Raw genomic sequence first — 72,089 nt, forward strand, 5'->3', positions numbered from 1 at the left:
ATCCTCTTAAGGATAATTCAAAGTCAAAACCATCGCAAGAGGAGAGCCCTTGGAAGAGCAGAAATACACTATCGGGAGGAAAAAAACACTCCAAAACCATGAAAAATCCAAAATCACAAGTTTAACAAGTTCGATCTTGCCGATCAACGGTCCAAATCGCATCGGCGGGTCGTAATCGGCACAAGCGGGCAGTGGCAGCGATGCAAGACACCGCTGATCAGCGATTTCCGATGATCGGATCGGCGGGTCGCAGAGGAGGACTTACAGATAGTGGGACACTACCGATCAGCGTATCGCAATCGGCGCTTTCAAAAGGGCAGTGGCAATGGAGATCAGCGCTTAAGCAAGGACCGTTGATCGCGTGCACAGATCAACGGCTCACGCTGCATCGGCTTTTCGCTATCGACAAAACCAAAGGGGCGGGGCTTTTATATAAGGCATGCGTGCGACCCGACGGGTAGGACCCGATGGCATTTAAAATGATTTTTATAAAATTTCAAGTCCGCGTGCAAACCTTTTTCAATGTATTTGGCGCATTTTCGTTACATAACTAAATACAAAGGAGGCCTTCAGCGAGTGCCAATAGCGATGAAGCCCAGACCCAAAAGGGTCCGGGAAATGAAATATACATATTTTCAAGTCCGCCAACAGCCATTTTCTCATGTTTTCAATGTTTTTTAAGCATAAGTCAAAATATAAAAAAGGCAAGGATCGGCCGGCTATTATATGCGATTGCGACCCGAAAGGCGACCCGATAGAGGAGTTATGCATGCATTGACTGTTGAAGTTTAAAATGTGGCAAAGTGGGCAAGATCTCTCAGTGGCACGGAATGTGCTAAAGCAGTCATGGAGCAGTACAGCGCAACAGGCGACCACAATTAACCAACAGCTTGGCCGAGAAGGAAATAGGACAGCCTCGAGCAGTTAAATACATTTATCAGTGATGGGTTTCTTTCAGTCAACATTCCACCTGTTCATGAAGGACAACAGAATATCAGAGAAGATCAATTTTGTTTACTGACACAGTCACGCTATAGCAGAGACCCATACCAAGCAGTTAGAGCGGTTGGTGATCCATTATGATCCCTCCACGCATAGGTTAGCAGAGATATTTTGTAATGAAGCACCATATATACCCAGAACAGAGATGTAATCCAGTGATGAGTGTTAGATGAAAGTTACCTTGTTGTAAGGTTCAACTTCTAGAGACTGTAACTTCTTTGTAACCTATAGCGTCTGGTCTTCATTTCCAGCTAATACAAGCTTCTTTTGCTGTTAATTGCTCACTTTCCACTTCTCTTTCTTGTTCCAGGCTGTGCCTGTTTGCATTGATTCATGTTCTGTTAATGTTTAGCATTAGAGGGGTTGTCATCCCACCTCTATGTTAGGATTTAGTTGTATCATTGAATGTGCATGCAGGTTTCTGTTGTTTAATACCAGAGAGCTGTCATCATGTCTGTGTATTAGAAACTAGATTTACAGACCTTTTAACTGGTTGCAGCCGGCCATCACAGGGTCCTGTGCATCTGCTGGTGTGGTCAGTTTTCTCCATTATCACCTTATCCTCAAACTGTGAGTAGTTGGTGGTTAAAAGCCTTGTAGTCTGGGGGTGTTCACCCATGTCTGGGGTCAATCATAGTAGAAGTGGTTATCTGGCTTGAATATGCAGCATTTGTTTCATTCATCCACCATTTATCCAACATTTTTGTTGAATTTGTAATGTTCCCGAGCATCACTGATATACAACCTAGGTGAGTTTCTTGGGGTGATAACATTAAATGGCGTCGTTGCCGGGGAGAGGAGAATCGAAGCTCAGCTTCCCTGGGAGACGACACAGCTTCAAACTTTGATGACAGACAAGGTTTGAACACATATTCTGGTTGTAATCATCTGTCTGGTGACTCCACTGGAGGAAGGCCATCCTTTGGCGACTCCACATTGAAGTTCTGGTCTAGTTCGTGAAGCATGCTCAGAGAAATCTTCAGAAATCATTAGCTGGCAAGAGCCTGATCCTGAGAAGAGCGATAAGCAGAAGAAACTTTGTGGAAGGGAGCATCAGGATTAGGTAAGCCGAAAAAGCCCCATGTATCTCTGTTAGTGAAGTATTTCCTTCAGAGATTCATCCCGCTCCCGTTCATTCATTTCCCTTTCAGATATCAGTCCATACAAAAGCGTCCCACGCTGTCCATCTTATTCCTCTGTTTCTGTCATTCTTTTCATTGATTCACTCCACTCAGTCCACCAGTATCCTTTTCGTATACCTCAATCATGGAAAGAATCATTGCCGCTAGGTATGGACCCCTGGTCTTGCCTGTCCCATTACGTGCCATGCCTGCTGGAGATTATCAAGAATTTATGCCAAAGTTTACTGGTAAAGGAGGAGTATCAGCTGAAGAGCATTTAGAGGCTTTTTATAGCTACGCTAATAACCTGGATATCAATGAAGAGGATGTCTAGATGAGGCTTTTTGTCCAAAGCCTATATGGGGAAGCTAGAACATGGTTTAGAAATTTACCCCCAAGGTCCATTGCAGACATTGATGCTTTAGATGATGTATTTTTAAAGCACTGGGGAAATAATAAAGATCTGCTCTTTTATCATGATGAATTTGGGAACTTGCAGAGGGAAGATGGTGAGCTGTTGTCTGATTTTAATATCAGATTCAATCATTTGTACAACAGAATGCCAGCAGAAATAAAACCCACCCCTACTTATGCTATGCTTACTTATGCCAATGCCTTCGATTCTCAGTTCTACCTGTTGTTAAGAGAAAGACGATGCACTTATTTGGCTGAAATGCAAGCTGCAGCATTTGAAGTAGAATCGAACATTCTAGCTGCAGAAAGACTTGAAGGTGATGCTGAAAGGAGAAGTCAAGGATGTGAATCCTCATCATCCTATGAGCCCGTGATTGATAAATTAGCTAGGATGATTGAGCTTTTGTCCTCTAAAGTTTCCAAATTAGTGGTTGAGCAGTACTCTGAGGAAGCAGATGCGCCTTTGTAGATTTTGCAAAGAAATAGAGATGCAAACGAAGATCAAAGGGTGAAGACCCTTTGTCAAAGTACAATCATGAAAGAAAAGTTGTATAAAGAGGAGGAGAAGGTCCATTTTTTGGAAGGTGCTCCTTTCCTAACAAAAGTTGCATACGAAGAAGCAGTATCCAACAGCACTGCTTATCAGTTTGTTGTAGCTGCAGAACAACAAGCTTATGAGCAGCAGCAGTCAGTAGCTGATCCTTTCTTCCTCCAAGAATTTGTGCCCGAAGGCAGCCCAGTTTCTCATGACTATGCAGATCTGCCAATTTGCCAGCCTGCTTTTGTCCTCAATCCAGTGATTGAAAAGGGAGAGGAAAGCTCTCCATCATCATCTTTTGTTTCCTTGCCTGCTCAAAAGGAAAGCCCTCATTGCTTCCCCTTGAACACTAAAGCAGAACATAATTCAATGCTCCAGGCTGAGACTGATCACCTCAGTCTTGATATTTAGAAACCTGCTCAGTTGGCCCCCACACAGCCTGAAAGGGCAGCTTACCAGATGATAGAGGGAGAGGATGTACAGTTTTGGAAATCCTCCCTGGATGAGGGCTGTTCAAACAAAGATTCAGGAGCAAATGTTATCTCTGTGTCCCCTGCACAACAAAACAATGATGTTTCTTTCATATTTATTTTGTAGGCCACAGAAGATAAAAATAAGTACACAACATTCATTGTTATTCAGCAGGTGTACAGAGGCTCCTGTCAAGAACATCCAAGGAGGAAAATACACAGAGGGGAAATGAAATTTGATCCATTTTTGCCTATGGAGCTCAAATTTCCTAAACTCTTTGAGGTGGAGGATCAAATAAATCTTGTCCTGCAGATCTATGATGAATGGGGCCGAGAGCAGGAGGAACAGTTTTGGTGGCCCAGCAAATGGGCAAATTTTGAAGTTTAAGCTTTCAGGCTTTAATATTGTAATTATGTTCTTTTACAGTTTTCTGTTGAATGCTTAGTTGACTCCATGCCCAATGGACACTAGGCAAGTGTTTTTATAGTTGTTTTTGTATAAAGGCATTGGTCTGCAGGTTCTTGAGACCTCACAGGGAGGATCTCATCCCCAGAAGGAGCCAGTGTTAGCTCTGCTACAAAACGAGGATTCCTTATGGTCAGAGACAGGCTTGGTTTGCTTGGTTGTGCTCAAAAGGGTTCAAGGCATACACAGAAAGTGTTCGAAATCCTCTTAAGGATAATTCAAAGTCAAAACCATCGCAAGAGGAGAGCCCTTGGAAGAGCAGAAATACACTATCGAGAGGCAAAAAACACTCCAAAACCATGAAAAAACCAAAATCGTAGGTTTAACAAGTTTGATCTTGCCGATCAACGGTCCAGATCGCATTGGCGGGTCACAATCGGCGCAGGCAGGCAGTGGCAGTGATGCAAGACACCGCCGATCAATGATCGCTGATGATCGGATCGGCGGGTCGCAGAGGAGGACTTACAGATAGTGGGACACTGCCGATCAGCGATCGCCGATGGTCGCATCGGCGGGTCGCATCGGCGTATCGCAATCGGCGCTTTCAAAAGGGCAGTGGCAATGGAGATCAATGCTTAAGCAAGGACCGTTGATCGCGTGCACAGATCAACGGCTCATGCTGCATCAGCTTTTCGCTATCGGCAAAACCAAAGGGGCGGGGCTTTTATATAAGGCATGCGTGCGACCCGACGGGTCGGACCCGATGGCATTTAAAATGATTTTTATAAAATTTCAAGTCCGCGTGCAAGCCTTTTTCAATGTATTTGGCGCATTTTCGTTACATAATGAAATACAAAGGAGGCCTTCAGCGAGCGCCGATAGCGATGAAGCCCGGACCCGAAAGGGTCCGGGAAGTGAAATATACATATTTTCAATTCCGCCAACAGCCATTTTCTCATGTTTTCAATGTTTTTTAAGCATAAGTCAAAATATAAAAAAGGCAAGGATCGACCGGCTATTATATGCTATTGCGACCCAAAAGGCGACCCGATAGAGGAGTTATGCATGCATTGACTGTTGAAGTTTAAAATGTGGCAAAGTGGGCAAGATCTCTCAGTGGCACGGAATGTGCTAAAGCAGTCATGGAGCAGTACAGCGCAACAGGCGACCACAATTAACCAACAGCTTGGCCGAGAAGGAAATAGGACAGCCTCGAGCAGTTAAATACATTTATCAGTGATGGGTTTCTTTCAGTCAATGTTCCACATGTTCATGAAGGACAACAGAATATCAGAGAAGATCAATTTTGTTTACTGACATAGTCACGCTATAGCAGAGACCCATACCGAGCAGTTAGAGCGGTTGGTGATCCATTATGATCCCTCCATGCATAGGTTAGTAGAGATATTTTGTAATGAAGCACAATATATACCCAGAACAGAGATGTAATCCGGTGATGAGTGTTAGATGAAAGTTACCTTGCTGTAAGGTTCAACTTCTGGAGACTGTAACCACTTTGTAACCTGCAGCGTCTGGTCTTCATTTCCAGCTAATACAAACTTCTTTTGCTGTTAATTACTCACTTTCCACTTCTCTTTCTTGTTCCAGGCTGTGCATGTTTGCATTGATTCATGTTCTGTTAATGTTTAGCATTAGAGGGGCTGTCATCCCACCTCTGTGTTAGGATTTAGCTGTATCATTGAATGTGCATGCAGGTTTCTGTTGTTTTAATACCAGAGAGCTTTCATCTTGTCTGTGTATTAGAAACTATATTTACAGACCTTTTAACTGGTTGCAGCCAGCCATCACAAGGTCCTATGCATCTGCTGGTGTGGTCAGTTTTCTCCATTATCACCTTATCCTCAAACTGTGAGTAGTTGGTGATTAAAAGCCTTGCAGTCTGGGGTGTTCACCCATGTTTGGGGTCAATCATAGTAGAAGTGGTTATCTGGCTGGAATATGTAGCATTTGTTTCATTCATCCACCATTTATCCAACATTTTTGTTGAATTTGTAATGTTCCCGAGCATCACTGATATACAACCTAGGTGAGTTTCTTGGGGTGATAACAGTACCAAGGGTAAACCCTAGAATATTCAAGGTCAATTAAGAATGATATTTGAAGCCATTATAATGGTATACTAATTTAAGAGCTCAACATGTCACTCGCGGGAATTAAGGCTAGGTGGAGAGAATAACAATCATCACATCCAACCACCCAAAATAAATCATATATATATATATATATATATATGGTGGTGACACATTTGCTGGGCTTTCGCAATAGCCATGTGAAATAAAATACAAAATCCATGAAAATGCCACTAAGCCTAAAAAACTCCATCCCATTCAGAGTGCCAAAGCAAAGAAAAGCCCCATCATAGTTTAGCAAGGCTCAATCTAAAGTAACACAGTCATACCATAGACTACATATGTAATTGAAACAAGCCACTTTCGCATCAGAAAGGGCTACAAAGATTAAAAATAAAACAACACAATTTACAACATTATTTAACTTGACAAAAGAAAGAGTTCAACCAAAACCACAAGGTTCTAGGGCAATTTAGGTATGGGTTTTATTAAATTTTAGGTTTGGGTCATTTTGTTGAGAATTTAAACACATTCTTTACCAAAACTAAAAGGTTCCAGTGCACTTTAGGTATGGATGTATTAAATGATAGGTCTGGGTAGTTGTATTGAGTATTTAAGCACTTTTTTATTCTCACTATTTCAAAACTCGCCATGAATATTTCAGATTACCGTGAAGTCCCTCGGTTGTTGTAATAACAACCTCCCAAGTACTAAAATTTTATTTGTGACTTCCCGTGACATACTTAATGTGTCTTTAACTGAAAATTATAATTACTCTAATGTGATGTTACAACTAGCTTACTATAATAAAATGTTTCTAGGTTGAGATTTCGTTCTAACATAAAGACTATCATTCCACTCCATTTAAAAGTTACAATATTTTTTTCCCATCATAAGAGGTGTTAGGGTTTTTCTTCTATGATCGACGATCTTATAGAGTTGTTAGTGAACTGAATAAACAAATGAATAAATGTTTAATTCCTTCTAAAACTTTTCGCATGTTATGGAAAAATGTAACAGATTCGATTGCTTTTTTGTTTTCTTGTATACTATGGCATTTTTGGGAAATATTACACCACATAAATCACAAGTTCAAACTCCAGAGAAACATTCCATTCACTCAGAAGTAAGAAAACGTGAACTGAAAAATACCCACCTCGGCTTCATTGGCTTGGTGTGTTAGAAAACTGATAAACTTAAACAGCGATTCTGCATGCGGAAAGAATTGAAAAGAATCGTTAAATCTTAATGCCTAGGGATACGGGTTACCTCCAGCCATTGGTGATGTTCTGATGGAGGCCACAGTCCACAAGCTTCTTCTTCAGCACTCCAGCTTCAATCCAAGCAAAAAGAAAAAGAACACAAAAATTCTGAAGGCACTTCCAAGCTCTGCTATCTCAGCTAGATGGTGTAAAACTGAAGGGGATTGAGATGCAAGCTTGGGGACCAAACAGATGAATTTATAGCTAAGCTTCCATCAAGCTTCTGATAGCTATGTGTTAGATGTCCCACAGATCAAGGCAGAGAACTCCGGATGGGAGTAATGGACCACTTCAGTAGCTCCTAACAATAAATTTATTAGCTGTAGTTGATTTCCTTAACTTAAGGAAACTACTGCAGTTGGTTTCCATAAGTTAAGGAAAGACTGCAGTTTAAATTCCATAATTTTAGGTAACAATTTTGCATAAACTAATGGAGCTTAACATTCTCCCACTTGGTCCATACTTCCAAACTTAATGTCTCAACTTAAAAACCATTGATAATCTGTATTAAGTAATAGATACATGAATCATGGTGATAAATCCTCTTATGACGAGTATTATCTTCCATGTATTACTATGTATTTATTCTTATTATAATTTATGTGGCAACAATTTCTTAATGAATAAACCCTATGTTTATTCTTGGTCCTTCTTAAATGAATTTTCTCAAATCAACTTAAGGTGCACATAAATATGAGAAAAAAAACATCACAATAATTAAGAATTTCATTAACATTGTCCATACAATGAAAAAACTGCATAATGGAATCAAGTCCCATATTCAATACATGATCCTTGAATTTAAACGGTGGCATGCCCTTAGTCAAAGGATCAACGATCATTAACTCAGTGCTGACGTGCTCAATGACCACTTTATTTTCTTTAACACGTTCCCTTATAGCTAAATACTTAATGTCGATGTGTTTATTTCGACTCCCACTTTTTTAGCCATAAAACCAGCAGCTGAATTACCACAATATATTCTCAATGGCTTAGATATAGAATCCATAATTCTAAGCCCAGAAATGAAATTCTTAAGCCATACACCATGTAAATTAGCCTCAAACAGGATATACATAAGCATGTAGTCTTTGGTCCCTTGAAGGTACCTCATTACTTTCTTCGCAGCTCTCCAGTGGTCTAAACCTGGATCACTCTGATATCGTCCCAACATTCCCAATGGGAGCTACACTTGGTGAACAATCCTTCATCCGAAATCTCTCTAAAATTTTATTAATATAGGTTTCATGTGACAGACCCAAGATGCCTCGAAATCTGTCTCTATGGATCTTAATGCCAATGACATAAGATGCCTCACCCATATCCTTCATATCAAAACTTTTAGAGAGGAATTGTCTCACCTCATGTAGCAAACCCTTATCATTGGTTGCTAGCAAAAGGTCATCCACATATAAAACAAGAAAACAAATTTTACTCCCACTAACCTTCAGGTATATACATTGATCCATAATGTTTTCTACAAAACCAAAAGAAGAAATTACATTATGGAATTTCAAATACCATTGGCGGGATGCTTGTTTTAAACCATATAATGACTTCTTGAGCTTGCAAACCAATTGCTCACCATGACTAGAGGGGAATCAATGAGGATGTGTTATTAATGAAGAAGTGTTGTCAATGACGAAGTGTTATTAATGAAGAAGTGTTAATAACCATCATTCTTTAGTGCCAGTGTGAACATTCATTGAATCATATGTGAAATTGTTTTGTAAATTAATGCAGTAAAGACCATTAGACAAAATACCATTCCCAACATAATCAGATTTATAGAATAGACTGAAAAATTCTTTTCTGAAAAGTTTAAGGAATATCCAAAAGGTAAAAGCCTTGAAACTGAGATCAAGTTTCTAGAAAAACTTGGAACATAAAAGGTCTTTTCTAGCTTCAAAACAAAACCACTACTTAAAGTTAAATAACATGTTCCTATAGCTTCCATATGCGAGCCCATCTTGTTTCCTGATAAGATGCTTTGCTCACTTCCCACTGGCTTCCTTAGGTTCTGCAAACCCTGCAAGGAATTCGAAATGTGAATTTTTGATCCAGAATCAATCCACCATGTGTTAACGTTAACCATATTAGATTCATAACAAACAAACGAGATTAAATTACCTTTGTCTGCAAGCCATTTCTGATATTTGGCGCATTCCTTCTTTATGTGTCCCTTCTTCTTACAGAAAAAACACTTGGAAACCTTCTTGATATCGGCTTGGGGAGGTGCTTTACCTTTCCCTTTCTGATTGGCTTGAGATTTGCCCTTTCCACGCGTTGCCAGCATTGCACTCTCTCCCAGTTCCATCACCAGTCTCTCTTCCTCTTGAACACACATGGTCATGAGTTCATTAATTGACCATTTATCCTTATGTGTGTTGTATGAGATTTTGAAAGGTCCATATTGGTGCGGGAGGGTGTTCAGGATGTAGTGCACTAGGAAGGACTCCGATATTTCAACCTCGAGTTTCTTCAATTGAGCCACAGTGTCCCTCATCTGCATGATGTGCTCGCGCACACCTTTCACACTGGTGAGCCTCAGGGATGAGAACGTCATGATTAGGGTGCTTGCTAGTGCCTTGTCTGAAGAGACGAATTGTTCATCAATGGCCTTCAACAAGTCTCGGACCTTGTCATGTTGATCAACGGAACCTCGAATACCAGCTGAAATTTTAGTCTTAATGAACATCATGCTTAGACGATTGGATCGCTCCCATCGTTCATAAAGCGCGATGTCCGCTGCAGTGCTGGTATTAGTGAGTGCCGATGGTTCATCTTTCCTGATAGCATAATCTATGTCCATCCACCCTAAATGAAGGAGAATCCTCTCCTTCCAAATCTTGTAGTTATCTCCCTTAAGTTCGGGAATGTCACAACGAATTTCAGAGAAATTTGCAGGTTGTACTGCTGCATCAAAATAAAGGATCACATGCTTATGTTAAAATTGAGGCTTAATAACTTTCATGTTTTACCAATGTAAATCATGCAAAAAAGAATTGAATCAAATGACATGAAAATTGCCTGTGGGCTAAATTTTCAATTCAAACAGACTCAATAAAACTTTATGAACTTTCATGTTTTACCAATGTAAATCATGCTAAAAAAGAATTGAATCAAATGACATGAAAATTGCCTGTGGGCTAAATTTTCAATTCAAACAGACTCAATAAAACTTTATGAACTTTCATGTTTTACCAATGTAAAACATGCTAAAAAGAATTGAATCAAATGACATGAAAATTGCCTGTGGGCTAAATTTTCAATTCAAACAGACTCAATAAAACTTTATGAACTTTCATGTTTTACCAATGTAAAACATGCTAAAAAGAATTGAATCAAATGACATGAAAATTGCCTGTGGGCTAAATTTTCAATTCAAACAGACTCAATAAAACTTTATGAACTTTCATGTTTTACCAATGTAAAACATGCTAAAAAAGAATTGAATCAAATGACATGAAAATTGCCTGTGGGCTAAATTTTCAATTCAAATAGATTCAATAAAACTTTATGATAAAACTTATTAATTCATAACTCCTGTGGGTAGGTTATGAAATTTTATCCTAATTAATCACATAAATATAATAAAAATTCCTGTGGGATAAAATTTATTATATTCAGTGTAATTAATTACAATTTAATGTCTAAATAATCTTTATGTGATCTTGCCAATCAATATATAATTTTATTTAATTAAAGATGCTGTGGCTATTCTCTAATTAATTAAAATCATATGGATCACTAGACATTATTTTGTTGCATAAACAAAACTTAACCAGAGAGAAAAATAATGTTTACTAAAAGGAGTAAGTCAAGATGACATTTTAATAAACTCCATATAACTGTAATATTTTTCCAGCAAAATCAAATTTACATTCCTTAGTCTAACTGTCCCATAATTTATTTAAGACTAATTCTTAAATTAATTACAAAATGGGCTCTAAATAATTTGCAAACAAAACTGCAAATTTAAAATATTCAAAACAAAAGACTAAATCATTTCAAATACCGAAATATTGAAATGTGGATCATAATAGCAAAAGATCGATGTGATGTAATGTGATCACATATATTAACTTACAAAAGAACTATGGATCACAATAGTTTTAACAAGCTACACATCAAAATTCTAGTGCAGGCTTCAAGTCTAAAACTCAAGAATCATACCCTTCTTGTAATAAACCATAAAAAGGAAACTCACAAGTTTCAATAAGAAATCAACATATGCTTTATTCCGGCACACACTAAAATAAATCGATCTCGAAATAATGTTACAAAAGCACCCTATAATAATAATAAATTTCACAAGCTACACATCATAACGTAAAGGAGCACTTCAAATCTTATACTCCAAGATCACATTCTTCTTATGGTAAATCATACACAATCGACTCATAGGAAATGAGCATTCAACAAATCATTCAAGAGATCTGTATCATTTTAGGCTTGCTACACTTCATTTGTGACATAAAAAGAGGTGACTCATTACAACTTATTCACATTTCCAAAAAAGAAAAATTATACACACAACGCAATTATCAGACGGAAATATTATACCAAGAAATAGAGTATAGCAATCAAAGGCCATCACAAGAAATGAGCCAGGTCAGTATACCACTAACTATTGTCCCATTCTCGGATATAATATAAAAATATTATGCAGCAGAAATATTCTAATAAATCTGCAAACCTTTGTCTGTTGTAATGTTAATGAATTTGATCTATATTTAAAAAAAAAAAATTATATCGGATACATATCAATAAAATGATGTAACCCTCTTATGATTATATAATTGTCATTATATATAATATTTCATTTTACGATATCTAGTGGCGAATCTGAAAAGTTTTTCAATCGAATTTTTTTCAATATTATATAGTATCCCAATACTTAAGTGTCTTGCCAAATTCGAATTGATTTGTGAAGATCTCATTAATCTTTGCAGATCTGTGAGGACTGTACATCAAAAATCACGACTAGCCAATCAATAACATGCTAGCTCATTTATAGTGACGTATTCACTAGTATATAAATAAATATATATATTTGAGGGAAGTAAAGCCAAACGTGCTAGTTAGTGATTCAGAATTTTTGCATGGTGGAAGCCGCATTGAAAAGACTGTGGCATCAGTCCATCCTAGCGTGAATACGCATATACCCTTAACTTTTCGAAGTTTAATGGCAGGCGGGTCCGCGATTCCTAGTTTTCTTGAAACTGCCTTTGAAAACGTGACAGCACTGGGTTAATTACAGACCTCGCTTTGCAAAAACCGGATACAGCCAGGGAGCCCCCGCATTCAACTTGTGGTTTAACAATGTCATTATTATAACATGAGCACAGGGTTCCTAGCGGTGCTGGTAAATAAAGAGCGAAGCATATGAACTGATGCAGCATTGAAAGAATTCAACCTACGCATTCTACGTCTTTTTCCAGGGTATTCGAAGCGGGAACCGATATAGATAACAACTGCGACGGCGCAAGTTTGGAACCCGCGACCGCTCTTCAGCAATTGCAACCCCAGAACCCGAGAAAGAAAAACAAACAAACAAAAATTGAAAGCATGAAATTCGAAACCCTATGGCGATTCCCAGCCCTCGAATCACTGTAATCACACTCGTTACAGACGAACGGAAAGAAAATCCCTAAGTGATAAAACCAGAGGCGTAGATTTAAAAAACGAAGTAGAGAACCATGGCGGGCGTTCCTCCTTCACAGCAGGTGATTGCTGTTGTACTTTTACATGATTCTAGTTTACATGATTCTATTGGTTGCGCAATCTTCAGCCTAAATAAAATTTCTAATGTTATTCGAATCGCACACCAAGGCAGAGGTAAAACTTTGCTCTGATACCAAATGTTAGAAAAATCATAAACTTAAACAGCGATTTTGCATGCGGAAAGAATTGAAAAGAATCGTTAAATCTTAATGCCCAGGGATACGGGTTACCTCCAGCCATTGGTGATGTTCTGATGGAGGCCAAGTCCACAAGCTTCTCTTCAGCACTCTAGCTTCAATCCAAGCAAAAAGAAAAAGAACACAAAAATTCTGAAGGCACTTCCAAGCTCTGCTATCTCAGCTAGATGGTGTAAAACTGAAGGGGATTGAGATGCAAGCTTGGGGACCAAACAGATGAATTTATAGCTAAGCTTCCATCAAGCTTCTGATAGCTATGTGTTAGATGTCCCACAGATCAAGGCAGAGAACTCCAGATGGGAGTAATGGACCACTTCAGTAGCTCCTAACAATAAATTTATTAGCTGTAGTTGATTTCCTTAACTTAAGGAAACTACTGCAGTTGGTTTCCATAAGTTAAGGAAAGACTGCAGTTTAAATTCCATAATTTTAGGCAGCAATTTTGCATAAACTAATGGAGCTTAACATGGTGGTGAAAAGGCCTAAGAATGGATTGAATATCTCCATCGCTAGCCATGCCCCCAAATATTTGATTCCTTGCCTCTACCCTTTACCCTGAAAATTCTTATGATTGTTCAATGTCAGAATCGGCACGTCGAAAGGGATAAAAACAAGAATTAGCATATTGAGAAGTCGACGGAAGATACAGAAGAGAAGAAAGAGCCTGTGGGATCAATCGCCCATTACATATAGGAGCCTTAAGCTAAGAGGAGACAATACTTTCCTACAACACCAATGGTGATCCCTTCGAAGACAGAATGGAAGCACAATGCGATTACGAGAAGTAAACTATCTCCAATGGAGGTCTTCTTTACCAATGAGGTTGTCGTCACCTTGTTCACTGTTGTAGTGGTCTACATAGGTGTTTGGAGATCCTGTTTATCTCAAAACCGTAGTTCACGATTTATAAAATAAAATTGTGGCCGTACGTTTATATGGTGCAACGAAGAAAACAAAAGATTATTCTACAATGATAAATAAAATTCACAATAAATCTATATATCTCGAGTTGCTGATAATGAAGAAAACAAAAGCTTATTATACAACGATAAATAAAATCTCCAATAAAGTTATATATCTCGAATTGTTGATTCCTGGAATATTTTGATGTTGGAGGGACATTGGAGGGACATGGTCAGTGAAATAATTTACATTCTCTGTCTATTTGATTCCAAAATATTTCCAAAATCCACCATCAACGTAAAATTACAAGTTATATATGACATAACATAATTAACTCACCTACAAGTTGAGTGGTGTCTGGCCCATATGTGTGCGTACTCTGCTTTCTGTAGAGCGAATATCTGGTGATTACAACATTATTTCTATCAATTAGTGAATGAACAATAGTATTATCCAAATTGAAAATATGTGATATTGAAATGGATTAATGTTTATTTGTTTTGTTTCCAGTTAATTTATTGTTTTCCAAATTGAAAATATGTGATATTGAAATGGATTAATGTTTATTTGTTTTGTTTCCAGTTAATTTATTATTTTTTATTATATTTTAGCAATATATTTTAACAATGCACTTATTTGGAATCAATTCAAAATAGTATCTACTTTTTTACTGTTATAAAGAAGGATATCAAATTTGAATTGGTTAATTTCCTGGCAAGATTCTTTAACAGTTTATCTATTCACAATAAATTCAAAACCTAATTCACAATTAATATCTACTTCCTTATAGTATCTACTGTTATAAGGAAGGGTACCAAAACAGGAGGCACTCACCGGCTTTTCTTTGAAGAGGAATTACAGTGACATTTGATCCATCTTGTTTCTGATACACCCAAGCGACGGTGAGGTCTGCGAGCATGGTAATAAGGTAGCCTGCAGTGCAGAGCATGAATGCAAAAGGATACGTCTTGTCCATCAAATTTGCAAATGTTGAAGCAGAATCGCTGAGAACATGCATCCAAGTCACCCCCAAGAAGATACCAGCCTCAGACTGACTTCCCAAAAAGGGAAAACTCTCATTCCATCTGTAAAAATAGGGGAAAATTGCCCTTGCAAATGTTCCTACAAAAAATATTATGAGGCACCATATCTTAACAATAATTAGGCCTTTTGCTATCAAATTCATTTCATCGGTAGGAATTCCACTCTGACTACATCCCTGGGCTACCAATAATGGAATTAGGACGCAAGTAGTTATGACAATAACTTCTCTTGTAATTTTTCTGGTAGCCATACCTACTATTGTGATGGATTGAGTAGTAATGGAAATTTTGGGTCAGATCTTCCAGCAATAAAATTGGGTATATATGGAATCAACACCATCTGTATCGCGTTGACCAACTATGCTTGTACTACTGTGGGGCCTGTAGTACTCCTCGCTGAAATACAGAAAATCACTAATATTGTACTACAAATTCCCTATTCCATCCTTGATGTCAATGTGATTTTTTAAATCGTTGACTGGTTCAATGAAGCCGAAGCTCCTGGTAGGGCTAAGCCACGGAAGAGATGACAAATAATAAAGAGACAGTGGGATCAGTCACCCATTACATATAGGAGCCTTAAGCTAACTGTGGGTCACCTAGTAGATTTTTTTCATGACTAAGGATGGGCAAGCAGGAGAGGAGAATTTAGTGTTTGTCTTGTTATTGATATTGAATCAATCGACCTCTGAATCAGGAGTTGGCATCAAAGAAAGAGGAATTGATGAAGCTGCAGTTAGGGAGGGCCTGACACCTGAGCTAAAAGAGTTGTGTGTTATGTGACACATCCGTTGATCTTTATGTGTGTTTCTAGAGTTAAATTTCTCCATAATAAAAGATGAAAAATGAAGATTCAGTGTGGGCATACCTTTGCATAGCTTTCTGTGATTTTGGTGAGAGGAATGAGAGCATCATGAATTTTTTCTCCAATCAGGATCAACCAAATACGCAAGAAGCAACTCAGAGTCAGTGGGAACAATGGCATTTATTCTAGAGAAATATCCAAAGCGATCCAAAAACTCTGGACCAAGACTGTAATTACTTGATTCACCAACATCCTCATCCTCTATATATGTTTTGTTTGTTGTAGTCATAGTATCCATGGACAATAATTGTGATTGACTATAAACTAGTTTATTGAAATCATGAAAAGAGAAAATAATATTTATAAACTTAGCCAAACAACCTTCATTATATCAACAATATATATATCATTCTCATGAATGTTATCACACATAACTAAATATCCTATTCCTAGTAGGTGGAGAAAATTCAATAATTAAAATGGTGAAAAGAGAAAATAATATCTATGAACTTACCCAAACACCCTTAATTATATCAATATATGTATCAGTGTCATGAGTATTATCACACATAACTAAATATCCTATTCCTAATAGGTGGAGAAAATTCAATAATTAAAAACCTATAATGCTTGTAGATAAAATGGCTATGAGACCCTCATTATATCAACAATGCATGAATCACAATCTCATGAGTGTTTTCACGCATAAATACATATCGTTTTGCTAAAAGGTGCAAAAAAAATTCAATAATTAAAGTCCCATAATCATCGTAGATAAAATGGAGTCCTATATATTTTGTCTTGGTCATCGTTGTAATATTGATGGACCTTTAGGATGTTATTTTACTAGCACGATAATTACTTGATTCACCATCATCCTTGTCCTCTCTCGAAATGAGAACGAGGTAGGCATTGATCATGATAGATCTACTTCACCAACACAGATATTTTTAGTGTTTTTAATAGACAGATTGATCTGGATCTGGGACTAGAGAAAAGACAAATCATAGACATTCGAATAGTGCATTCCAATGAGATTTCAGAGGCATTTCTATTGAGTTGCCACATCGACAGTATTCATGCAAATCTTAACCATTTTTCTACAAATTTATCTCGGTTGCAACAACGTCAAATTGATTTCTTCATGAATCTTAAACCTTTTGTACCCTAGTTGCAGCAGAGACTAGAAGATACCTCTGGTATCTAGCATCTGATATTTCCATCCCAAAATGGTTTTAGTATGAATTAACTATTTTCCCTGTTCTTCAGTTCCCATGCTTCACTGTTATGTTAACTTTGCCTCTACGTTTATTGCACCAGCAGATGACAAGGAGTTATTTGATGTATTGTTTTGATGTAGTAATTATGTTCGTTCTCCTACAGATTTTTTGATCCCACATTCACAACAATTGGAATTTCTTTGTCATTTGGTACATCCATCTCTATTAATATGGACATAACAGCTCGTATCTGCATCACTATCCCTTACAAATTATGCATAATCCCTAGATTCCCCACTGGTTTTTTCTCTATTTTGATGGCAGTCTGTGTGGGCATAGTCAATCATGCCTCCTCATGAGAATCGTAACCATAGCCTGGATTTTGACATGCACGCGCAACTATTGGACATGAACGAGCTTCAAGGCTAGAGCATCAAGTGGTTCTCCTTGCAAATGTTGAAAAACACCTCTGCCTCGTCTCTCTGCTCATTGTCTGTGCTTATGAGGTGCATTATCAGGGTTGAACATCAAAGAAGAGGGTTTTTATAAGCCGAAGAAGAGGGTTTTTATAAACACCTCCTGTAGATGCTTAAATGTTTGTTAATTTCTCGCTTAAATTTCGTTAACCGTTTAGCCCAACTACTTAAATTTTAATTTTCTTGGTTTTTTCGAGCCTGTAAGCCTAAAGGTTTCTTTTGAGTCTCATTTGTGTATATGGTATGGTTATATTTTTTTAACACCATAAACCTTATTTATTAAGGTTTATGATGCATAACCCATTGGTATTATAACCCATTCCTTATTGTAATAAGTAATTCTTTATTTACAATATAAGTTTATTTTTTTAGGGTCACATCTTTTATTTATTCTTAGAAAACCTTTTTTGGGGCCATGGGACCGGGGTTATAATGCTTTATTATTAATGGGTCAAAGTAAGTTTTTCATATTTTTATGTAATAAATATTTTTTATTATTATACTAAATACATTATTTTGTTATTTATAAAGTTTTGAATTTTATATTTATAACAGATATTTTTAGTATTTTAATTAAAATTTATAAATAATTTTTTATATGAAAATATTTAATTGTGAATATATTTATTTAGGAACCAATTATAACAATAGTTATTTAATATCTCTTAGATTGATGAATTTTAAATGATAATCTCTAGTGGATTTATGTGCATATTTTTTTGTGATATATTATTATTATTATACAATTTTTTTGTTTTTAGGAAATTCATTTGCATTTTGATAGTTGGAACTAATTCATTGCATGCAAGAATTAGCAACCTAATGGGAAGAAGTACATTCATCATTCTTGTATATTGACCCTTATCGATGAACTTCTTTGCACATTTCTTCGTGATTGTCATACTAACAATTTTTTGGCATAAAGGGTATCATAATCTTGTCTATTCAGATCATTTTATTTATGTGAGATATATGATAAACAATGTTATAGAATATGTGAAAATATATCAAATAATATGAAAACAAATCAAAAGACATTAGGCATCTTTACTCACCTCAAATGTCATGATCCTCCTATAAATTAGGAGAACACAGGTATTTACATCTACACACATACATATAACAAAAGGAAATGAGCAAAATGAGGGAAAATATAAATCTAACTAAGATATAAAAGATGCATTTGGTCTTTGGTATAAGGATATCAATCTCACAGCTCACAAACATGATTGAAGCCTTCCTTTGAGGTGATAATTTAAGGAGAGGATCAAACAAATTAGTGTGAAGAAAGTATCCTTCTTAACACTCATATAAGCATGTGAGTACAACATGTCACAATAGGCTTGAATATAATTCCTCCACTGCTTACAAGCATCGACAACAGAATGCATCTTTGTTGGCATTATGATGCATGTGTTGTACTTGATGGCAACCCACTCGTAGAAGAACAACTCACTTATATATAACTAGATGAATCTACAGAAGAGATATCAGATGTGACAGAATACATGGGATGCAGGACAGCTCAAAGGAATCAGATGACAGTTCTCAGTACGACAAGTTAGCTTTGCCATCAAGTCCAAAGGGGGAGATAGTTGGCATTATGATACAAGTGTTGTCCTTGATGGCAACTCACACAGATGATAGATCATAGTGCAGCAGGTCAGTAGCAAAGAGTTGATGATCAGACTACAAAGAATGAAGAAAGAAGAGTATATACGCAGGTTCACTATATACAAAGGCACGTATACATGCGGGATTGCTGATCAAAAGTCGCATATGCGTATGCACGCACTTTCATGCACGGAAAAGCGCGTACATGTGGGAAAGCTTATTTTTGGGTCCGTGGTATTTAGACCTATGGTTTTGGTCCTTGGTATTGCGTCTGAAGTGTTGAACCCAGGTATTGGGTCCCTAGTATTGGTTCTAAATGGTTTTGGACCATGGTATTGAGTAAGGCCTAAGACTATAAAAGGAGAAGAAGATCATTAAGCAAAGGCAATTTTTGAGAAGTGATGAATATCTGATGAAGTGTGAGATCTAGTATGCTGGTTATGGGTTTGTGATGCTGTGATGCACCCATGTGAATGATGATGAACGATGGATCAAGATCTTAAGGCTTGGAATGTTTTATCATTATATGGTTTGATTATGGATAGACTAGATCTGAATTATTGACGCATGTTTTATTGTATGAATGTTATGATCTGGGTATGACTGATGTCTAGAACAGCTGCAAAGTTATGAGTAAATATTTGCAGATCTATACGCGGGTTGGCTTTGGTGAAAGAGCGTATGTACGTTGGTTTGATTCATCATAGTAGCGTATACACTATGAGACATGATATTTGAAGTTGCAGTTGGATCTGGTTATTGTTGCAGAGTTCTGTTGTCTGTTCTGTGTTCTGGTGATTAGGTTGTTGACAGGGTTTCAGTGTTTCAGTATTGGGTGATTCAGAGATTGATGATGCAGGTGTAGTTGATGGGTGTTTTGCACTGGTGATTGATTTTGTGCTTCAATGTTGTTGATGGGTGCAGTATGAAAATTGGATGAAATGTGGCCTTCAAATTATGGTGTTGTGCTTCAAGAGTATCCAGTCTGAAAATTTATGAAATGTGGTACCTGAAGAAAGAAAGAGAAGGTTGTAGCCTTCTGTAGGTCAGCACTTACGTACTAGTACATCAGCTAGTACAAGAGCTAAGGGGGTGGTAGCTCCCTTCCAGTAGCAGCTGGAAAACGAGTAAAGGTTGGAGCATTCAGTAGGCCGGCACATACGTACTAGTAAAAGGATCGGCTAGTAAAAAAGATAAGGGGGTAGCAGCTCCCTTCCAGGAGAAGCTGGAAAATGAGAGAAGGTTGTAGCCTTTTGCAGGTAGAAGCCTGTGTACTGGTATAAGGCTGCACTAGTACAGAAATATTGTAAAAAGAAGTTTCTTATTAAAAGAAGATAGAGACGACTTGCAACAGGTGGTTTTCACCCACATTGCATTTCCACCTTATATCATGGTGTTCATGTGTGCTTCTTGTGTGTGATGATCTATTCTATTTTACTGCTCCTGTTTACTGTTCATATGGTTAATAATGTTCTGATGCACTCATTAAGGATCAACTAACTGAATCATAAGTTTACTGGATATACGCTTGTTGCATTAAACACAGTTGTGTATACACGCGGTTTGCCTTAACTGAAGTAGCGTATATGAATCTCAATATGGAAATGAAAAAGTTATATTGATTTGATAATACTGATTTGCCCCCCCCCCCCTAAGTATTATTTCCAACAACTGGTATCAGATCAGGTCCTTTGGAAGAAGCTTGATCGCTTGAAGGAGATCCGTAGATCAATGGGAAAGAAGCTTAAGAAGAAAGTGCCTAAGAAGAAGAAGACATCTCAGAAGAGCTATGACAGTGGAAGAATCGATTAGGGAATATGTGGAAGAAGCACTTCAGATTCAGAATCACTTCAGAATGAAGATTAACAAGCAAAAGAACTAGTAGGTATGAATTTGTTATACTTTGGTGATACATTTATCCATCCATTTGAAGATGATGAAAGTGATAGCGAAACAACTGAATTTTCTCTTATGGGTGAGCAAGAAAGATATCAAATAGAGGCAGAATTTAAAAGGCTTACAGACAAAATTAGAGATCAACAAGATCTATTGAACAAAAGGGAATGTGCCTTCAAAGAAGAAGCTACCAAACTAAAAGCTCAACTAGAGGAAGGAAACAAGGTAAGGAAGTTATTCAAGGACAAGGAAGATCAATGTCAAAAGTTGTAGGATGAAGTGACATCATTAAGAAATGAAGTCAATGAAAGGAGCACAACAATCAAGAAACTCAGAGATAGATCCAGTTACTATGAAAGTCTTGAAGCTACGATCCTCTCGCTAAAAGAAGATCTTGAAGAATCAAAAAGGCAGAATAAAGAACTACTCCAAGCTCTTGAAAAACAAGAAAACGAAGTTCTTGAACTAAGACATCAGTTGGAAGAAGGAAGAAAAGCTGAAGAAAACATGAAGAAGCAGTATCATGAAAAGGAGGAGCAACATCAGGTTGAGGTAAATATTCTTAAAGATAACTTAGAAGAAAAGGATAAGCTCTTACAATTTCAAGATAGTACTAAGATCTTGGATGATATTCTTAGTAGTGAAAGGTCTCCTGCTATCAAAATGGGTCTTGGCTTTCATGAATCTGTTGAAGGATAATCTAGTTCACAAAGTAAGACAAGGGACTCTAATGTAAAATCTGAAATGCTCAACAAGGAGATGAAAGGTCAATCCCATCAACAACCAAGGAAAGAAATTCTTCAAAGAAATTCTTTTATTCCTAACTATGGAAATAATAGTCGGTCAATTCCTCAAATGAATAATGTTGAATGTTATGTATGTCATAATCTTGGACATGTTGCATCCAGATGCAAAAGAAGAATGGTTCAAGACTATCACTTAGAAAGATCATTACGTTCCAGGTACTTTAAGGGATATTGCTTTGCTTGCAATATGTTTGGTCACAGAGCTGTTGATTGTTATAGAAGGAATATGAAACATGTAAGATGTTATGCATGTAATAAGCTTGGACATACAGCAAAGGAATGTAGGAACAAAGTACGGGCACCATACCAAAAGGAGAAAACATCATCACACTTGAAGATATGGAAGAAGGAAGTACAGTCAAAAAGATGTGGCACAGCACAATATACAGACATAATAGACTCAGAGGGACCTGAAAGTGCAAAACTTCAGTGTCCTAAATCTCATACGCAAGTTTCATAAAGGGAAGTCGCGTATATACGCGAGTTGGTTACTGCACAGTCACGTATATGTTAGTTTGAGGAAAAGCAGTGGGACAGGCTTAGGAAAAGGGGTCTGATATGATTCAGTCCATTATTTTCTCTGTTTCATAATGGTTACAATCTGTTGATGTTGTGTGGAAATGTCTTGATACTTGTAAGATGTTTAGGAATGATTTGATCTTAACTTGTGGATGATGATACTTCTTGCTGATATATGCATGATCAGATCTGACAGTAAGCAAGATGGCACAGGTTCAGGGGGAGCATATGCTTTTAATAATACATTGTTGGCATTATGGTTAGTAGTCCTTAGTGATGATGCTTATATGGCTAAATGATACATCTTGCTATGATATGGTTATGAGTTGTCCATGACAAAATCTCATATGATTCTTGGGTTTACATAGTTGGTGTTCTGATCAGATTTGTGGATGCATATATGGTGCTTACATGGTGATCTTCATAAGGATAAGGAGAAGTACAAAGCTTGAATACACTTGATGATGAGTCATTCATATGCTGCTCTCTTCATATGCATAAAGATCATATAATACAATTATGATGCAGGATTCCTATAGTTCTTGGTGCTCATGTGGATGAGGATTGTTGTTGTTGATGATATTAAGAAGTCTTGACAAATGATCTTGAGCTCAAGATACATAGTGTTGGATACATGAATGATTACTCAAAGTTGCATTGTTGGAGACATGATGATGATAAGTTCTTACCTATATGATGATAGGTTGATACTTACATATGTTGATTGATGCAGATGTTCCAAGTGATGATACTTGGATCATGCAGATCTTGATGTTGATGAGATGGCTATGGTGTTTTTTCACATATGATATAATGTGAATGATTTTGTATGTCATATGCAGAATTCTGTTCAAAAGGATGAGTTGATGCAGACATATCTTGTCACAGGTTGATGCTATCTACACGAATGGACATATACAGGTTGCTGGTCTAAATGTTGTTGACAGATGCTTATGGACCAGATCATACATTGTGTATGATAGTTGTTGATGACTATCATGATCTTATTTAGATGTTTGGTCTCTATTATAATTGTCATGTGAAGGTCATATCAAGACTCATGATGTAATAGTTTGTCTCTATCTATTGTAGTCATTTGATGAATCCCTTTTGGTCATATGGTGTAATTTTTACCCCCACTATGCATAGGAAGGATGATGTAATATTTTAGTCATGTATAAACATTTGGTATCTAGTGTATCCCCACTTGGTTGGCTGGATGATTCAATATTGATATATCCCCACTTGGTTGGGAGATGGATGTATGTATGAGTCTTTGGTGATAGGAAGGTCACTTGTGATGTATAGAGTCATGTTCTTTCTTGTAGAACATCTTTTTGCAGACCTTGCTTACAGTCAGGGGGAGCATGAAACCCACACTTTAGCAGAGCAGAAAATTCAGCATGTACTCAGAGGGAGCATGGACAGATTGGTACACATTGGCATATACAAAGGGTTGGCTCATTCAGAGATTTCAGGAGGTACTCAGGGGGAGTATGGAAAGCGGAATGTTTATCAAGGAAAGAGAATATCTTGGTCCGCCCTTTGCCCTTGATGTCAAAGGGGGAGATTGTTGGCATTATGATGCATGTGTTGTACTTGATGGCAACCCACTCGTAGAAGAACAACTCACTTATATATAACTAGATGAATCTACAGAAGAGATATCAGATGTGACAGAATACATGGGATGCATGACAGCTCAAAGGAATCAGATGACAGTTCTCAGTATGACAAGTTAGCTTTGCCATCAAGTCCAAAGGGGGAGATTGTTGGCATTATGATACATGTGTTGTCCTTGATGGCAACTCGCACAGATGACAGATCATAGTGCAGCAGGTCAGTAGCAAAGAGTTGATGATCAAACTACAAAGAATGAAGAAAGAAGAGTATATACGCAGGTTCACTATATACAAAGGTACGTATACACGCGGGATTGCTGATCAAAAGTCGCGTATGCGTATGCATGCACTTTGATGCATGGAAAAGCACGTACATGTGGGAAAGCTTATTTTTGGGTCCTTGGTATTTAGACCTATGGTTTTGGTCCTTGGTATTGCGTCCGAAGTGTTGAACCCAAGTATGGGGTCCCTAGGATTGGTTCTAAATGGTTTTGGACCATGGTATTGAGTAAGGCCTAAGACTATAAAAGGAGAAGAATATCATTAGGCAAAGGCAATTTTTGAGAAGTGATGAATATCTGATGAAGTGTGAGATCTAGTATGTTGGTTATGGGTTTGTGATGTTGTGATGCACCCATGTGAATGATGATGAACGATGGATGAATGATGATCTAACTTTCAGATTTCAGTTTCTATATGATTCTTGAATGGAAAATCCACACCGAATTCCAACAAAAACTTCCAATTCAAAGGAACAATTTTGGCCATCCTAGTGTATTATGGAGGCTAGATAATTCACTCCCTCGTGCCAAGACCTCTATATTGATTTAAAAATTAAATCACTCAACTCAAAACATTAGCGATCATTATAATGAAAAGATAAAATAAGAGTAGTTTTGATATGTTTTGCAGATTTACATGCAAATCACCAATAGTTTTCCTATTTACCATACATGTAATTTTTAAGATATAACACATCGATTGATCTTTCACAACAAATACTTAATTCAATACAAACAAGGATTTAACATATTACAATAATAGCACCAACATTTGATCATCAATTATTTCAAACTAGTTAGCGCAAAAACTTCAAGAAAGAGAAATAAGTAGAAGTAACAAATCCATCAATTAATAATCGATTAAAAAAGGATATTTTTTTGTTTAAGCTTGATAAATAGCTATAAATATTAACAATCCACTATAACTAGTGGTATTGTTCAAAGAGAAATACTACCTGGACAACTCATCTTCCAAATTATTTTCTCTATCCATGAAGCTTTATGATATCCTCAAAACTGAATTCACATTCAATCTTTTAGGTTTTTGAAGTTGCCCAAAGGCCCTGCCCAACGAAGTAGTGAATTTCATTGATTTTCATAAAATGCTTCTGGTATTGAAAAAATATAGTTTGACCATGTGATAGACAATTCAAGCAAGCAAGTAAAAAAATGTGTATAATATTTCTTAGAAGACTTCATGTTAAAATGAAAACTTGCATATTTCAGATAGAAAAATCAGCTTAACGGAGATGGCCGGTATTACTAAACAATGGACTAGATATAAAACTACAAGTGGAACTAACAAATCCTAATTGTAATACAGTTGATTAATTATTCTAAGTGAAACCAACTAGATACATACAAGTTTTGATTTTCATCTTTCTTTCCCATATCTTTATTGGAGGTGGAAGCTAACTTGCATGCATCTCACAAGATTATTTTAGAAAGAGTATATGTTGCATTCTTATATTCCACACTTTCTTTTCCATGAACAATCGCAACAAGTATTAGAGGAATTAGTTTCTACATCATTTGAGTTGTCAACTTTAACCTTCTCTTTACTTGAGGGACTAATCCTTCCCCTTCTTCTTTGTTATCAATATAATATTTCTCCTATTGCCAACATAGGAATAATTTGGGTTCAAGAAGAATAAAGATACTCATACGATGTCTTCAAATTTGAAGGGATGCAGTTTTATTATTTAACTACTTGTAAAAAGGTGATAGGAAGACACTAAATATAACCTGACCTTTTCTGTGAAGTGGTTTGTTTCAGATGCCCATGCTAGCACATCGTCACTGAAAATAAATGGTTAACAATAATTAAAAAAAAATATCCATAGCATAAACATTGGCTTAGTCTTCATAAATAAACATAAAACATTACAAACTACAAGGAATAAACAAAAAGAACACCATTGATATAAATTCACATAATGCTGACAACAAAAAAAGAAGAGAATTTGCTAGGCAATAGCTCAAAACCTTGTAGTGGGAAGATGCCCTCAAGTTTGAGTAATATCTACATGCCAGGAAATGAGTTGTGACACTTCTTTCTTACATTTACTAAGCAGATTCAAGGGTATAACTAGTCAATCCAAAGGTTACTAGGCATAATTTTCCACTGCCACTCCTTTGGATTTACCTTTACATTTACTAGGCATAATTTTTAGGGTCAAGGGTAGAGACAAGGCATCAGATATTTGGGGGAATGGCTAGCGATGGAGATATTCAAGCCATTCTCAGGCCCTTTCACGACCTAGCCAATGAAGTCGAGGTGAAGCCTTAATTGTAGGATTTAGGTCATTTTCAAAGTGAATTTTTGAAGACTCCTCCATCCATCAATGTCTCCATGTTGTCAAAGAACTCATCATGAAGTCGGTTTACCTCAAAGTATCATGTCATCCTAAATATAGCGATACACCTCTTCATATACTCATGTTGGGAAATCCAAAGGAGTGGCAGTTAAATGATTTCCCATATTAATGACACTATCTTGTGATGTTTTGTTATTATTATTAGTTCTTTCGATTTATCTTTTCTTATCATCAAGACTAATGTCAAGCAAAAAAAGTACACAATATGTAGGCATGCTACCAAGGAAAAACCCCACAAGAGGGGAAAACCCAGTCAAAATTCTTCCTTCAGTAGATTCAAAATGAGACAACCATGACCCTTATAGCTTAGACTCAGGACCACCTCCATGCATCAAATCAACCTCATAAATGTGCTTGCATTGAATCCTTATCACTCTATTTGCACTAAGGCTATATTACTTTGTTGGTACTAAAACTGAAATCATTCACTCATACCATGGTACTATGGTGAGACGTCATCATTGTTTTGCATCGAAATAAGATAGCACTGAAATAGTGATAATACTGAGACTGTAATATTAGTAATAGCTAGAAAACATGGTCACCATAATAGTCTGAAATTGAGATAACATTGAAAATTGTCCACTGTAAGCACTAAAACTTTGTTTCAGAGATCATCGAAAGCTTCTGTCAAGTTTGTTCTTCCATTCTATAATGGTACTGAAACTTATCTCTGAAATTATGTGAAACTCTTTGTGTTATGCAAAGTCCTCATCCTTATATATAGTTGTTTTCCATCTTGAAATGAGTCGACATGAGTATATGAAGAGGTGTATTGCTCTATTTAGGCCGACATGATACTTTGAGATAAGCTAACTTGATGATGAGTTCTTTGGCAAAAGGAGACTTCGATGGATGGAGGAGTATTCAAAAATTCACTTTGACAATGACCTAAAGCCTACAATGGAGGCTTGACCTATACAAATGACCCAAGCATGAAACCCATGCTTTAATAAATCAATTTCAATAGTAAAATTCTTTTTTATTTTCTTTTGACAAATATAATACATTTTGACTTCAAGCACATAATGAAGACCGAAATTGGATAAATTTTCCAACATGTGGTGCCTAAGTCGAAGGATGTCCTTGTTATGCAATGCAGACTCCGACTTCAGGACATGTTTCTTGAAGCAATGTCCAAGTTATGCAATGCAGACTCAACTTCAGAACATGTTTCTTGAATCAATTTTACACACCCCACGTTACATGCCCAGGGAAAACCCCCAAGTACTTCCCCTCATTTCAGGAATGGTACCAAGGGTAAACCCTAGAATATTCAAGGTCAATTAAGAATGAGATTTGAAGCCATTATAATGGTATACTAATTTAAAAGCTCAACATGTAACTCGCGGGAATTAAGGCTAGGTGGAGAGCATAACAATCATCACTTCCAACCACCCAAAATAAATCATATATATATATGGTGGTGACACATTTGCTGGGCTTTCGCAATAACCATGTGAAATAAAATACAAAATCCATGAAAATGCCACTAAGCCTAAAAAAACTCCATCCCATTCAGAGTGCCAAAGCAAAGAAAATCCCCATCATAGTTTAGTAAGGCTCAATCTAAAGTAACATACGCATACCATAGACTATAGATGTAATTGAAACAAGCCACTTTTGCATCAGAAAGGGCTACACATATTAAAAATAAAACAACACAATTTACAAAATTATGTAACTTGACAAAAGAAAGAGTTCACCCAAAACCACAAGGTTCCACGGCAATTTAGGTATGGGTTTTATTATATTTTAGGTTTGGGTCATTTTGTTGAGAATTTAAACACATTCTTTACCAAAACGAAAAGGTTCCAGGGCACTTTAGGTATGGAGTATTAAATGATAGGTCTAGGTAGTTGTATTGAGTATTTAAGCACTTTTTTATTCTCACTATTTCAAAACTCGCCATGAATATTTCAGAGTACCGTGAAGTCCCTCAATTGTTGTAATAACAACCTCCCAAGTACTAAAATTTTATATGTGACTTCCAGTGACATACTTAATGTGTCTTTAACTGAAAATTATAATTACTCTAATGTGATGTTACAACTAGCTTACTATAATAAAATGTTTCTAGGTTGAGATTTCGTTCCAACATAAAGATTATCATTCCACTCCATTTAAAAGTTACAATATTTTTTTCCCATCATAAGAGGTGTCAGGGTTTTTCTTTTGTGATCGACGATCTTACAGAGTTGTTAGCAAACTGAATAAACAAATGAATAAATGTTTAATTCCTTCTAAAACTTTTCGCATGTTATGGAAAAATGTAATAGATTTGATTGCTTTTTTGTTTTCTTGTATACTATGGCATTTTTGGGAAACATTACACCACATAAATCACAAGTTCAAACTCCAGAGAAACATTCCATTCACTCAGAAGTAAGAAAACGTGAACTGAAAAATACCTACCTTGGCTTCATTGGCTTGGTGGTGAAAAGGCCTGAGAATGGCTTGAATATCTCCATCGCTAGCCATGCCCCCAAATATTTGATTCCTTGCCTCTGCCCTTTACCCTGAAAATTCTTATGACTTGTTCAATGTCAAAATCAGCGTGTTGAAAGGGATAAAAACAAGAATTGGCATATTGAGAAGTCGACGGAAGAGACAGAAGAGAAGAAAGAGCCTGTGGGATCAATCGCCCGTTACATATAGGAGCCTTAAGCTAAGAGGAGACAATACTTTCCTGTAACACCAATGGTGATCCCTTCGAAGACGGAATGGAAGCCCAGTGCGATTACGAGAATTAAACTATCTGCAATGGAGGTCTTCTTTACCAATGAGGTTGTCGTCACCATGTTCACTGCTCTAATTGTCTATAGAGGTGTTTGGAGATCCTGTTTATCTCAAAACCGTAGTTCACGATCTATAAAATAAAATTGTGGCCGTACGTTTATATGGTGCAATGAAGAAAACAAAAGATTATTCTACATTTATAATTAAAATCCCCAATAAATATATATATCTCGAGTTGCTGATAATGAAGAAAACAAAAGCTTATTATACAATGATAAATAAAATCCCCAATAAAGTTATATATCTCGAATTGTTGATTCCTGGAATATTTTGATGTTGGAGGGACATTTTGATGTTGGAGGGACATGGTCAGTGAAATAATTTACATTCTCTGTCCATTTGATTCCAAAATATTCACAAAATCCACCATCAACGTAAAATTACAAGTTATATATGACCTAACATAATTAACTCACCTGCAAGTTGAGTGGTGTCTGGCCCATATGTGTGCGTACTCTGCTTTCTGTAGAGCGAATATCTGGTAATTACAACATTATTTCTATCAATTTAGTATTATCCAAATTGAAAATATGTGATATTGAAATGGATTAATGTTTATTTGTTTTGTTTCCAGTTAATTTATTGTTTTTTATTATATTTTAGCAAATATATTTTAACAATGCACTTATTTGGAATCAATTCAAAATAGTATCTACTTTTTTACTTTTTACTGTTATAAAGAAGGATATCAAATTTGAATTGGTTAATTTCTTGGCAAGATTCTTTAACAGTTTATCTATTCACAATAAATTCAAAACCTAATTCATAATTAATATCTACTTCCTTATAGTATCTATTGTTTGAAAAAAAAACATGATATTATATTCTGGAAAATGTTGAGAGGATACATAAGCATGTGAGGCTGGCCGGCAAGACAGGCCAAAGGAACATAGCTATACATATAACCTTAAGGATCTATTGTTATAACAAGGAAGGGTATCAAAACAGGAGGCACGAGCACTGACTTTTCTTTGAAGAGGAATTACAATGACATTTGATCCAGTCACGGTGATGTCTGCGAGCATGGTAATAAGGTAGCCTGCAGTGCAGAGCATGAATGAAAAAGGATACGTCTAGTCCATCAAATTTGCAAATGTTGAAGCGGAATCGCTGAGAACATGCATCCAAGTCACCCCCAAGAAGATACCAGCCTCAGACTGACTTCCCAAAAAAGGAAAACTTTCATTCCATCTGTAAAAATAGGGGAAAATTGCCCTTGCAAATGTTCCTACAAAAAATATTATGAGGCACCATATCTTAACAATAATTAGGCCTTTTGCTGTCAAATTCATTTCATCGGTAGGAATTCCACTCTGACTACATCCCTGGGCTACCACTAATGGAATTAGGACGCAAGTAGTTATGACAATAACTTCTCTTGTAATTTTTCTGGTAGCCATACCTACTATTGTGATGGATTGAGTAGTAATGGAAATTTTGGGTCAAATCTTCCAGCAATAACATTGGGTATATATGGAATCAACACCATCTGTATCGCGTTGACCAACTATGCTGGTACTACTGTGGGCCCTGTAGTACTCCTCGCTGAAATACAGAAAATCACTAATATTTAGGCCGATAGGCCTTCCTTTGGAACAGACTCTTTCGTCGTTCCTTTGGCTCTCGTGCTGACACGTGGCATCGGATTTTGAATGGCTCGTTTGTTCCTTATACTGACACGTGGCATCGGATTCTGGCATCGGATTCTGTCGCGGGACAGTTCTGGAGGGAGTGGTTCTGCGAGGGAATGGCGGGTCGCGGGACAGTTCTGGAGGGAGTGGTTCTGCGAGGGAATGGCGGGTCGTGTTAAGTGCAGTTATCTTCCACCTTATTCGATGCATTCGAGCAGTGAGCTAGAGTTCCCCTTGACCCGTGGGGTGTTCCATTCATTTGATAATGTTTTGGATTAGTGAAATATTTTGGTGCCCTAGGGTTTGTTGTTCCAGTTTTAGTTACTGGAATTCTCCTTGAGGTCGTAGTAACTGGTTGATTTCTTCAATTATTTTTGTGCCCTAGCGTTTGTGATCTTTATTATAACAGCTAGAGTTCCCGTGAACCCGTGGGGTGTTCCATTTATTTGATAATGTTTTGAATTAGTAAAATATTTTGGTGCCCTAGAGTTTGTTGTCGCAGTTTTAGCAACTTGAATTCTCCTTGAAATCCTGGGCCGTTCCCATTTTAGAATGTGTTCCATGTTTCCTGTACCCTGTTTATTCTCCTTTAATATCTAGGGTTTTCTGTGGATGCTTTCTGTTGTCCTTTTTGTGATTCACATATGACTTGGAATGTGAGGGTTCACGTTCTCCCTGTTTCTTAGGTTCTGTTTTTTCTCTTTTATTATTTAGGGTTTACGGATGTGAGGGTTCTGCTTTACAGTAGAATGATTGTTTGAGGAGACTCGTAATATTTCTGTATTTATAGCTGGTTTTTGGTATTTTGGGGTTTCGGCTGAAATGGCGTTTGGGGTTTCAGCTGAGACGACGTTTATGGCTTGGCTGATACCTTCGTTCTTGTTGTCACTGAAACAGATAACTCTCTACCTTGCTGGTCGTTAATTGCACCTAACAATGGCTCGTACGAAGCAGACAGCTCGTAAATCGACTGGAGGAAAGGCTCCAGGGAAGCAGCTGGCAACAAAGGTAATTTTTATTTATTTATTTCTTTTTCCTTTCTTGTCGGCTATGTGGCTTTCGATGTGTATTACCTCGTATGTATGCTGAAATACTGTTCTGGTCTAGGCCGCACGTAAATCTGCTCCTACCACAGGTGGTGTTAAGAAAGCCTCATAGATACCGCCCTGGTACAGTTGCTCTTCGGTATGTTCTCTTGATTTGAAATTGTTATGAATGCCTTATGATAATTTTTCTGGCTTTATTTCCCTATTCTGTCTACTAGATATCTAATTGCAACTTATCAAATCATACAGAGAAATTCGAAAGTATCAGAAGAGTACCGAGTTGCTTATTGTGCATTTAGCTTAATTTTCACTGAGACTAAATATAAAATCTGCAGATAACTGCGAATCCTTCTCTGGGAGACGAAAGAGCTGCCCAGATAACGAATCCTCGTTTTCACGAAAAAGCTTTACTGGTACTGAACAAAATCCTTCAACAAGATAATATGCCCAATTTTATTTTACAGGTGTTTCAGAATACTTGAAAAATGCACGAGTTTTCTCCCAGCCTTTGATTTGATTTACTAGGGATGTGTTACTTTGCTTTTGGTCTCGGTGTTTACAATCATGACAGAAATCTTGTTGAATTGAAATGCAGCTAATTCCAAGCCTGTAACAATGGAATCAGAGTTGTCCCAGATCGCAGATGCTCGTGAGTTTAGGTATGGTATTTTGGTTGAATTTAATTGAATTTAACTTTAGCTGAAATTTGATAATGGTGGAACATACGGATTGAGTTTACTATCCATTTGAAACATAATCTGTTCCCCTGCTTGTGCGAAGTTATTATGGGATAGTTTATAATGAGTTGAACATAATTTAGAACTTATTCTTCATTTGCTCCCAAACATAATACCATGAGCATGTATTCGAGTAATAAAAAAATAGACGCAGTTTTCTTCAGGGCAAAATCTTTCTCTCCCCTATCTTTCTGCTATGTGCTTTTATCAAATAACCATAATACAGATAACCAATGCTGACAGAAATAAGGTTATAAAAAATCGTGTTTTTAAATGATCTGCAATGTAACATTCTCCAATAGTAATTTGTTACCATTTGTCCAGAATTTCGACTATAAGAAAGCCCGTCTCATCTAGATATTCAAATACGAGAACCCACTTCTGCGATGGGTTGCTTCTCTTGGAATTATTGAAGACAGAATAATGTTGTTTGAAAATGTATTGGAATTTTGATTTCAACAATCGTTGTTCATATCAGTAAGCAGCTTTTTTAATGAACTAAGTAGGCAACTGAATGTTTGCGAAGCAGGGTATTTGTGGGAACATGGAATGTGGGAGGTAAAGCACCCTGCAATGGCCTGAATTTGGATGAATGGTTGCATACTTCACCTCCAGCAGACGTCTACATTTTGGGGTATTAACAAACTCCCCTCATTACATCCAATCCAGCAAGATGAACAAAGCCCTGAAAATGTTTTATACATTTGCATTTTGTGTTTCTACGAACAAGAGGATATCAGTTAAAACTCTTTTAGTTTCAGAATGAAATGGTGTGTTGATAGTTTTTATTGAGATTTCCACAGTTGTGTCAAAAGTCTAACAGTATACTGTCTCTATGTGGATTTTCCCAGGTTTCAAGAAATTGTGCCTTTAAATGCAGGAAACATTTTAGTGGCAGAGAACAATGGTCCTGCTGCCAAATGGCTGACCCTTATTCACCAAACACTGAACAATTCAGGCACAAGCAATAATAGAAATCAATGCAGGTGTTTATCACATTGCAGGGAAAAGTCTGCTAAAATTCCAGTTTTAGTTACTGGAATTCTCCTTGAGGTCGTAGTAACTGGTTGATTCTTCAATTATTTTTGTGCCCTAGCGTTTGTGATCTTTATTATAACAGCTAGAGTTCCCGTGAACCCGTGGGGTGTTCCATTTATTTGATAATGTTTTGAATTAGTAAAATATTTTGGTGCCCTAGAGTTTGTTGTCGCAGTTTTAGCAACTTGAATTCTCCTTGAAATCCTGGGCCGTTCCCATTTTAGAATGTGTTCCATGTTTCCTGTACCCTGTTTATTCTCCTTTAATATCTAGGGTTTTCTGTGGATGCTTTCTGTTGTCCTTTTTGTGATTCACATATGACTTGGAATGTGAGGGTTCACGTTCTTCCTGTTTCTTAGGTTCTGTTTTTTCTCTTTTATTATTTAGGGTTTACAGATGTGAGGGTTCTGCTTTACAGTAGAATGATTGTTTGAGGAGACTCGTAATATTTCTGTATTTATAGCTGGTTTTTGGTATTTTGGGGTTTCGGCTGAAATGGCGTTTGGGGTTTCAGCTGAGACGACGTTTATGGCTTGGCTGATATCTTCGTTCTTGTTGTCACTGAAACAGATAACTCTCTACCTTGCTGGTCGTTAATTGCACCTAACAATGGCTCGTACGAAGCAGACAGCTTGTAAATCGACTGGAGGAAAGGCTCCAAGGAAGCAGCTGGCAACAAAGGTAATTTTTATTTATTTATTTCTTTTTCCTTTCTTGTCGGCTATGTGGCTTTCGATGTGTATTACCTCGTATGTATGCTGAAATACTGTTCTGGTCTAGGCCGCACGTAAATCTGCTCCTACCACAGGTGGTGTTAAGAAAGCCTCATAGATACCGCCCTGGTACAGTTGCTCTTCGGTATGTTCTCTTGATTTGAAATTGTTATGAATGCCTTATGATAATTTTTCTGGTTTTATTGCCCTATTCTGTCTACTAGATATCTAATTGCAACTTATCAAATCATACAGAGAAATTCGAAAGTATCAGAAGAGTACCGAGCTGCTTATTCGCAAGCTGCCCTTTCAGAGGCTTGTTAGGGAAATTGCCCAGGACTTCAAGGTAACACTTTCCTTTTCACAGTAGTAGTCAAAAAAGCTCTGCAAGGGCATCCACAGCTCAATTTTGAATCAACTGGCAGAGTGCACCTAGTACACCAAAGGCTGACCTTTCTAAAATTTGTTATTTATTCTTTTGTAGTGCACGTAGTACACCAAAGGCCGACCTTTCTAAAAATTGTTATTTATTCTTTTGTACACGGATCTGCGTTTCCAAAGTCATGCAGTGCTATCTCTCCAGGAGGCTGCAGAGGCCTATCTTGTGGGACTGTTTGAGGATACCAACTTGTGTGCCATCCATGCCAAGAGGGTGACGATCATGCCTAAGGATATTCAGCTTGCAAGGCGTATCCGTGGGGAAAGGGCTTAGGATTGATTTTGATGCTTAGGATCAGATAGAGATTTGTTTGAATGTTTCTAATTTGTATATATATTTGATATTGGACACCCTACGCAGAAACGCAATGTTGACTGCTGGATTTTTGTCTTATTAACGGAATTAATTGGAGTTTAATGGATATTATGTACCTGAAGTTAATTGGCATTTTTGTTAATGCCTAACTTATGAGGTAATTGTGATTGTTTGATTAATTCTTATGACTACAATTTACTTCTTGCTTGAAGATGTTTATGGTGATATCCAGAAAAAGTATCTGTATTAAGATTGAAGCTTTAGAACATGCAGTGCGTACTCTGTATATTCATTGATAGTAGTATGTTTTATATGGAGCTTCTTTACAATTTCTCTATATCTTTTGGATGTGCGACGGTTTTATGTTAAAACTCATCCAAAATTAATCTGCTCTCGCATTTGTATAGTCACCAGGAGATGATTGATCTTGCTAATTTGGGTAGTAATAAGTTTGTGGGTGGTGATACACACACATATATAAGTGGGCGTGTTGGGGACTTGTCTGTGTTAAAACTCAATTCAAAGTTTATTTGCGCTTGCATTAGTATAATCACCAGGAGATGATTGATCTCCCTGATTTGTTTATTAATAACCTTGTGTGGGCGTTCTCTCCCACTCCCTCTCTCATATTTATGTATATATACGCACGAGTGAGTGTGTTGGTGTGGTGAGGGACCTTATCTGTGGATTGCTCATGTTTGATTGTACTGAGCACTAACCTATAATGACTATGAATTTGTAGAGCCATTTCAGGAAAGTTCATCCGAGGGAGGGACATGAATTTGAATAGGAATGAGCTATGTGCTAAACTAATGGAAAATAGAGGTTAGTGTAAAATGTGAATCCCTTCAATTTGAAGGAACGAGCTATGTGCTAAACTAATGTAAAATTGAGGTTAGTGTAAAATGTGAATCCCTTCACCCCTCTCGTAACAGGTGAGGCGATAAATCGTGACAGGGTGGTTGTGGCCGAAGACATTCCACGTGCATGTAGATTAATGACCTTAATGATATATGGTGCCAACAGAAAAAGATTGCTTTCAATACTTATACTGTATTGAAAGACAATTTTCTGTATATTCACGAGCACAACCAGGGGAATCGGTCCTACAAACTGGGTCTGAACCAGTTTGCAGATCTGAGCCACGAGGAATTCAAGGCCACATATCTGGGTGCCAAGCTGGACACCAAGAAACGCTTGCTGAGGTCTCCCAGCCCTCGATACCAGTATTCCGACGGCGAGGATTTGCCAAAGTCCATTGACTGGAGAGAAAAGGGAGCCGTGGCTCCCGTGAAGGACCAGGGTCAATGTGGTAAGTTCTATCTTATGAATTTTCATACCCTAATTTTCAGTTTTATGAGAATTTATATCTGATGAATTTTCATACCCTAGGCCATAACAGTGCCCTGTACAGTACTTTTTATTTGAGAAGTTTTATCCCCTGAATTTTATACCCTAGACCATAAAAATGCCCTGTCTTGTACTTTTTCTGTTCGATTTTTTCAGGAAGTTGTTGGGCGTTCTCAACTGTGGCGGCCGTTGAAGGAATCAATCAAATCGTTCTTTTGCAAACCTGATCGTCTAAGGAGAAACTGATACATAAAAAAAGGGTTTGTGTACAAAATACTTCTGCTATGTTGCCGTGTCTGGCTTGGCTTCTCCAGTTGGATCAGAAACTGCTCCTGTCCTGTCATCAATTCTATCCCTTCTCATTTATACATGTACAGCGCTTGGTTATGTTAGCCATTGTTATTGTTTGTTCTGAGGCTTATAGTCTATGAACAAAACAGCCTTGTGATTACGGAAGCTATTATAGATCTTAACTCCAGGAGTTAAGGTAATGTTCCATAACACAACAGTGTTCTCAGGCATGTGAGAGCCAGTGAGACTAAACCTTTGAAGGCAAGGTAACTCGGAGTAAAATCTGAAGACCTCTACTTCAACATTTAGCAATATGCGAGAGTTAAATGATATCTCCTAAATGAAACTTGGCCTTTATTTCATTTACCTTTTTATGAGCTGAATACATATCTATAAATGCATTTTTTTATCATTTTTCCAATTTTCATACTATTTATGCAATTGAGAATTTGTGATTATTTAATACTCTTAGTTTGAATATTTGTGATTATTTCACCCTTCAATTACTAGCAAAACTCATCTTGGCCTTCATTTCTGTTATGGCGTCCTTCATTTTTATGAGCTGAATACATATCTATAAATGCATTTTTTATCATTTTTCCAATTTTCATACTATTTTCCTAATTTAAAAAATCTATCGGCCTCTTTTTGCACTTTTTATGGCAATTGCTAGTGTACTACAAATTCCCTATTCCATCCTTGATGTCAATGTGATTTTTTAAGATCGTTGACTGGTTTAATGAAGCCGAAGCTCCTGGTAGGGCTAAGTCACGGAAGAGATGACAAATAATAAAGAGACGGTGGGATCAGTCACCCGTTACATATAGGAGCCTTAAGCTAACTGTGGGTCACCTAGTATACTTTTTTCATGACTAAAGATGCGCAAGTAGGAGAGGAGAATTTAGTGTGTCTTGTTATTGATATTGAATCAATTGACCTCTGAATCAGGAGTTGGCATCAAAGAAAGAGGAATTGATGAAGCTGCAGTTGGGGAGGGCCTGACACCTGAGCTAAAAGAGTTGTGTGTTATGTGACACATCCGTTGATCTTTATGTGTGTTTCTAGAGTTAAATTTCTCCATAATAAAAGATGAAAAATGAAGATTTAGTGTGGGCATACCTTTGCATAGCTTTCTGCGATTTCGGTGAGAGGAATGAGAGCATCATGAATTTTTTCTCCAATCAGGATCAACCAAATACGCAAGAAGCAACTCGGAGTCAGTGGGAACAATGGCATTTATTCTAGAGAAATAACCAAAGCGATCCAAAAACTCTTGACCAAGACTGTAATTACTTGATTCACCAACATCCTCGTCCTCTATATATGTTTTGTTTGTTGTAGTCATAGTATCCATGGACAATAATTGTAATTGACTATAAACTAGTTTATTGAAATCATGAAAAGAGAAAATAATATTTATAAATTTACCCAAACAACCTTCATTATATCAACAATATATATATCATTCTCATGAATTTTATCACACATAACTAAATATCCTATTCCTAGTAGGTGGAGAAAATTCAATAATTAAAAACCTATAATTGAAATGGTGAAAAGAGAAAATAATATCTATGAACTTACCCAAACACCCTTAATTATATCAATATATGTATCAGTCTCATAAGTATTATCACACATAACTAAATATCCTATTCCTAATATGGGGAGAAAATTCAATAATTAAAAACCTATAATGCACGTAGATAAAATGGGGTATGATACCCTCATCATATGAACAATACATGAATCACAATCTCATGAGTGTTTTCACGCATAAATAAATATCCTTTTGCTAAAAGGTGCAACAAATTCAATAATTAAAATCCTATAATCATCGTAGGTAAAATGGAGTCCTATATATTTTGTCTTGGTCATCGTTGTAATATTGATGGACCTTTAGGCTGTTATTTTACTAGCACGATAATTACTTGATTCACCATCATCCTTGTCCTCTCTCGAAATGAGAACGAGGTAGGCATTGATCATGATAGATCTACTTCACCGACACAGATATTTTTAGTTTTTAACAGACAGATTGATCTGGATCTGGGACTAGAGAAAAGACAAATCATAGACATTCGAATAGTGCATTCCAATGAGATTTCAGAGGCATTTCAATTGAGTTGCCACATCGACAGTATTCATGCAAATCTTAACCATTTTTCTACAAATTTATCTCGGTTGCAACCACTTCAAATTGATTTCTTCATGAATCTTAAACCTTTTGTACCCTAGTTGCAGCAAAGACTAGAAGATACCTCTGGTATCTAGCATCTGATATTTCCATCCCAAAATGGTTTTGGTATGAATTAACTATTTTCCATGTTCTTCAGTTCCCATGCTTCACTGTTATGTTAACTTTGCCTCTACGTTTATTGCACCAGCAGATGACAAGGAGTTATTTGATGTATTGTTTTGATGTAGTAATTATGTTCGTTCTCCTACAGATTTTGTGATCCCACATTCACAACAATTGGAATTTCTTTGCTTCGGTTCAGGATGCTTTTGCATGGTGGAGCTCTCAATGCCCCGCCTGGCATGCTCTTCTCATTCTTACATGCTGGCATCTATGGAAATGGCGAAATCGAAGCATCTTTCAGGGCTGCTCTCTGCCTCTCAATTCTGTTTTGTCTTCAATATCGGCGCTCATGCCTTCTCAGGGCTAGGCGGGCTCCTCTACAGGCTCTCATTTTGTTTCTCTCTACAACTTGATGCTTTTCTTGGTGGGCTATCCAATGCCCCACCTGGAATGCTCTCTTTCATTTTACAGGTTGGAACATCTGGATCTGGCGGAATGGACGTATCTCCAGGATTGCCGCTCCAGCGCCCACAGAACTTTCCGCTGCCTCTTCTGGTCACACCTGGCTACATGCCTCCATGTATTCCTAAACATGATATGCGGCTATTTGGGTTTTCGGTTTGCGGCTATATGCCTCTAAGTATTTCTGAACATGTCACATTTTGCCTCTTTGTATTTCCTGAACATGATATGCGGCTATTTGTCCTTCTGGTTGAGGCCTCATGCCTCCATGTATTCCTGAACTTTATATTTTCTCAATATAACATATATTGCTTTTTTCTCTGATAAAAAACAACTGGAATTTCTTTGTCATTTGGTACATCCATCTCTATTAGTATGGACATAACAGCTCGTATCTGCATCACTGTCCCTTACAAATTATGCATAATCCCTAGATTCCCCACTGGTTTTTTCTCTATTTTGATGGCAGTCTGTGTGGGCATAGTCAATCATGCCTCATGAGAATCGTAACCATAGCTTGGATTTTGACATGCACGCGCGACTATTGGTCATGAGAATCGTAACCATAGCTTGGATTTTGACATGCACGCGCGACTATTGGACATGAACGAGCTTCAAGGCTAGAGCATCAAGTGGTTCTCCTTGCAAATGTTGAAAAACGCCTCTGCCTCGTCTCTCTGCTCATTGTCTGCGCTTATGAAGGTGCATTATCAGGGTTGAACATCAAAGAAGAGGGTTTTTATAAACCCCTCCTGCAGTTTTTGCGCTTATGAGGTGCATTATCAGGGTTGAACATCGAAGAAGAGGGTTTTTATAAACACCTCCTGTAGATGCTTAAATGTTTGTTAATTTCTCGCTTAAATTTCGTTAACCGTTTAGCCCAACTAAAATTTTAATTTTCTTGGTTTTTTCGAGCCTGTAAGCCTAAAGGTTTCTTTTGAGTCTCATTTGTGTATATGGTATGGTTATATTTTTTTAACATCATAAACCTTATTTATTTATTAAGGTTTTTGATGCATAACCCATTGGTATTATAACCCATTCCTTATTGTAATACGTAATTCTTTATTTACAATATAAGTTTATTTTTTTAGGGTAACATCTTTGGTTTATTCTGAGAAACCCTTTTTTTGGGGGCATGGGGCCGGGGTTATAATGCTTTATTATTAATCGGTCAAAGTAAGTTTTTCATATTTTTATGTAATAAATATTTTTTATTATTATACTAAATACATCATTTTGTTATTTATAAAGTTTTGAATTTTATATTTATAACAGATATTTTTAGTATTTTAACTAAAATTTATAAATAATTTTTTATATGAAAATATTTAATTGTGAATATATTTATTTAGGAACCAATTATAACAATAGTTATTTAATATCTCTTAGATTGGTGAATTTTAAATGATAATCTCTAGTGGATTCACGTGCATATTTTTTTGTGATATATTGTTATTATTATACAAATTTTTTGTTTTTAGGAAATTTATTTGCATTTTGATAGTTGGAACTAATTCACTGCATGCAAGAATTAGCAACCTAATGGGAAGAAGTACATTCATCATTCTTGTATATTGACCCTTATCGATGAACTTCTTTGCACATTTCTTCGTGATTGTCATACTAACAACTTTTTGATATAAAGGGTATCATAATCTTGTCTATTCAGATCATTTTATTTATGTGAGATATATGATAAACAATGTTATAGAATATGTGAAAAGATATCAAATAATATGAAAACAAATCAAAAGGCGTTAGGCATCCTTACTCACCTCAAATGTCATGATCCTCCTATAAATTAGGAGAACACAGGTATTTACATCTCCACACATACATATAACAAAAGGAAATGAGCAAAATGAGGGAAAATATAAATCTAACTAGGATATAAAAGATGCATTTGGTCTTTGGTAGAAGGATATCAATCTCACACCTCACAAACATGATTGAAGCCTTCCTTTGAGGTGATAATTTAAGGAGAGGATCAAACAAATTAGTGTGAAGAAAGTATGCTTCTCAACACTCAGATAAGCATGTGAGTACAACATGTCACAATAGGCTTGAATATAATTCCTCCACTGCCTACAGGCTTCGACAACAGAATGCATCTTCTTGTCATAGGTTGTGTATCTATGAAATCCATCATAGAGTGTATGGATACAACAGACCGTCGAATGCCTGTGGTGTGTGGACAGTACATCAAAAACATGAATGCTTGGATCATAGAGTTCTTGTTGTGTATTCATTCATTGACGAAAGCTACTTCCCCCATGGGATAGAAGTAAAAACTAATAGTTTCAAAGGTAGGAATAATGGCGTCAAAGATAATATTATTTCCATAAAGAAGAGAACCAAAAATAGGCTCATGAACACCATCAATATCTAATAGAGGTGTTTCAATGAAAGAAATAATGAATAAAAAAGGTGTGGTCAATAGGATAGGGATCATCAACTAGGCTTCCTGATGTTCCATAATTTGAAGCCTTCAATGTGAAAACCCTTAACTTCAAACATACCTGAAGGACCCTTCTACAATATTAGATGTTGCTGAAATTTTCAAGGGAAAGGTAGCATTCACCCTATTGAAATTGATCTCCCAACACCTTTTCCAATCTCAACCCAGTAGTTCCCATGACCATATGTTCGCGCTCTGTTTGTTGGAGTTCTGTCACGACTTCAAATATGAAATCATTAAGCTCACAAATTGCAGGATGATCCAGAAAAAATAAATGGGTAGGGTGTAAATGTAAATCAATTGAATTCAAGTTGAAAATAATATTGATTTATAAAGTGTTATATGTATTGATTTTGTTAATTTAATGTCATTTGATAATTGATCCGATCAAATGTTGTATATTTGAAAAAATGTGAATGTTTGTTGGATATGTGGCAAATATTCAATTATCATCGAATATTTGATGAACATAATTAGTGTCATATATCTGACTAGTGTATCTCTGGATATCCGACGATAATTTTGTTTATCAGATATGTGATAAAAGTTGGGGCTTTAAAAAAAATGAAAGGAAAATCCGACAGTACGACAGAACTGTCAGAGTATAGTAGTGCCAAATTTTTCACCCATACGTACTGGTGAATTTTTCCAAATCCAGCATAAACTTCAACTCCAAGAGAGGCCCCAAAGTTAGTTACATCACTATCTGAATACCCCAAGAATTCCTAATATATATACATAATCTTGAAAAGTTTTAGGCAATGGCACAAATTGCACCCACATTAAAATTGTGAAAGACCACACAGAGAGTAGGATGCTTCTTATAGAGGTAAGGTCAAAGACAAAGAAGGGAAGCCATCCTATGATAGTGGTTAAAATAGTTTGAATTTTAATACCTTATGCCTATGTAACAATTTGAGTCGAATTGAAATAAGGGTATCAATTCATATTAAAATGACTAATATAGACAAATGATTCATATTATTGCAGTACTTGTTAAGTAGTCATATTTTTGTTCCTAGACTAAATTAGTCATTCATGTTAGTCATTTTTTAGATGTATTACTTATTAATTAGTCGTATATTTCAACCTCGGACTAAATTAGTCATTTATGTTAGTCGTTTTTAGTTGGGTCACTTAATATTTCTCATTTTTGGTACTATTTCACTTGGAAAAGTGGTGGTGACTAACATTTTTAGTCACTTAGTCACTAATTTCTCATTTTCTACTAGTGACTATTTCCCTCCAACCCAACCCTTATATATGAGAGTGCAGGTGGAAGTCGGGGAAATAGCAAAGAAAACATATTATTAGGATGAGGTGGTGGGGGATTTTGAATAAGACATATGAGGGTGGGCATAAGGGAAAATAGTCATGGGGGCTTCACTTAATTAACATCATACATATCATGTGCGTTCGTGGCATACTAATCAATACCCTTAACTTGACCACATATAGGAAAATACCTCTAAAATCCACATTATTTAACCCTCTACAAATATGCGCCCAATACAACTTCCCAATTTAAAAAACCATGCTTTCATTAGATATTGTAGGTATCCTTTTTTTATTAACATTATTTATACCCCTTTATATTTTTTCATTAACATTGAGATCCATTTTTTATACCTGTCAATATAAAAACCCTTTACCCTCTATTATATGCTCAATATATTATGTCATTTTTTCCTCAATATATATCACCCAATATGAATGCATGTGGTATGGTATTGATCCCCGAGTGAAAACCCTATGGAAATAGTGAAGACCGCATATTGTGAGGGTGGAGAGGGGGTAATAGTGGAGAAAACATAATATGCTTTCCAAAATATCCCGCCCATCTACCCTCATATTATTCTGGTGAGGATGGGGTGGAGGAAATAGCGAAGAAAACATAATACGTTTTCCAAAATATCCTACACCTTCACCCTCATATCATGAGGGTGAGGGTGGGGAGATATATTAGAAAATACATTTTTTTTCTTTACTATTACCCTCAACCCCACCCTTATATTATGTTTTCTTCACTATTACCCCCAACCCCACCCTCATAATATCATTTATTCACTATTTCCCTCCACCCTCACCCTCATATAACAGATATATTGGAGAAAACATGTCACATTTTCTCGACACCTATATGGAGGGGGGTGGGGACTAAACTATGTTTTCTCCAATATATTCCCCACCCTCACCATCATATTACCCCGTACACCCACCCAAGATGTTTTCACCAATATTCTGGCCCGCCATACCCCCATCGCCATATATCAATGTGGGGGGTGTGGGAAATAGTGAAGATAACATAATACATAATACATTTTCCCCATTATTCGCCCCCGTGCCCACCCCCCATAAGGAGAGGATCCAATAAATTAGTGTGAAGAAAGTATCCTTCTCAACATGCATATAAGCATGTGAGTGCAACATGTCACAATAGGCTTGAATATAATTCTTCCATTTCTTACAGGTTTCGACAACAAAATGCAATTTCTTGTCATAGGTTGGGTATCTATGAAATCCATCATAGAGTGTATTGCTATGCTAGACCATCAAATACTTGTGGTGTGTGGACACTACATCAACAACATGAATTGTTGGCTCATAGAGTTCCTTTCGTGTAGTCATTAATTGACGAAAGCTACTCCCCCCATGGGATAGAAGTAAAAACTGATAGTTTCAAAGGTAGGAATAATTATGTCAGAGATAATATTATTGCCATAAAGAAGAGAACCAAAAATAGGCTCATGAACACCACCAATATCTACTAGAGGTGTTTCAATGAAATAAATAATGAATACAAAAGGTGTGGTCAATAGGATAGGGATCATCAACTAAGCTTCCCGATGTTCCATAATTTGAAGCCTTCAATGTGAAAACCTTTAACTTCGCACATACCTGAAGGACGCTTCTGCAGCAGTAGATGTTGCCAAAATTTTCAAGGGAAAGGTAGCATTCACCCTATTGAAATTGATCTCCCAATGCCTTTTCCAATCTCGCCGCAGTAGTTCCCATGACCATATGCTCGCACTCTGTTTGTTGGGGTTCTGTCATGACTTCAAATATGAGATCATGAAGCTCACAAATTACAGGATGATCCAGAAAAATTAAATGGGTAGGATGTAAATGTAAATGAATTGAATTCAAGTTGAAAATAGTATTGATTTATAAAGTGTTATATGTATTGAGTTTGTTAACTTAAGGTCATTTGATAATTGATCCAATCAAATGTCGTATATTTGAAAAAATGTGAATGTTTGTTGGATATGTGGCAAATATTCAATTATCATTGAATATTCGATGAACATAATTAGTGTAGTATATATGACTAGTGTATGATTGGATATCTGATGATGATTATGTTTATCGGATATGTGATAGAAGTTGAGGCTTGAAAAAAAATGCAAGCAAAATTTGACAGTATCACTGAATTGTCAGAGTATAGCAGTGTCAAATTTTTCGCCCATATGTAGTAGTGAATTTTTCCAAATCCAGCATAAAATTCAACTCCAAGAGAGGCCCCAAACTTAGTTACGTCACTATCTGAATACCCCAAGAATTCCTAATATATATATATATATATATATAAGCTTGAAACGTTTTAGTCAATGACACAAATTTCACCCACACTAAAATTGTGAAAGACCACATAGAGAGTAGGTTGCTTGTTATAGAGGTAAGGTCAGAGAGAAAGAAGGGAAGTCATCCTAGGATAGTGGTTAAAATAGTTTGACTTTTAATACCTTATGCTTTATGTAATAATTTGAGTCGAAGTAAAATAAGGGTATCAATTCATATTAAAATGAATAATATAGACAACTGATTCATATTATTGTAGTACTTGTTAAGTAGTCGTATTTTTGTTCCTAGACTAAATTAGTCATTCACGTTAGTCAATTTTTAGTTGTATTACTTATTAGTTAGTCATATATTTCAATCTAGGACTAAATTAGTCATTTATGTTAGTCGTTTTTAGTTAGGCCACTTAAGATTTCTCATTTTTGGTACTATTTCACTTGGAAAAGCAGTGGTGACTAACTTTTTTAGTTACCTAGTCACTAATTTCTCATTCCCTACTAGTGACTATTTCCCTCCAACCCAACCCTTATATATGAGGTTGTAGGTGGAAGTGGGGGAAATAGTGAAGAAAACATATTATGAGGATGAGGTGGTGGGGGATTTTGAATATAACGTATGAGAGTGGGTGTAGGGGAAATGTGTCATGGGGGCTTCAATCAATTACCCTCAAAGATATGATGCGTGTTCCCGGCATACTAACAAATACCCTTAACTTGACCACATATAGGAAAATACCTCTAAAAACCACATTATTTAACTCCCTACCAGTACACGCCAAATTTAAAAAATCCTCGCTTTCACTAGATATTATAGGTGTCCTTTTCTTATTAACATTATTATACCCCTTTATAGTTTTTCATTAACATTTAGCTCCATTTTTTATACTTGTCAATATAAAAACCCTTAAACCCCTATTATATACTCAATATATTATGTCATTTTTTCCTCAATATATATCCCCCAATATGAATGTATGTGGTAGAGTATTGATCCCCTAGTTAAAACCTTGTGGAAATAGTCAAGACCACATATTGTGAGGGTGGGGAGGGGGTAATAGTGGAGAAATCATAATATTTTTTCCAAAATATCTCTCTCATCCACCCTCATATTATGATGGTGAGGATGGGGTGGAGGTAATAGTGGAGAAAACATAATATGTTTTCCAAAATATCCTGCACATTCACCCTCATACTATGAGGGTGAGGGCGGGGAGATATATTGGAAAAAAATCACTATTACCCCCAACCCCACCCTCATGTTATGTTTTCTTCACTATTTCTCTCCACCCCTCACCCTGATATAACAGATATATTGGAGAAAACATATTACATTTTCTCGACACCTATATGGAAGGGGGCGGGGGGAGGTGGTGCGGGGTGCACTAAATTATGTTTTCTCCAATATCTTCCCCACTCTCACCGTCATATTAAGGGAGTTGGTGTGGAGGGATATATTGAGGAAAACATATTATGTTTTCTCCACACCTTCCTCGCACACCCACCCAATATTTTTTCACCAATATTCTGGCCTGCCACACCCCCATCGTCATATATGAATGTGGAGGGTGTGGGAAATAATGGAGATAATAGATACCATAATATATTTTCTCCATTATTACCCACCCCATTATTAATAAGGTGGTGGCAACGAGATATATTGGAGAAAAAATAATAATTATCATATTAGGAGGCTGTCGTTGGGGTGATGTATTCAAGAAAACATATTATGTCTTTTCCACACCTAATTGATGCAGGTGCATCTAACCTAGGTCAATTGTTTACTTAGAGATTTAGTTTACAAAGCTAGGGTTTAATCAATTGATGTATTTTTCCTATAGTTTTTAAGAGAGAATAAAGACTATTGTAAATAGGAGAAGATTAGAGAGAATTGTGGAAGGTTTGAGAGGATTATGGATTAGTTAGCTCTTATCTAGGGATAAGGGACTGGGTGAGAGATTTTAAGGATCATGAGAGATATTTTGGGAGTTAGTTTAGGGATCTATAACCTACCTTGGTTTCTAATCCATTTGTATAAATTGAGGTGAGCCATGAGGCATGTAAGATGTAGAATTGTGTGAGCAACTATGAGGAATGAGATACCATAAATAGGCCATGAGTTCTCCTGTAAATATTTTCCTTATTAATTAATCATTTGTTGAGGATTTTTATGTGCATATGCTTGGCATAAGTTTCAATTTAGTTTTATGTGTTTTTGTGAAGACCCTCTAGCTAGATATTGTCTGACCTACATCTCTTTTGGTATCAAAGATTATAGGCATTATTTTTTTATGAGAATGAGAGTTATTTGAGTTGCCTGCTCCTTCAGCCACTACTGAAATTGTGAGAATAATCCAGTTGGGTGTGTTATGGAGCTCTGGAACTGAAATGACGTTGGATTTCAAGAGAAGGCTCATGCTCCTATTTTGTAGAAGGTCGTTCTATGTGATCAGAACAAGCTTGGGTTCACCGAGAGGGGGAGTCAACCTTTTGATTAATCATTGTGAAGTTTCAGATGTTAACATTTTCGAGGAGGTGTTTGCACCCTGCAAGGAGGAGAACGAGATGTTGATTTAGAACGAAGAGGTCTTCATGGAGATATGAAGGAAGCATTGCAGTTTTGGTTCCTCTCTCCAACCCCAGGCATTTTTTGGGCTGTAAGGTGGAGTCCAACTCATCATTGCTAAGTGAGCATTGTAATAAAGCCACAAATTTCATGAGTCAATTGGGTGAACATGTTCTCTATAATCGCAACTCATCTTTCTCTTTTCCCACATCTTCCTCTTCGAAAGACATGCTCATATTGACCACCACCAAAGTCCAGAGATCCACATGGGTATGGACTGAATTGGATAGGTAATTCCTTCATGAAGGTGCGTTGAAGGTTATCCAACACCAACATTGAGTTTCCTACAGATGTGTGGTTATGAATTATGGATGCGGATTACAATTATAAAGTGTAGAACATGGGAAGTAAGTACTAAACGAACAAAGAACTATGGATTCAATCTATTCTTCATATGGTATGACATAATACCCCTTATGAAGAAAATGAAGGTAATGTATGAATGAGCAAGGATTAGTGGAAGGAGAGAGCATAAGTTCTCATTAATTTTGAAGTGCTTTGAATGATATTGAAGTGGGATTTTATGTGTGATAATTAATGTACTAGTATCTAGATTGAAGTAAAAATGTCCTGCGGAGTGACACTACTGTAGGTGTTAGCTACATATCTATGAGGAAAAGTCTATATGTAATGAAGTGAAAAGAGACCAGTAAATGGTGTCAAGGTCAAATTCAATTTTTTTTGGAAAATGTTCAATGAAGTAAAAGTTGAAGAGTGAATTTTTTAAGTAAAGTAGTCAAAAGTCCAATTAAAGTTCAACAAATCATATTGTATAAAAGGGTTCATTTTCGGTCGTACCCGACACCCAAGGTCCACTAATGCAGAATTGATGTAAAATTCTGGAGTCAAAAAAAATAAATTTAAGTCAAGTCAAAGGTGATGTAATGGGTGCATGATCGGTGGAGACCGACACCCAAAAGTCTAGTCATTATAAAGGCAAATTGAAGAGATACTGCAATTGTTTGTTGCAACAAAGGAATCAGAGGAGAAAAGGAGTGCTTAGAAAGAAGGTTCAAGTGAAGTGAACCATTGGCCAAGTTCATAGGAGATAACTTGGTAAAGTGATTTAATTGCAAGTTACAGTGAACAAGGTAAATTTCATGACAAAAGAAGTAGATTCTAGAGAAAGGACACGATGATGCCATACCAATTGGCACTGGTGATGACAAGAAAGAGATTGTTAAATTAAAAGCACGACTTGATGTGCTAATGGAGTTCTTACAAAGACAAAGACATAGATGGGTAATAAAGTGAACAGTTAAATGGCCAATTAAACAATTGATGGAAAGATAATAGAAGCATAAACTATAAATTTTGGAAGCAGAGAAACTCCAGACAAACATATATATTTTTGAACTAGAGCAAGGACCATTGTTGGGTGACGACAATGATGATGTGAATGTGGGTTCGATTCCCATAAATTGCACCATAAATTATTCTGAAGACAATCATTGAAGACTATTGTGCAGATTGAAAAGAGGCTAGAACAACCCAAGGATGATGAATATATGGATATGAACACCAATAAGAAAATAGAAAAAGACGAGGAAGAGTGAGTGGACAACTTGAAGGATTATATGCTACATAAGGAAGGGATGCACGAAACCATAAGAGAGACCTCCAGGTCTCATGATTTTTAAACTAATACTTATTTTGTATTTGCACGCAGTGGAGAATCGCAAGAAACCGAGAATAAGTTGGGAATTAAGAAAGCTCAGGAACCATTAGAGAAACCTATGCAAGTCTACAAAGGCATAGATATGGAGGACAATAGTCATTTTCAACAAAGAATGGATTATTTTTACCAACAAGAAGACAAGTTGGACATGGCAATTGAAGAGATTAGAAGATTGATGGTGAAAGTGTCCCAAAAGAGACATATTGCAGGAAGGAAAGAAGATAGAAGAATCTTGTTGATGACAACATAACAAGCATACATCAACAAGGAGAAGGGATAATTGCAACATAAAGTTTGGAAGCTTGGAAGACAAGAAAAGACAGCCACAGAACATCGACCACATAACAAAGTACATGATCAGCAACAAACTAAAGTGTGGGATCTAGGAGGATGTATAATTAGTTATGAAGACATATGGTTGGGAGACCATGAATTATTTTTACCTGGGGAGTTTGATGCAGGTGCATCTAACCTAGGTCAATTGTTTACTTAGGGAGTTAGTTTACAAAGATAGGATTTAATTAATAAAATTATTTTTCCTCTAGTTTTTAAGAGAAAATAAAGATTATTGTAAATAGGAGAAGATTCGAGAGTATTGTGGAAGGCTTGAGAGGATTATAGATTAGTTAACTCTTATCTAGGGATAAGGGATTGGATGAGAGATTTTACAGATCATGAGAGATATTTTGGGAGTTAGTTTAGGGATCTAGAACCTACCTTGGGTTCTAATCCATTTGTATAAATTGAGGTGAGCCATGAGGCATGTAAGATGTAGAATTATGTGAGAGATTATGAGGAATGAGAGACCATCAATATGCCTTGAGTTCTCCTGTAAAGATTTTCATTATTAATTAATCATTTGTTGAGTATTTTTTGTGCATATGCTTTGCATAATTTTCAATTCAATTTTATGTGTTTTTGTGAACACCCTCTAGCTAGATGTTATTTGACCTGCGTCACTAATCCCCACCACCACCTAATATGTTTTCTCCCATCACTCTCATATTAATATGGTGTGTGTGGAGGGGAAATATTGGAGAAAACATATTATGTTTCCTCCACCTCCACTCCCCATTCCAACCCTGATATAAGGTGAGGGTGGATGGATATATTTTGAGACAACATATTATGTTTTATCCACCCCCACCTATATATGATGATGGAGGTCGGTGGGTAAATTGGAGAAAACATAGTAACCCTTATATTAAGTGGGTGGTGGTCGAGAGATATATTGGAGAAAACATATCCTCCCCTACATCCCATCCTCTCCTAATACGTTTTCTCAAATATTCCCTCCCACCTCCACACTATGTTTTCTCCACCCCACATCCAACCCTGACCTAATATGTTTTCAACAGTATGCCCCTCACCCTCATATTAAGGTGGGTGGGCGAATATTAGAGAAAACATATTATGTTTTATCAACCCCACCACGATCCTCATATATGGGTGGGGATGGAAAACTATAATATATCTTCTCTAATATTTCTTCCCACCCAAACCCTTGCCATTATGCTATGTTTTATCCATTGTTTCCCCTATCCCTCTCTGATATTTTCTCCTGCCCCACCATCATCGTCGCCCTCACCCTCACCCTCACCCTCATATATTCAAATTTTCTATATTTCTAACCACTTTTCAAATTTAAATTCTACTAAATATTTGATAAACTGAAATCATAATTATGTCATTATTTGTTTTTCCTATTGTAAAATTCTATTCCATAAATTTTGTTTTCCTTTGAATTGAATTAGAATCTTAAAAATAAAAATAAATAAATAAATGCATTAAAAATTGGCTTTTAATATTTTAAAAAATAACAACGTAGTCCATGGAAAATGAGAAATATCAATGTAGCTCATGGAAAAGGAGGTTCTTTAAATACTCTTCTCAATTTTTTGTCCATTCAAGATTATCGACATAGGCATTCAACTATGTGTCATTTCTTTACGAATCATTGACATGGGTATTCTAACTTTCATACACTTATACAGTTTAAAACATGTTGATTTTATCTCAAATGGAAATTGTGATACTTAATGGCATGTCATAATTGAATATATTGAATCTAGGATTGACATGAACATATATTTCCAAGCATGAATATTCCATGATTTAGGGTTAATTCCCCAATCTTATGCCAACGCAATGGTACATGGTATTCATGCATGGCTATGAATGAAAATATTCTAAAAACAAATATAATTTAATGTGATTTTCGTTTAGTGGGTGAGGGAGAAAAACCAATTTGAATGAAAAGTTTAGAATATTACTTTCATTACCTACTCAAATTTTATCATTTGATTAATTTTCATTGGATGTATGTTTACATTGCTTTTCATAATAAAAATTTTAATGTTATTCATGGAAATGGGTGTGCGATTTTTTTGAACAATATGTTAAAAATAAAAAATTCAAGTTAAAACTGAAAATTAATTTCATGTTAAAGGTTAGGGAAAGTGAAATACTTTTGACTTTTTCACTTTCAGGACTACGTCTGAAGAGGTCCCGCCTAATTTTGAGTTGACAGTATGTTATTTTCTGTGCGTAACTTAAGAAACTAATTATATATATATTAATAATAAAATATAAAAAGATTTTTTCACCTCGTCATTGGTCGACAAAATTTGAAGCGTTATTGTGAGCTTCACGTTTTTCCATGTATTATTTTTTGGTGAGTTATCCACATATCCAATGTTTTCTTTTCTCTGATGTATATAAACATTGGGTTAGGATTATGGGCGGTTGCTTTTTCCTCCTATGCATAGAACTAATGCTAACTTTCAAGTTAGCATTACTCTCCAACATTAAATGTTGTATTTAATAAGTGAGAGTTAGCATTACTTTCCAGCATTAAATGTTGTATTTAATAAGTGAGAGTTAGCATTACTTTCCAACATTAAATGTTGTATTTAATAAGTGACTTTAATAAAGGACTTCTACTACCAACAAAGTAAGGGAATCTGTGCTACTTAGCGAGTTAGCTGTCACGGGGTTAGTTGTAACTCTCAAGTATAGTCACCTGTGCCACCAGTCTTGTGAGTCTCACGTCTGCCCCTGCCCCAGTTAGTTACCACCTGTGTTGCAGTCTCAACTCAACCATATATATATGGTGGTAGAGAACTGAGAAGAAATTTGGTAACAATCTGGCCATGGAGTAGGGGGCGAGACAATTCATAATGCTCTAAAAATAGGAGCTGCATTCGGCGTCCTTTTTGGGTAGTTGAAAGATGCGGTTCCCTTTTTTAATGAAAGAAGATAGGGAGGACTATTGAAAGTTGTGATTCCTGTGTGAATAATGTGGGTACTACGCGGCATCATCCTCAGCAACATGGCAAGGCCTGTAAACATTACATTGCATCTAAGCCATTGAACACTGCATATCAGCGTCCAGGCATGGCATGTAATATTTATTGAGGAAACTCTTTCTCTCATATGCTTTCTGCAATTCTGCAACCTTGAGAGATATTTAATGAATACCATGATATAATCAACACATACACCTTTTCCCTCACATGGGAGTGCAATAGATGCCAAGTTATGAATTGTTGATCTTTGTGCAGAGGTTTGTGCAGAGGTTTGAAGATTTGATGTTTCCCAAATTTCTCTTACTGGTATCTGCAGACCCAGTGAAAAATAGTAGAAGACATTCATTTAATTTTGTCCAAAAAAATCATTTTAAATTTCATTAAACAGACATTTAATGCAACATTAATCAAACTGAGGATCTATAAATTGTGTAACCTTGAAGAGCAAAGTGCCAATTTACCCCGCTGGAGCTTGGGCTGGGCTGAGTGGAAATAATACCCTGATTGAGGGAAACCCCAGCTTCGACGATTTGTTGGGAAAGAACGAATGGGTTATTACATATATAATAAACATGTCTGGAATGCAACTCGAAGGGTCTTCGGGCCTGGAGATAGGGCATAGGGGTTGAACCCTATCTGAAACTGGACTCGGTGGTGGCTATGGCAGCTGCTTCTTTCTCTTCCTTGGCTGTGTTGGCATGAGGTTTAGCGATTCCCTGACCAGGATCGGGACTTGGTAAGGTTACACCTAAGTTTACAGCTTCAGCTCATGAATAGGTCTATTGTATTCTTTAGTTAGGGCTTGCAGGTGATGGGCGCTTGCTTATGAGTTGTACAACGAAGTTTTCTTTCATGATTTATGCCCTTTCAAACCCGCTGGCTGGTTCTACTGGTTCAACTGAACACGGTAGTTTCCATAATGGATATCAGAGGAGAATTTGCCATCCAGGGCTGAGGCAAGACATGAAGCGTAGGGTTAGGCTTGCTTGTAGAGTAGGGCTTCCTTATATCGCACCCATCCTATTCAGCATGATCAGTAAGCAAGGTTGTTACACCTGCTATGAACTCTTGACTATTATTACCTCAACTATGAAAAGAAAGGTGTCATTCGAGATGTTCCTGAATAACCTGTTTTCCTCTCAGGTCCAAAAGCGACGAATGCAACTTCACTGTACGCGGCCCCAGGTCCAAAAGCCATATGGTACACCAGATGTGGATGATCGATTTGGGTTAGCTTTCTCATGATGCTTGGAAAAGTAGGGGAAAGTTTGGCTAAGTGGGGGCAGGGGCATGTGGGCTACATGCAAACGTGGCGTGCCAGCTAACCTACACCTTCTATGTTTTTGTTTTGTTTTTTTAATTATATTTATTAATTTTTTAAATTATTTGTGTTGTAGCCGCAGGGCAATAAGAAACACCTATGCTGTTGGTTATTCTCAGTTTCGGATTCCCAGACTTGGAAATTGTGCCCCATTTTTATCTCTGGTCAAGATAACTCCAGAGCTGCTAATCGTTCTCCATTTTTATCTCTAACGTAATGGGGCTTCATCTTAGCCCTCTCTCGATGGGGGTGTGGGAATTCCTTGGCCTCACCATTGCAATTAACTTAAACTCTTTTGTTTTCTTCAGGAACGAGGTCATATGGCTGACTGTCATTTCCTTTTTTCTGTGCGAGGCTTTGTGAAGACGGGGTTGGAGGATCGATTAGCGGTGCAACAGGGTACATTGGGTGCTATTGGTCAGGACAAGTTTAGGGGCAGAGATGAAGAGAAATTCAAAGGCCGCTAGAGTCCATGTAACTCCCATTATCTTCGATGTTCATTTTTATTTCTTTTTACTTTCATTTGGCCAATATTTACATGAGTACTCCGTTTTGCCTAAAAAAAAAACATTGATATGAGAAACTCTGTTTTGTGTTTCATACAAGTGCATTATTATGAGAACCAACTGGTCCATGTGGTGTTCTTGTGGTTGGGGTGAAAGGTGAGGACTGAAAAGGTCTCTTAACAGTGTGTTATTGTATTGTACCAGTTCTTTTATCACTGACACCCCAGATGTCTGAGTTTCTTTTGGCCTATGCATACTATTCGTTGCATTATTAGATTTTCTCATTAAGTGTTTCTGTCTTGACTTGCTCAAATACTAACCTTGTAATGTTCAGGTCATTGATTGCAAATTTGTCAGCAGCAAATTACTGCAAATCAGTGTACTTGAAATCACAAAAAAAACTGGGCTTTGGGTAATATATTGAAGTTCTTTTGGGTAATATATTGAAGTTCTTTTTCTCTTTGAGTTATTTTCTCCAGTTTTATGCTTAATAAAGATCTCAGTTTAAAAGGAGGATTGTTGCTTGTAATTACTATGTAAAATTGTTTCCCAGTCATCCAAAGTTTACTGTCCGTGTTCAGTTCCCTTCTTTCTAGAAGAATATATTTTCACATTCTTATAAAAGTACACAATTTGGTAATATTTTGTTATACAAGAACAATTTTTTTTTTAATGGATCCTTCCACCTTTGCTCAGTGCATTGGCTTTGAGACCAGCAAGTTCATGAATTCACTCAACATGTGCCCCTTGCATTTGTGAAATTAAGCTTCCCAATAATCCAACAAAGACTACTCCACTCCCTTTGCTTCTGCAAGATTCCTCTGCTCTGGATTCTCACATAATTGCGGCCACCTTTTACCTTGATGAAATTTATTTTCAAAAGAAACTTACATGTTCATGGTTGGGGAAAACAAAGACCACAGACCCTTGCCTGGAGGTCGCAATTTATTCTGAAAAAGCCCGAAATCTCAGGAATTGCACTTAAAGAAGCCACTCAGGTTTGTTATCAGTTAGTTATTAGTGATAATATAAAGGTCAATGAGTGAACTAAGTCTCAGATTGACCAAATTTAACCAGAAATGAGTCAGGATCATGTTGTTTGTTGGGAATTTCATAGGGTAAAACGAGCATTCATTGAAAGATTAATTTCTATTTCTCATTATCGTGGAATTCGTCATCGAGATGGATTCCCTGTAATGGTAAACGTACGTGTTTTGCTGGTAGACCGTGGTTAAGGCATCGTTTTTTACATAAAATTAGCTGCATTACTGGCCCTTCTCTAGCAAATTCTGAATTTGTGAAAACTCATCTTTATTTTTTTGAAAATCTGTGTTCTTTTTTGAAAATCTGTGTTCACTGTCTTGCCTCTGAATATAGAAGTTGACCCAAAGTCACCATACCCTATAATTCATTTCAGATACTGTTTTTCAAATAATCTAGCTATATATCATATGTGAAATCTAGGCTTCCACTGAAGTTCTTTGTTTGTTGCTAAATGATACACAGAGGTGATTTCTGTTTTATTTTGTCACTGAGGTTTTACAATGATGAAATGACATCTAATTTCATTTTATCACTGACGTTTTACAATGATGAAATGACATCTAAATGTAACAATATTTCATATTGCATTGTAGAGCCTTGTTACAAAAGGAGAGAGATTTACCAGAGTTAATGGTACTTCTGCAGAGTAAAGGTGATCTTTACATGCTAAGATCAGAAGCAGACACAGATAGATTCCTTGACACATCTTAACATTTTGTGGGCTATTTTAGTGATATAATTATTTTATGTTGTAGATTTTCTCTGTATATGTGAAGGGATCATTGTTGAGGCAGCAACAAATCTTTTGCATTCTCGCCTTCAGTACAACACTGAACAGCTATCTGCAACCATTTTACTGTTGCAAAGGATATCCGAACTTGCAGATGGTATGCAAGAAACCTGCTTCTGCTGCTTCTTGTCGGAAAATTTTAAAATGTCATGTGGTAGCTTTATAAAGGACATATATAAATGCTCGTGCAAATAATTTGGACACTGCTTATACCAAATATTTTACTTGAGAAATGTTGACAGGAAGGAAGGCATTGGTTGAGCTTGAGATGGATCATAACAGGGAGAACAAAAATGAAAAGAAGACTTTAATTTGGGTATGTATCCTTGTGGTCTACTTCCCCTAATTTCCAGTTATAGAGAATGGAAACCATTATGAGATGGTAATGTTATTTTGTCTTCTCTTTTCAAGGGACTGATCTTGCTTTTCTTCAAGCAATCCAACTATCCCCAAAATATAGTCATGATTATGTTGGTATGTGCATGTACAGTAGCAATTAGTAGATTTTCATCTTTGTAGAACTGTCTTGATTTTCTGTTCAATGTGTGTTTATTACCAGTTATGCTTTATATTATGAGATGTGGACTATTGATATCTATATAATTGGGTTCCTTGTCTGTTAAAGTAACTCTGGGGAATACTCCCAAAATATTAGAGGTTGCAGACATTTTCATATATCTGGCACCAGGCGTAAGTGGATTATAGTGCAGAATATTTTATTTCTAGGGAAGCAAATTTAACATCTATAATTGTATGAGATATAACCACTTTACAGTTATAACCACTCAATACAACTTTTGCCTCGAAGATCAAGTAGAAATTTAAGAGCTCTGCCACTTAATACAACTTTTGCCTGGAAGATAAAGCAGAAATTTAAGAGCTCTGCCAAGAACCTTCTGTGTTAGGATGCCATGATTATCTAAAGGGAGTTGTTTGATATGTTATGTTATGGTAATCAAATGAAGAAGATTTTGACCGTTTAAAACTCAGTCATGTGGATTATCTACGTCATGCCAACCCTGACTAGATGAAGTTTCAAGATTGAAATTTTTGCTCTCCCATAGAGTTGTCCTTAATGAATCTGTTTTTTTCATAAATTTTCCATTTGGGTTTTTTCCTCTATTCTTCCAAGTATCTCTCATTTCCTGCGATATTTTCCCTTGTTAAGTGCTCATAAAATGCCCCGGTACTTTTTTTGCCTTTCAATCTGAGAATTTCTGTGGTCAATAAAATTAATCTGAAGTAATGAGTACTTTCCTCCTTTTATGTCACCCGTTTGAGAGTGGTTCCAGCATTGAGATTCCAACACTTCCACATGTTTGAAAGAAATCTCAATTACATTTCTTTGTTGGGAATTCCTCTATTCCTTTGTTTTTACTTGTTTCCTGAGATATTTTATTTTGAAGAAAAAACATATAAATTGCTTTATAGAACAATTCAATAAATGAATATCAATATATACTCCGATGGACACATTTGTCCCTACTTAATATTCCACTAGTGGAGCTGCTAAATAACCTACCTACCTATTATCCAGCCCACTTGGGAGCACCCACGATGCCAGATTATAGGTTCCACAAAGGGAAACCTAAAGAGGCGGACCCCATCAAGCTTTGTTCGTAGTCTTTTTACTACGATGTCGTCTTTCCTGAGTTCATATTTCACCTCTCCCTCCCTTGTCCCGTTCGTAGTTTGATGGGAGGTAGTCTGTCACAAAGACAGAAATAGAGGTGGGAGCATAACTATCAAATGCAACGGGGAACAAACATTTATGCAAACTGAAACAGAGGTGGGAGAATAGCTGCCGAAGGCAACGGGGTGAAACAGAGGTGGGAGAATAGCTGCCAAAGGCAACGGGGACAAACATTTATGCAAACTAACTTGCTGGACTGTCCTTCTTTACAATTCCTGGACTTTCCCGCTTTACAATTCCTCGGTAGGGTAGCTTAGAGGAAAAGTTCCGGGTTATCACATTCTACTTTTCAAGTTCACTTTATACAAACTGAAACAGAGGTGGGAGGATGACTGTAAAGGCAACCGGGTACAAACATCTATGCAAACTGTCTTGCTTTACAATTCCTCGGTAGGGTAGCTTCGAGGAAAAATTCTTGGTTATCGCTTTCTACCTTTCAAATTCGCTCCTTTCCAAATGCCTTTCGAATTTGCTCCTTTCCAAATGATCCCTCCGGCAGGGACTAACACTGCACTGCATCTGCATGCAGTTCTGGTCTATATTGTCAACAAATATGGCCCCGCTGAAGCATAATCTTGTTAAATCAAACACCATACCATACCATGCTCCATGAGAGAAGTGAGTGAGTTCATATTAAAGTATAACTTATGTCTAATATACAAATGTTATCTTGTATGTGTCATTCTGTTTATAAATATTAAACATTTTGATGTTTGCTTTCGTGCCTTTGTCTACATTAGACTTACAAATCTTAAGTTTTCAACAAAGATGAGTGTTATTTTATCATGCTCCCGAAAGTATATGAGTTACAACAATAATTGAGATATTCTATATTTTATTAAACTTAATATTTCTGGTTAATATTTAATTAAATACTATCCTTAGGTTTTGACGGTACTGCAGAGAACGAGATTTTATTTCGTTGATTCGGCCATAGACATATGATTGTCTCAAAATATATATCTATATATATATATTGTAATATATATATATATAGTAATATTGTAATAGGATTTTTTTTTTTTTTTTGTCCGCCTAAAAAACATATTTTTATTTTAAAAGAAATGAAAGTAGAATCCCTAAGGACATAGTGCTATTGATCACTGATTTAGCATACTTCAATTAGTTGTCAAAATTCTAATATAAACAAAGTATCTATGAGCCAAGGCACGATATCTAAAAACAACTACGTCTAAATGGATCATTAGTGAGATTTGTCTCATACAACTACTTTGTTTGGAACTAGCATTTCCTCTTTGAAATTGATTTCTGTTCATAGAAAGTAATTTGTTGAAATCTACCATCAAAACATCCTTTATGCATTCATCAATAGTTGAATTTATTTCTCAATAAACATGGGTGTAATAGATATGTTGAAGCTATTTTGAGATAATCTTTGGTTATTAAGAAAGAAATATGAAGCAGACCCATGTTTGTCATATGTATCTTGTCCTTCAACCATTTCATAGTGATATTTGAATCCTCATAAACCTACCAATTAAAGATGTTTCTATATATTGCACATTTGATAAGAACAAACAAGGTATTAAACTCACTTTGGTTGTTTGTACCATGTCCCAAATTGGTTTTTTCTATAATTTGATGTGAATCAAATAAATATAAAACAAAACTTGTTTGTGAGAATGAGCTATCTCTTGATTAGCCCTATCAAAAAATGCCGAACCTATCTCCTTATTTATATGGACTTCTTAAGCTTATGAGACTTTTTAAGGCTTGAGAGAGCTTATACAAGGAAAAAACTCTACACTCTAGAGTTTGTTGTGAAACCTTGAAGTAGGGCCAAAGCCTATTGTTAAAAATGTTGGCCTTACAAACCAACCATACCACCTAAGGAACTAGAATCACTAGGGCTCAAAAGGATTTTAGAGAATGCATAATGAAAAATACCCATTCAATCAGTTGATCATTGAAGGAGCATCTCACAAGTGTTTTTCTTTAATTTGACCTTCAATCTCTTGACAAACCTATCTTATGAATGGGAATTCGAAGAATAGCTGCATAATGCATATTTGTTCCTTATTAAACATGCATAAGGTACACTTGTGAAGCTCAATTTTATTTCTCCATTAAAATCAATCCCATGTCAACAGCCATTCTTCCAAGGTTGCCAAAGGAAATAATACTTTTCAAAGGACTCTATATTTTTGAGACTACCATTGTTCATCTAAGGTTCTAAGTAGTGCATAGCCACATACTCCATTTTTACATAATAGTCCCGTAAAATGCACACTACTTCATCGTTAGTTTCATTTTTACATAATAGTCCCGTAAAATGCACACTACTTCATCGTTAGTTTCATTTTTACATAATAGTCCCGTAAAATGCACACTACTTCATCGTTAGTTTCAAATAAATGAATGTGAACCTTAAACACTGCAAAGATATATAAATTCTAAAGTTGATGCTAAACAACTTCAAGATTGAGTGTTCAACTAACCTTTATGTCAAATCCATATTTTATTTTGATCAACAATTTTGTTATTTTATACACAACACCCTGAAAAATTATTAATTAATTCAGCCTCATTAAACAAAAAAAATTATAATCTAACAAATTGTACTTTATGTTTAAAATGAAAAAGAAAGCTTATCAATGTAGAATAACCATCAATCAATTGAAAACGAGAGTTGTCGATTCTCTTTGCCCGGAATAGATGTTTGGCTTGCTGTAGTTATTGAAGAGATTACATGAAATTACATAATTCTCGTGCACATATTCACTTTATTATTTTTCTCCGCATGGACCCTTTGTCAGGGGTATATTTATATTGTTCTATTTTTAATTACTTTTAACCACATCGCGTTCTCTTTGTAAGATTCACATGAGCACAAACTCTTCTGCCGAAGCTACTAAAAGTATATGCCATTCACTTTCTTTAAAAGAGCCAATGGCGTAAGATCTGTATTTGAAGACTGACATATTCCTGTATGGAAGCTTTGTTTATTAAAAGCAATAAAATGAAATCTCAGGGAATTTTTTTTTTGGGACTGTATTTTGGGACAAAGATGTATTTCTAATCCCTTCACTTCGTTATATAATTATTCTTAATGCCTTCAATTTGCTACATAATCCGAAGACAACAGTGGAAGAGCAAGAAGCTCATAAGCAGGAGGTTTTTTTATACAGTTTGGGAAACTGTTTGTCGCTTGAATTTTATTGCGAAATGGCTGTTTTCCACAATAGGCGGCCTGGAAGGCGATACATAATCAACTTTGTGAAGCTAATTTGCTGGTTGGGATGGCTAACTCACATTGTTTTTGGACAGCTCGATGTAAGCGAAACAGTGACAGGTTCAGTTAGTTTTCCTGATTTAGGACTTACTTGTATAGGCAATTTAGCTGTTTTCTTTACAAGTTTTTTAAGAGGTAGGCTTGATTTGGAGGTTGGTGCCAGAGATTTGATGGCCATCCTAACAGGTCCTAAATTGAAGAAAATAAATGGCATCAATTGTTTTGCACTAATCAAGCGTGGGGAAGGGGAAGGGGAAGGATTAAACAACTGCTCCGTCGTAATGTTGTCACACGAGACACCCAATTCTTCCATGGCTCAATTCATCAAGTATATCTACAATGTTTATAATGTGCAGTCCGTTATTCTGCAATGTCTCCGTTTAGATGCTGAAGCACACATGGTAGAGGCATGCAATTGTCCTGATACGGAAAGCAGCCGCAGTAAGAACATCAGAAAATGCGGATGCATTGTCTTCGGGAGAGGCATTGATGTTGAAATCGCAGTTATGCTTGCTGAACGGATGCCTGGAACACTAAAAGTATTGCCTGGTTCTCTCTACCTATTACCCTCTGGGCACTGCCTGAGAAATGGCTGCCATGGGTGCAACCGGGGTCTGTTATATGTGGAGACTGATCAATCTGGACAGAAGAGTTTCAGAGAGGATGCTCCCGAGGTGGAATTATCACCTGCTGCAGCCTGTTTAACACTGGATTACATTTCTCAGGAATCCTTTCTGGGAGGGCCAGCTACTTGCATCTGCATTCCAGTGCACGGAACAGAGTGGACAAGGATGCTGATCAGATCATTCAAGCCTAAAGATAACGAAACAAGAGGAGCCATAATCAGACATGCTTTTAGCAGCGTTTCAGATGCCCTTGAAAACTCCGCGGCTGGGGAAAACCATGCAAAAGAGGAATACAACACGGCTTCATTGATAGTGCCACGGTTAACAGAAATATTAATCAATGTTGTGCTCACTTTCTGGTTCAAAGTGGACGGCTTCTCTAGCGCTCTAGTAAGTCGAAGGGCTGTCAAAGATTACATTTTAGACAACAGAGGAAGCGGGTTTGCTGCCCATGTGTTTATAAGTGTGGTTGAGGTCAGATCCAGCTCTAATGCCAATACCACCAACTTTTGCCAAGTGTTGACATTCAGAGCTAATCTTTTGAGCCTCAGAACATTATCATGCATAGTGGGCTGCGGCAACTTGGTTTGCTGTGTTAGTTGGTTAGTACTTGTTGCAATGGAAGGAGGAGGTAACAAATGGTATCATACGCATTCCATGGCACCTTCTAAACCTAGAGTTGCTGTGATAGCAGCAGCTGTTGCTATTGCTTTGGGCATGGACTGTTTCGACTTGAATTTGTATTTTCGAAATATAGGATTCTCCAAGTATAGGAAAAAGACTCTTCTGCTTTGTGGAGTGATAATTTTGGAAATAATGTGCATTATATCAGGGAGCGCAGTAGCAGGTGCTTTAGGTATAAATTTTTTTGGGAAATGGATATATAGTGCCGTGCAAGCTCTTGTTTGGGTGAAGTGGGGAATTGGCAGCTATCTTCTTGGTCAGTATCCTCCAGACTATGGAGGAACAACTTGGTGGCGTGGTGGTGGAGGAATGTACATGTACTCTTCTGCATTCATGCTCAATGCTATATTGGCTGGAGTCAGAGCCAAATGGCAGTATTCAGAATTGTAAAATTCATAATTGAAGTTAATTTGTTTTAATTTTATTGTGGAACCATTTTCAGTAACATTTTTTCTATTTTTTTGGTAGTTCGTTATCAATTAGTTTGGCTTTATTCTTTTAAATATCATTCGTTTTGGTATTTCATGATATTAAATTATTTTAATTGTATTTTTTATATAAAATTTTAGTATTGGATTAAATTATATATAAATTGCAGATGTTAGATTATAATAATGATTAAATTCTGTAAATTTAAATAAATCTCTGTGTCTTAAATAAATTTTTAATCTTTAGCTGTCAAAATGAATATAGTTAAATATATAAATACTATACAACTTTTCTATAAATAGTAATAGAATTTCTATGATGCGGAAGAATAATAAAATAGGATATAGTATATAATAAAAATACGTGAGAGCACAAAAAGCACGGAACATAAATCTACAAGATAAAACGCCAGTTTTTGATATATATATTATACAACTTCACATACTTCTCAACAACACAGATTTTGTTGCATTATATAGTCAATCCACTAACATTCGCTTCGAGTTCTTAATATGAATTAATGAAGTGGGTGACGAATTTGCCAGTGACCATCTAAGATACAATGGAATTGTGAAAAAGAAGAGTAGTTACATATTAGCAAGCAACAGTGTCAGTTGAACCATCTGATTTACAAAAAAAAATACGGTTGAACCATCTGATCTACAAAAAAAAATACGGTTCGGATGAGATCTGCTTGAAGAGGATCTACTGAGTGAGCTATCGGATTCTTGCGTCGTTGTTGCAATAAATTTATTCACAGCAAATGGCAATCAATATTGTATACCAAAAAGCGTATCGAACATATTTATTAATGACACTTGTTTGGAAAGCTGTGTGTGTGCAGGCATTTTATTTTAGATTGCAGTGTAGAATAATTTTTTGTTTGAGAACCTAACGTTTTGCAAACTAAGGCTACTGTTTACATCGTTGGGGATTTACCGTTAGAAATTGTAATTAATCTGGCATGAGTTAGCTAAATTTAGGAGAGTGACTCACTCATGATTCAAGTTAAGTAAGTTTGAGTTACTTTATACTTCTAGTTTGGGAAAAGTCTAATTTAGAGTGGTATGTGAGGTTATTGTGTTATTTGGGGATTCACTGTTAGAAATTGTAATTATTCTGCTAACTAAATTTAGGAGAGTGAGTTAACTTATTCAGGATTCAGGTTAAGTAAGTTTGAGTTAATTTATAGTTTGGAAAAAGTTTTAATTATTCTGCTAACTAAATTTAGGAGAGTGAGTTAACTTATTCATGATTCAGGTTAAGTAAGTTTGAGTTAATTTATAGTTTGGAAAAAGTTTAATTTAGAGTGAATATGTGAGGTTATTGTGTTATGGTCGGGAAAAGTCTAATTTAGAGTATATGCTTGTGAAGTTATTTTAAAGGAGTGGCTAATTGGAAAAAGTTTAAATATTTCTTACTAGATTCATTGTAACAATCAAATTTGTATGTTAAATATTGTGTTTCTCCTCTTTAATTTGCTAACTCATTGATATCAGAGCGTAGTTAAACTAGAGCTTTCAAACCGGGAGAGTCTGCGGGCAGAACCTCACAGTGTGAGAGTTAAGTTACACCGGCCGAGAATACCGAAGTATTTTTTGTCTGCCGCTGTAAAGAAAGGAATGTACCGTCGCCACCGTCCTGACTCGTGAGCGACTGGTAGAGTCGTCGTCAACAGTTCGTAGAGCCTTAACTGTCGTTTTGTTTTAAAACAGAGGGCCGAAGCCCTAATTGCGTCAACCATCATCGTTGCGTTCTCGCGCATGTGAATCGCCCAAATTTTCGAACAAATTTAGGTTTTTGTTAAAGTCAACGTTATTCCAAAGGTTTTTTTAAAAGAGGAAGTCAAAGTTTTCGAAAGGGGCATAGCCAAGGTTTAATTGAAAGACTTTTATTTTAGAAGGGACGGCCAAAATTTGGAAGGTTTATTTGGGTTGAAGTTTAAAAAGGAAGATGCATTAAAGTTTAAGTGCATTTAAAAGTGTGAATGTTTTATGAGCATAATGAAAAATAAGGAGCATACATAAAATTAATTTTTTATTTTCAAGTAAAGGGAAAAGGGTTTTTTTGGGAAGGGTGTTTAGGGTTTTGTAAAAGTTCGTTTGTCTGTTAAAAAAATTAGTGTTTTGTCAAGCATAACAATGGTTTTGGTGAAGATTGTGCTTTACGGGTGATGTATATTGAAAATCATTTTTTATCAGGAGCAATATGGAAGAAAACCTCATGCAATCATGAAAGTATCTATAAGATAGAGGGAAAGACAATAGTCATTGGTCGCAAAGCGCGATTGATGAAAACTAATAAAATGTATCAAAAAGAAGAGGCAAAGATTGTTGTCATGTTTAGAGAGGTTCAGGAAACAACCAAGAAAGAGAGAAGTCTAGCAAAAGACGAAGAAGAAATCAAGGTTGATTGGTGTAGCATGTATCAACTACAACCTCCTATGTTCACTAATGCCCTAGCCTGGATTTTCATTCAAGAGGCAATAGATGAAACGATTTTGTGCAAGGTAGCAAAAGCTACAACTTCCAAGGAAGCATGGAAGATCTTGGAAGAAGAATTTGGTCCAAGGGGGAGTGACATGCAGTAGTAGGTTATGTCACAAGCAAAGAAGCGAGCCGAAGATTTGAAAGAAGATGAGAAAGACTCTGAGAGGACAACAGAGCTTGGAGAATCCAAGTCAAAAGTGGATGATGGTTTTGAAGACCATAAAATTGAAACCCATTATGTAAGCATGTATATGGATGAAGAAGATGCAACAAAGATTGTAGAGAGAGAAGCAGAAGCCTCTCTGTGTGAAACAGAGCAAGAGAGTATAAATGCTCAAGGACTCCACTGTAATGTGGATGGTGCAGATGATGGTGAATCCCACTGTGACAAAACACATGTGGATGATGATCACAAATTGAGATATGAATTGCTGAATCTAGCCACAACTGATGGATTTGGTGAAGTTGAAATTGACAATGAGCACATGCATGCTAAGATATCCCACCGTAGTGTGGATGAACATTATTTGGATGTTTTGTGTGGTTTCTTTTTCGAAACAGGGATTGATTGTGGCAATATGGTAAGCGCCATGTTTGATGAAGAATTAAAGGTTGAATCTGCCACTTTAGCAACAAGATATGAAGCAGTTAAAACTCCTCATGAAGTCGTGTGTGAACAAGCAACAACTGAGTTTGGCATAGGTAAAGCTAGCCATAGAGCAACAAGTAGTTTGGTGGATCCTGTTAGCTCTGCTACATGTTGCTGATTTTTAAAGAGTGGAAGTAAGCTCGGTCCTAGTTTCTTGCTCAGAAGAGGTCTGCACCGGTTATCGTCCTCCTTCTCCTTCACCTCGCTTACTCCCTTTCACCCCGCTGCCTCCGTTTTTCCCCTTCACTCCGCCTATATTCTCATACTCCTGCGATCTTCATTTTACCTCTGTAACCCTGTATAAACCCGCTTTCCCTCAGGTCCCACATGCCACGTCACAATCGCAATTGCAATCACAACTTTCAGGAGGTCTTTTATAAGTCATGTCTATAACATCGCCGATGGCCGATTACCGATTGCCCCTATTGGATGCGACATGATTATAAACTGTTGTTAATGACTCCGTCGGGTCCATAGCTCCATCGCAATCGGCGGATTTAACATGTCATCCCTTTCTGAGCTTTTGCGATTCAATCGGATGCGATATTGCTATTAAATCATGTTACAATGGTGTAGTCGGGTCCACAACAACATGGCAATCGGCGCAAGACACCGCCGATCAACGATTGCTGATGATCAGATCGGTGGGTCGCAATCGGCGGTAGTGAGTCAGAGGTTATCGGCGCAGACAGTATGCAATGAGCAATCGCGATCGATGATTCAACGTGGACCGTTGATTGCGCGCGCAAATCGATGTCCCACATCGCATCGGCGGATTGCAATCGGGAAAACCAAGGGGCACAACCTTTACATGTATATGTGCGTGATGCGATAAGACCCGGACCCGATGGGTTTCAGAAGCAAAATGTATAATCTTTCACGTCTGCCAAAGCCCATTTTCAATGTATTTTTGTGTGTTTTCGTTGTATAAACAAAATACAAAGGAACCTTGGGGCAGTGCGACATGTGACAGCGACCCAAGGGCGGACCCGATAGATAATTAAACCATACTTGAGGACTTTTGAAGTCCAAAAGAAGTAAAATGGGTGGGATTTCTCAGTATTACAACATTTTCTGTATATAACAGAAAACAATCATTATTAAGCATTTTCAAGAGATCACAAAGGCCTGAATAGCCATTCCATCACCTAAAAGAGGTTGAGAGACAGAGACAGAAGTTTGGAAGTGGAAAGGCGACAGCACAACACGATGCGGCCCAGAGTATTTCATCTTCAACAACTGCATTCAAGAAACAGTATGGCCGAGGGGAAGAGGACGTGCCTCGAGCAGATCAACGCATTTATCAGTTATGGAATTTCATCCATATTACACTCCACCTGCTCGAGAAGTACAACAGAGTATCCGAGAAGATCAATTTTGTTCACTGAAGTAGTAGACTACACCAGAGACTCCATCAGAAAGTTAAAGCGGTTGGTGGTCCATTATGACCCCTCCATGTCTATAATAGCAGAATATCTTTGTAATCAAACTCTATATATACCCAGAACACAGATGTAATCAGGTTGATGGTTGTTGTTTTGATGTAAGGTTCAACTTCTGGAGACTGTAACTACTTTGATACTTGCAGCGTCTGGTCTTCATTTTCAGCTAATACAAGCTTCTTTTGCTGTTAATTGCCCACTTTCCACTTCTATTCTATTCTAGGCTGTGCCTGTTATGCAGTTTTCATGTACTCCTGATGTTTAGCATTAGAGGAGCTGTCATCCTATCTCTGTGTTAAAATCTCATATGTATCAATGAATGTGTTATTCAAGTTTCTGTTTACTTAGTGCCAGAGAGCTATCATCCTCTCTGTGCATTAGGAAATAGATTTGCAGACCTCTTTACTAGTTGCAGTCGGCCATCACATGGTCTTGTGCATCTGTTGGTGTGGTCAATATTCTCCATGTTCACCTAATCCTCAAACTGTGAGTAATTGATGGTCTAAAGCCTTGTAGTCTGGGGGTGTTCACCCATGTCTGAAGTTAAGCATAGTAGAAGTGGTTATCTGGCTTGAACAAGCATCATTCCCTCCATTCATCCATTTCCAACATTATGTTGAGTTTGTAATGTTCTCGAGCATTTCTGAGATACAACCTAGTAGAGTTTCTTGGGGTGATAACAGATCCAACAATTGGAATTGTTGATGTTAAATTTGATGAAGAACCATTAATTGATAATGAGTGGTTGCACATGATTCAACAAAAATCTCTTATTGATATGTTGGTATTTGGTGAGAGAAGCCTACTTGTGTGTTGGAAGCCAAGTGGAAGAAAACATGTTTGCAACAATAAAGGTTTGTAAAGGAGTGGAAGTGGAAGATAAGGCAGAGAACAAAGAGCAAGGGAAGGAAGCTCTCACTGAAGAGCATAAAGAGGAGAATAACAATCCAGCTAAAAGAGATAATCAGTGGCGCATTGAAATCATTTTTTAGCAATGGAGTCAAGAAGAGATAAGATTCTCCTATCAAGAATTTTGGCAGAAACAAAGTCAGGAATATGAAGTGCAAGAAGAAGAGCAAAGAAGACAGTTTGAAGATGTAATATTGTGGCAACAGTCCATGGTTGAACAAATATTTGAAGAGGAAGGTGTAGAAGATAAGATCAAATTGTGTTTCAACAGAGATTCAAGAAAAGACAAAGAAAAATTGCAACAATAACAGGTAAAGAAATATGAACCCTGCAACAAGAATGCACAACACAGAATGAAGCAATTTCGAGGATATAAAATTTGGAAGAAGAGAAAAAGAAAATGCAAAATTGTGAAAGCCTTGATTCATTGTAAGCTTCGCTGAGACATAGACCAGTAGGCATGTTTAAGTGATAATTGAGTCAATTTCTATTCTAAGCCTAATAGGCATAGTTGAGTCACGTTGAGTCATATTTGAGTTATTTTGAGTCATACTATTGTAATTAAGGGGGAGTGTTAGAAATTGTAATTACTCCTGCATGCCAGAGTTGGCTAAATTTAGGAGAGTCAGTTAACTGAGTCAAGTCGAGTGAGTTCGAGTTAAGTTATAGTTTGGGAAAAGTTGAATTTAGAGTGTGTGTGATGTGATATTATTTTAGGTGAGCCACTAGTCAGAAAATGCTTAAATACCTCTCACTGGGTTCATTGTAAAAATCAAGTATGTGTGATCAATAGAAGAGCAACAACTCCTATGTTTGTTGGGTGCAGGAATTGTGCCTGAGGAAACTCCTCAAAACTTAATTGTCTTCCCAAGGGTTTTGTAAACTTAGAGACGAAGCACAGGCAATGCCAGAAATGGTATGAAATTTTCCTATCTCTAATCCTACTTCTTAAAGGAAATGCTTTGCAGAATCAAATAGAAAACAATTGGAAAGGCAATTAACACCAAGGCAACTCTAGTGCTGGAATGTAAAAGACAATTTGCAAGTAAATCAAGTAAAGAAATCCCACACAACGGAAACAATCTTAAATGTTGGAATGAAATGCTATGTTCATCTTCAGATGGATGGTAAACAGTCTGACAAGTGGGCCCTTGCAGAATTTTGTCTTCCTTCTGATCTTCCTCTCACACAAACAACCTGTCCTTGTACTATTGCAATCTGCTTGCACTAGTGTAGGTACAGTATTCCTGTGTAAGAGTATATTCGACCTTCCTTACTGAAGACTTATGTCTGAGTGAAGGTGCTCTAAGCTTCAAGGCTTAGAGCACTCTATTTTTGTGTCAAAAGACTTGCTCTTGCACTAGAACAAAGTTCTTTTTACTCAGTTCCCAAATTACTTTCGAAAGCTGAAAGATGTGCTGGAAAAGAATTACAACTGTAAATGAAATTTTGAAGTAAATTAAACTTTGCAGAGGAAATAAAATTCATGAAATAAAAGCACTTTAAAAGAATCAAACAATAGCCTAAGTACTTTACATGTGTTAATCAACATTGGTACTTTACACACAATGATGATATTCTTTGCAAGTATAATGTGGTAAATCGATATAACTGCTTCCAGATCTTTTAGAGATGGACTTTTAATACTAAGAATAGTTACTCAATTAATGATTCATTCGCTTGCAAAAACACTGAAAGTAAAATGCAGATAAGTGATTAAATGTTTGCTTCAATGAATGACTAAACCAAGCTGCAGGCAACAACTTGCACTCGTGCATGAAGGAGTCCCCTGCATAATCCATTCGAAAATGAATTAAAACAGAGAACAAGAGTAAAGAAAATGTGAGAAAGATATTTCATAAGCAAAATAAACACAACTACTCTTCAAACCACGGATCTGTTTCACACATAGGCTACAGAAGATATTTTAATTCAGAACTTAAAGATTAGCAATTAAACTATTACATCACACAGCTGCAAAAAGAAATAACCACACCGTCTTTTTGAATAATGAAAGTGAGAGGGGTAAACGAGCTGGGTTGGCTGGGCCCTAGCCAACCAACTCATTCCCCTTCTAAGGAATGAAAGAGATCAACACTTCAAAGATACATCAAAGACGAATTTAAACGTTGCGCATGCAAATCATAATGGTTCCTTGTATTACTCGATTTGGCAAATTACATTACAAAGCAGTCCAGCCCCAGAGCGAGGCGATAACTAGATTACATAAACCAAAATGATAGTCGATGGTTCGCTAGCTTCCTATCTACGATCTACATCATATATATCCTTTCGGCTCTAGGCCGTTTACACTAATTACAGATAATTCTTGTTCAGGCCTCTCGGCCGAATAGACTTAGAAAACCGAAATTACAACTTTGGCCAGTGGTTATAATACACACGAACTTCGCTTGGCTGTAACCTAACTTTGGAGAAAAATCCCTGAATGCGCGCCACCTATTATCCTGCTTCAGTTCATCAGCAGTTAGACTCGGAGTTGAAGATCGAGATCCGTCCTCGTGGAAGATAGCTTCTCGAAAATCTCGGACAGTGGCGGTGCAGGAATCTTCCTGCACTAGTCAACTCATTCATCATTAACACTAAGTTCCATGATTACTCTAGGAAATCAATATGAGTTACAAGAAATATGTAAATAGGCACGAAATCTATATAAAAAGATTAATAAAGTGTTG

The 72,089-nt window shown here is 36.7% G+C and overlaps 2 protein-coding genes and 1 pseudogene across 10 annotated transcripts; 2 read left to right on the forward strand and 1 right to left on the reverse strand.

Moving 5' to 3' along the window:
• Positions 1-13,925: 13,925 nt before the first annotated feature.
• Positions 13,926-15,424, reverse strand: LOC149243090 (zinc transporter 1 pseudogene; annotated as a pseudogene).
• Positions 15,425-31,279: 15,855 nt separating this feature from the next.
• LOC149243091 (type IV inositol polyphosphate 5-phosphatase 6-like) lies at positions 31,280-37,576 on the forward strand. Of its 7 annotated transcripts, XM_089374409.1 has the most exons (13): positions 31,280-31,437; positions 32,118-32,228; positions 32,328-32,405; positions 32,602-32,679; positions 32,862-32,925; positions 33,533-33,637; positions 33,855-34,059; positions 34,612-34,722; positions 34,822-34,899; positions 35,010-35,100; positions 36,251-36,333; positions 36,444-36,820; positions 37,015-37,576. In XM_089374409.1, the coding sequence occupies exons 5-8, from the start codon at positions 32,882-32,884 to the stop codon at positions 34,636-34,638; spliced, it is 381 nt and encodes a 126-aa protein (XP_089230535.1). In that variant the 5' UTR covers positions 31,280-31,437; positions 32,118-32,228; positions 32,328-32,405; positions 32,602-32,679; positions 32,862-32,881; the 3' UTR covers positions 34,639-34,722; positions 34,822-34,899; positions 35,010-35,100; positions 36,251-36,333; positions 36,444-36,820; positions 37,015-37,576. The 7 variants fall into 7 exon arrangements, 6 of the variants coding, with proteins under 6 accessions (XP_089230535.1, XP_089230534.1, XP_089230532.1 ...); XM_089374408.1 differs by having other exon boundaries at positions 36,251-36,820; XM_089374406.1 differs by lacking the exons at positions 36,251-36,333; positions 36,444-36,820; positions 37,015-37,576 and adding an exon at positions 35,239-35,696.
• Positions 37,577-54,966: 17,390 nt separating this feature from the next.
• LOC149243092 (uncharacterized) lies at positions 54,967-58,248 on the forward strand. Of its 3 annotated transcripts, XM_089374413.1 has the most exons (6): positions 54,967-55,131; positions 55,248-55,356; positions 57,026-57,084; positions 57,188-57,319; positions 57,465-57,538; positions 57,634-58,248. In XM_089374413.1, exons 3-6 carry the CDS (start codon positions 57,063-57,065, stop codon positions 57,739-57,741), a joined length of 336 nt encoding a protein of 111 aa, XP_089230539.1. In that variant the 5' UTR covers positions 54,967-55,131; positions 55,248-55,356; positions 57,026-57,062; the 3' UTR covers positions 57,742-58,248. The 3 variants fall into 3 exon arrangements, with proteins under 3 accessions (XP_089230539.1, XP_089230538.1, XP_089230540.1); XM_089374412.1 differs by having other exon boundaries at positions 54,967-55,356; XM_089374414.1 differs by having other exon boundaries at positions 54,967-55,356; positions 57,209-57,319.
• Positions 58,249-72,089: the final 13,841 nt, after the last annotated feature.

Source organism: Pinus tabuliformis, chromosome 8 (genome assembly GCF_031772625.1).
Source record: "Pinus tabuliformis cultivar Carrire ecotype Pingquan chromosome 8, CPIR1, whole genome shotgun sequence".
NCBI classification, from domain to species: Eukaryota; Viridiplantae; Streptophyta; class Pinopsida; order Pinales; family Pinaceae; genus Pinus; species Pinus tabuliformis.

What these genes read in the sequence shown, in the direction of transcription:
- LOC149243091 (XM_089374408.1), top strand. Translation starts at nt 32,882, where the DNA reads ATGGAATCAGAGTTGTCCCAGATCGCAGATGCTCGTGAGTTTAG. An exon ending in GCAGACGTCTACATTTTGGG is followed by an intron (nt 33,638 to 33,854) that starts GTATTAACAAAC and finishes GGATTTTCCCAG; the next exon opens with GTTTCAAGAAATTGTGCCTT. An exon ending in CTGGAATTCTCCTTGAGGTC is followed by an intron (nt 34,060 to 34,611) that starts GTAGTAACTGGT and finishes TCACTGAAACAG; the next exon opens with ATAACTCTCTACCTTGCTGG.
- LOC149243092 (XM_089374412.1), top strand. Translation starts at nt 57,063, where the DNA reads ATGGTACTTCTGCAGAGTAAAG. An exon ending in GGTACTTCTGCAGAGTAAAG is followed by an intron (nt 57,085 to 57,187) that starts GTGATCTTTACA and finishes TTTATGTTGTAG; the next exon opens with ATTTTCTCTGTATATGTGAA. An exon ending in GATATCCGAACTTGCAGATG is followed by an intron (nt 57,320 to 57,464) that starts GTATGCAAGAAA and finishes AAATGTTGACAG; the next exon opens with GAAGGAAGGCATTGGTTGAG.